This window comes from Rutidosis leptorrhynchoides, chromosome 6 (assembly GCF_046630445.1).
Source record: "Rutidosis leptorrhynchoides isolate AG116_Rl617_1_P2 chromosome 6, CSIRO_AGI_Rlap_v1, whole genome shotgun sequence".
NCBI classification, from domain to species: Eukaryota; Viridiplantae; Streptophyta; class Magnoliopsida; order Asterales; family Asteraceae; genus Rutidosis; species Rutidosis leptorrhynchoides.
The window spans coordinates 289151655-289223743 of NC_092338.1; the positions used below are offsets into that span (position 1 = coordinate 289151655).

Genomic DNA, 72089 nt, shown 5'->3' on the forward strand with positions numbered 1-72089 from the left:
ATGAGAAAATTTAACTTTATTGAGTACGCAGCGGAAAATGAAATGTCGTTACAATAATGGAAATAACGATAAAGTAATTGTTCATATGCAGAAGTAATAAATGCGATATCTCTTGATCCTAAGTCCAAGTAGCATCACATAAGTAGTAGATAAGAAAGCTTGAATCAAACAGCACCTGAGACAAAACATGCTAAAGTGTCAACCAAAAAGGTTGAGTGAAGTTCATAGGTTTAACAAAAGTAGTTATCGTTGTTTTTAGACCACAAGATTTAGTTGTAAAGTTGATCTCCCGCAGGATCAAAAAGTAGATCTCGCAGATCCAAAAGTTATGCCAGTGCGTGATATTTAGACTAAACGTTCAAGTTTGCCCCATGACAAGTTGTGTCTGTCCTTGTCGGTTTAAATTTCATTATCAAGTAATACAAAGACTGAGTCAAATGTATCGGGGACGTTACTCCCGATAGGCCTACCCCCAATAAATAAGCATGCCGCAGCACTTAAAAATATCACTGTAGGGACTTAGTCGGACATAGCCGGGTATAGCATAGTTTTAACAGTTGGTACTGATATTTAGACTAGACTTTCAAGTTTACCCCGTGTCAAGTTATCGTTTATACTTGTCGGTTGGGGGCTTGCTGGTCATAGCCCAACATATCACAGTTTAATAGTTGATACGTGTAAGTACTGATATTTAGACTAGACTTTCAAGTTTACCCCGTAACAAGTTATTGTTTATACTTATCGGTTGGGGGCTTGCTGGTCATAGCCCAACATATCACAGTTTAATAGTTAATACGTGTAAAATAGTTATAAAAGTTGTGCATGTATTCTCACCCCAAAAGTTATAAAATAGTTATGAAACAGTAAAAAGTGGGGCTATGAATTCACGTATATAAATATTGTAAAACAGTTATTAAAATATTGCATGTTAAAAATTTAAAAGCAAGCATGTGTCTCACCCCATAGTTTCAAAACAGTAATGAAATAGTAAAAAGTGGGGCTATGAATTCACGTATATAAATATTGTAAAACAGTTATTAAAATATTGCATGTTAAAAATTTAAAAGCAAGCATGTGTCTCACCCCATAGTTTCAAAACAGTAATGAAATAGTAAAAAGTGGGGCTATGAAATTCACGTATATAAATATTGTAAAACAGTTATTAAAATATTGCATGTTAAAAATTTAAAAGCAAGCATGTGTCTCACCCCATAGTTTCAAAACAGTAATGAAATAGTAAAAAGTGGGGCTATGAATTCACGTATATAAATATTGTAAAACAGTTATTAAAATATTGCATGTTAAAAATTTAAAAGCAAGCATGTGTCTCACCCCATAGTTTCAAAACAGTAATGAAATAGTAAAAAGTGGGGCTATGAAATTCACGTATATAAATATTGTAAAACTGTTATTAAAATATTGCATGTTAAAAATTTAAAAGCAAGCATGTGTCTCACCCCATAGTTTCAAAACAGTAATGAAATAGTAAAAAGTGGGGCTATGAAATTCACGTATATAAATATTGTAAAACAGTTATTAAAATATTGCATGTTAAAAATTTAAAAGCAAGCATGTGTCTCACCCCATAGTTTCAAAATAGTAATAAAATAGTAAAAAGTGGGGCTATGAATTCACCTTAGTAAGTAGAGAGAGTTATTCCTCGGAATAGAGAGTTGAACGAGTGAGCAGGAAAGTCAACCTATTGACATTTAAGAGTAGTTAAGTGTTTTGCCCATGTTTAAGTTTAAGTATGTGTTTAAGTATAGTTTGTTTTACTAAGTTTCTATTCCTAGTAAGTTACTATTTTTATAAAGTTTCTATTTTTAGAAAGTTTCTTATTTTACTAAGTTTCTATGACTAGAGAGTTTCTACTTTTATGAGTGTTTCCATTTTAGGATACTTGCCGTATTAGATAAGCTTCCAATCACCCCTTTCCCTTCGAATGGCTAATTTAGATCTAGGGGCTTGAGCCATAGGACCCTTTAAATCGGAAATCCAAACCCTCTGCCTAGAATCTCGTAGAAACCATTCGTCAAGAAAGTTCGAAGATCTATACATCTCTAATACATATCCCAAAATGTTTTTGTGCTACAATATAATTAGTAGGTTATAGGTGCTAGTAATAGTAATAGTGTATACATGTTAAGTACTAGTATAAGTAGTATTAGGGTTTCATTAATTAGGGTTAGTTAATTAAAGTAGTAATTAATAACTAGAGTTTAGTAATTAATGTCCTAGGGTTTCATAAATGTTTAGAGTTTAATTAATTAGGGTTTAAGAATTATAGTTTAGGTGTAATTTGGGTTTAAGGTTTTAATATGTATATGTATATATAATTCGTATATATATGTATATATATATATATATAAAAATATTTTTTTTTTTACATGTATATATGTATATATAAATCTAGGTGTGTTTATGTATATACTTATGAATAACAAGTTTATAATATGAATATGAATTATCAAAGATCAAAGTTTATGTAAATAGTTTAGGGTTTATGTTATACCTTTGAAGATTCAAGATAATTAACAAAGAAAAGATGAACACGATGAAGATGGAAGATCAAAGCCTTGAAAATCTTGAAGAACTCCTTGAAGATTCTTGAAGAACATGAAGAACAAGCTTGAAGATCCGAATACCACAAGAGAGGGAGAGGGAGAGATTGTTTTCGAGAGAGGATTTTGGTGTGATTTGTGAATGAAAAACTAGGTGTTTATATAGTGCAAGTATTAGAGTGTTAGTCAACATAAGGATGTTCTAATTAATGATTTTATTTTGTTTTATAATTTTTAGTCAACAATAGGTGGTACTAGTTTATAATTAGTCAACATAAGGATGTACTAGTTTACACTTTATTTTTAGTCAACATAAGGATGTAAGATTTTTTTAGTCTCATTATTATTACTATTATTATTATTATTATTTTTACATTTACTACATGATAAGTATTATTTTCTTTTTACTAATTCATGACTTGTATATATTTAGTTTCCAATTGTTTTATTATTTATATAAATATCACTTTTTATTTATTACTTATAGGTTATTAGTTATAATATTACATAAATGCATAAATTTTAATTAGCAGTGAGTGTCGACTAACAGTTTATTATTTTCATCTTTTATTAACTTGTCAATTTTTGTACAAAGTTAATTAATATGTTTTCTAACTCTTAACACTTAACAATTGTTGATTAAAGTTTAATCATTAAGTTTTAATTATATTGTTTGGGCTTTTAATATTGGAAAAATATAGAATGGAAAAATGAGGGTCGTTATAGTACCTCCCCGTTATTGAAAACTTCGTCCCGAAGTTTTTAGGTAGTTTCCTCGTTTGCATCAGCAGTTGAGAAGAGATGGGGATATTTCCATTTCATATGGTCTTTGCGTTCCCAGGTATATTCGGGGCCTCTACGCGAATTCCAACGGACTTTAACGATAGGTATATTGCTTTTACGCGTTTGTTTGACCTCTCCTTCCATGATTTCTATAGGTTATTCAACGAAGTGCATTTTATCATTAATGCGAAGATCATTCAAAATGATGATGTTATACAAGTAATTTCAGTAAATTGGATACATGAAATGTGTTATGAATAGTATTGAGCTCATTTAAAACCTTGAGCATTTTATGCCACAATATTAGGGCAGACAAACAAAGAGGAGTTCGTGAAAATCACAGTCATGAAATTTGATAGAGATCTTCATTGTTTACAACAAGAATATTTTAATGATGAATATAAGTTGAAAAATAAAGTTTTATCACTATTGAATAATATGGATAAAACGATTCGTTTATAGGAAGAGTATAAATGAAGCTATCATAAAAGAGTGAAATGAGAAAATTAAATGTTCGCCTTAACTTTTGACGTAGTCACGATTGATTTCCGGAATTCAAGGAATTAAAGGAAATCTTCGTAATCTATAAGATTTGATTCTCCGGTATTTACGAAATTTTGAGATTTGTTTGATTAAATGCGGTGATTTGCCTCGATTGATGTGTTTGGAATTTTGCTATAAATTAGCTTCTTCCGTTTCATTATCTTCACCACTTCTATACTTTCTTTCTCAATTCAAACTTCCAAAAGATTAAGAAAATGCTAAATCCAGTTCTGATCCTGGTTATTATATTGACCATCTATGCAGTCATTCTTCTTTTTCTTTTACCGCCAGAGGAATCTGTTTACTTCTACTATGCTCTTGGGGTTATAGTGTTTTTAATTATCCCGTGTCTTTATATTGCTATACGCATTGATATACACGGTTTGTAATTTCGGAGTCGTTATCGGGCTTTATATTTTCCCTTATATGTCGGAGTTTTATGCTTTTGTTTCTTCTTCCCGACTTCAAGTCAAGCGAGTAATGGTCCAGAATTCATAGGTATGAAGTTTTGAATGATCATAATATATAAAGTAGAAAGGAAAGGTAATAGCACGATTTGATTTGTCATATTACCAGAATATCCGGAAAAGACCGAATCATCAAGAAAAATATTTTCTTGATATGTTTAGAGGTTAAATAGAATGTAAGAGTCGTGTAACATGGAAAATGATGATTATAAAATCTATGAATCATCATCTTCCATTAAAAACTTAGCATGACTTACTGTAATATAATCACGTTGGCCTGACGTCATTATATTATACTAACTCATGCTTCAATTCCCAACACTTCTTCAAAGCATTTATAATTTAAACTCGAATTTTACAGAATATAGAAACTAAAACAGTTTCCTTTATAAAGATATCGCAAAGAGATACTTAATTGCGGACATGAATCGTTATGAAGATATCTTCCGAAATATAGAGGATATTTATGATGATATTTTGGAATTTCTAAGTTCGAAAGTTGATGAAGAAAAATTTTCCGCAAGCTTTTAACATGACTTTGGAGCAAGATATTCTCTAAAGATTTCACCGGATTCAGAATTTCCTGGATTCTTTGAATATAGGGTTTGGCCCTTGTGTTTGTCCTTGGTCTCCTCCATGGTTAGCTCAATCCGTTTTTCAGTTCCAAATTTTCTTTTGGGCTTTTCCAACGTACCATTCTTTACTATCAAACTGTTAGCCCTTAAGAACATCTATAGCATTTGCTGCTTCGTCAGCATTCTCAAGGTTAACGAATCTGAATCATTGATTGACAACCCGAGATGGTTTCAAGAAATTTTATTTTTAGATGATTAAACGCTGATTGTAATCGTCAATGGATCTAATGGTTGATGAATAGGCGTTGTTGATTTCAAAAGTAATAAATGATAATTTTGGTGGTTTGATGTGATAATTCATCATAGAATATGAATGAATATAATTCATGAATGTAGTGATCTTTAGGAAGATAACATCTGCTATAGCTTTACTTGAATTCTGATATGTCAAATTCAGAATATGTAATTTGATTTGAATGAAAATGGTTGTTCTTTGGTGCGCGGATACATATGTGGATGTAAGTAGTATAGTTACTGATTATTGAATCAGAATTTGAAGAATGTACAATGTAACATATTAATGTGAGATATAAATATTTCTCGGGTATTACCTACCCATTAAAATATTTTCACAATTAACAGTTTATACAAAAGAGAAGATATACGTTCATATATGTATTCTTCAGATATAATATAGATTTAATGAGTTAATATAATATTAAACTCATTTGATTTGCGGTTGAAACGAGAATAAATAATTTCCAAAACCTTAGAGATTTCATAATTGTCGCGAAATATTTCGCTAATGAAGTTATGAATCAATACTTCATCGTTCATTGTTATTGATATACCTCAGTATATGATGCTGGTGCTCGTGGAATTCTTGTGAAATTCATAAGGCACGAATGATGTTTTCTAGAAAGTTTCGAGTACATTGAAAATGAAAGTATACAATCAATCATGTATTTGAGTAATACACTTGGTTTATTATGAAATGGAGTTTATTGTGTTGAAGCAGTGATTAACGATTGTTAAGTCATTAACGAAGGATGTACATCATAGCATATTAATGATATGAATTAATCAAGTAGTACATACTAGTTAAGATTCACACGTAATAGCTTAGTATGAAAAGATTTATTATTGTTCCAATCCATATATATAAAGTATACATATGTAATTCTTCAGGAAGAATGAGTCAATACATCTTAACTCATTATTACTAATATTCCTTGGTATCTATGGGGCGTATGATGTTGATGTTTGAGGTACTGAGTGTGATGTTGAGGCGTGGAATGCGGATGTTTTCGTTGGTGAAGCTGGTGATGTTGGTGGTGATGCCGATGGTACTGGTGGTACTGGTTATGCTGCTGGTGCTGCTGCTGGTGTTTGTAGGTTTCGCACCATATTCTCCAGAGCCACTACTCGAGCGCGAAGCTCGTTGACTTCTTCTATTATTCCGGGATGATTGGCGGTTTGGACAAGTGGATGAATAAGATCTAAAATTTTAGATATTATATATTCGTGACTGGATATCCTGGAAATGAGGGTGAAAATAGTGTTTCGAATGGGTTCGCCAGTAAGTGCTTCAGGTTCTTCACCAAGAGGTGAATTCGGTTGGTGGAAGGGATCACCTTCTTCTTGTCTCCATTGATTAAGTTTGCTACGAACCCATCCCCAATTCATCCAAAATAGATGATGGCTGATTGGTTCGTTCATTCCGGTTATGCTGCCATTGGAGCTCGAAGAGTTCGAGGAATCCATATTATGTGTTTGGAATAGGGTTTTTGATATGAGATTAGTGTTGAATACTGGATGATATATTCGTCTCCTCGAATACGTGTATATAGCAAAAAGATTTCCGTAATTTACGGTGGGAATTTAGGAAAAGTGTTAGACAAAATCTATTGGGATAGATACGATAAGATATAATAAGATATGATGTGTCTATACTTTAATAATGGCAGTATGACGTGTTGAGATCATAAAGTGATAAGTATGTAATCTAATAATCTTTTGATTAAAGACTTTCAATTCGTATACTGTGATAGCCCAATGACATTTTTCGATTCGCAAACCGATGCATGAAGGCATAAGGCATATAGGTACGTGATATAATAGGGAGTTATATACGTTTGATTGTGAGTAGTAACAATTATAAGAGTTTCAAAATCATGGATAATATTTCATGTAATACATATGTAATACACATAACCATGATAGATGACTTATGAATGTCAAGAATTTCTGAAATCATTGTGTCACATTTAGATGTGGTGGTGTAATTGGATAGTACTCAGGAAAGTGAGCAGAGTTCTTAGATTAGCTCGGCATTCTAAGATAAGTAAAGTTTCTAAAGTATAGTGAAGCATTTAACAGTTAAAGGCAACAATTAAAGGCACTATGGTCAAGGAAAGTTGTAGTCCTACATTAGGAAAGAGACTTTGATTAGAATCTTTAAGTCAAGTTTGGTAAAGCATGATTGTTAAGATTATAAGGCAATTCTAAATGCTTTAAGTCTAAGGCAGGAAAGGTTATAGTTTCCTAGATTGCTAAGGCACCCTAGCTAGCAAGTAAGGCACACATAAAAATGCAATCCTGGTTCTCTATAACAGCCTGGTTATGCTCTGATACCAATCTGTAACATCCTCCCAATAGGGTCTGGAAGAAACGTTACTAATATCAAATAAACCAACATATTATAATACGAGAACAATACTAAATGAGAAAATTTAACTTTATTGAGTACGCAGCGGAAAATGAAATGTCGTTACAATAATGGAAATAACGATAAAGTAATTGTTCATATGCAGAAGTAATAAATGCGATATCTCTTGATCCTAAGTCCAAGTAGCATCACATAAGTAGTAGATAAGAAAGCTTGAATCAAACAGCACCTGAGACAAAACATGCTAAAGTGTCAACCAAAAAGGTTGAGTGAAGTTCATAGGTTTAACAAAAGTAGTTATCGTTGTTTTTAGACCACAAGATTTAGTTGTAAAGTTGATCTCCCGCAGGATCAAAAAGTAGATCTCGCAGATCCAAAAGTTATGCCAGTGCGTGATATTTAGACTAAACGTTCAAGTTTGCCCCATGACAAGTTGTGTCTGTCCTTGTCGGTTTAAATTTCATTATCAAGTAATACAAAGACTGAGTCAAATGTATCGGGGACGTTACTCCCGATAGGCCTACCCCCAATAAATAAGCATGCCGCAGCACTTAAAAATATCACTGTAGGGACTTAGTCGGACATAGCCGGGTATAGCATAGTTTTAACAGTTGGTACTGATATTTAGACTAGACTTTCAAGTTTACCCCGTGTCAAGTTATCGTTTATACTTGTCGGTTGGGGGCTTGCTGGTCATAGCCCAACATATCACAGTTTAATAGTTGATACGTGTAAGTACTGATATTTAGACTAGACTTTCAAGTTTACCCCGTAACAAGTTATTGTTTATACTTATCGGTTGGGGGCTTGCTGGTCATAGCCCAACATATCACAGTTTAATAGTTAATACGTGTAAAATAGTTATAAAAGTTGTGCATGTATTCTCACCCCAAAAGTTATAAAATAGTTATGAAACAGTAAAAAGTGGGGCTATGAATTCACGTATATAAATATTGTAAAACAGTTATTAAAATATTGCATGTTAAAAATTTAAAAGCAAGCATGTGTCTCACCCCATAGTTTCAAAACAGTAATGAAATAGTAAAAAGTGGGGCTATGAATTCACGTATATAAATATTGTAAAACAGTTATTAAAATATTGCATGTTAAAAATTTAAAAGCAAGCATGTGTCTCACCCCATAGTTTCAAAACAGTAATGAAATAGTAAAAAGTGGGGCTATGAAATTCACGTATATAAATATTGTAAAACAGTTATTAAAATATTGCATGTTAAAAATTTAAAAGCAAGCATGTGTCTCACCCCATAGTTTCAAAACAGTAATGAAATAGTAAAAAGTGGGGCTATGAATTCACGTATATAAATATTGTAAAACAGTTATTAAAATATTGCATGTTAAAAATTTAAAAGCAAGCATGTGTCTCACCCCATAGTTTCAAAACAGTAATGAAATAGTAAAAAGTGGGGCTATGAAATTCACGTATATAAATATTGTAAAACTGTTATTAAAATATTGCATGTTAAAAATTTAAAAGCAAGCATGTGTCTCACCCCATAGTTTCAAAACAGTAATGAAATAGTAAAAAGTGGGGCTATGAAATTCACGTATATAAATATTGTAAAACAGTTATTAAAATATTGCATGTTAAAAATTTAAAAGCAAGCATGTGTCTCACCCCATAGTTTCAAAATAGTAATAAAATAATAAAAAGTGGGGCTATGAATTCACCTTAGTAAGTAGAGAGAGTTATTCCTCGGAATAGAGAGTTGAACGAGTGAGCAGGAAAGTCAACCTATTGACATTTAAGAGTAGTTAAGTGTTTTGCCCATGTTTAAGTTTAAGTATGTGTTTAAGTATAGTTTGTTTTACTAAGTTTCTATTCCTAGTAAGTTACTATTTTTATAAAGTTTCTATTTTTAGAAAGTTTCTTATTTTACTAAGTTTCTATGACTAGAGAGTTTCTACTTTTATGAGTGTTTCCATTTTAGGATACTTGCCGTATTAGATAAGCTTCCAATCACCCCTTTCCCTTCGAATGGCTAATTTAGATCTAGGGGCTTGAGCCATAGGACCCTTTAAATCGGAAATCCAAACCCTCTGCCTAGAATCTCGTAGAAACCATTCGTCAAGAAAGTTCGAAGATCTATACATCTCTAATACATATCCCAAAATGTTTTTGTGCTACAATATAATTAGTAGGTTATAGGTGCTAGTAATAGTAATAGTGTATACATGTTAAGTACTAGTATAAGTAGTATTAGGGTTTCATTAATTAGGGTTAGTTAATTAAAGTAGTAATTAATAACTAGAGTTTAGTAATTAATGTCCTAGGGTTTCATAAATGTTTAGAGTTTAATTAATTAGGGTTTAAGAATTATAGTTTAGGTGTAATTTGGGTTTAAGGTTTTAATATGTATATGTATATATAATTCGTATATATATGTATATATATATATATATATAAAAATATTTTTTTTTTTACATGTATATATGTATATATAAATCTAGGTGTGTTTATGTATATACTTATGAATAACAAGTTTATAATATGAATATGAATTATCAAAGATCAAAGTTTATGTAAATAGTTTAGGGTTTATGTTATACCTTTGAAGATTCAAGATAATTAACAAAGAAAAGATGAACACGATGAAGATGGAAGATCAAAGCCTTGAAAATCTTGAAGAACTCCTTGAAGATTCTTGAAGAACATGAAGAACAAGCTTGAAGATCCGAATACCACAAGAGAGGGAGAGGGAGAGATTGTTTTTGAGAGAGGATTTTGGTGTGATTTGTGAATGAAAAACTAGGTGTTTATATAGTGCAAGTATTAGAGTGTTAGTCAACATAAGGATGTTCTAATTAATGATTTTATTTTGTTTTATAATTTTTAGTCAACAATAGGTGGTACTAGTTTATAATTAGTCAACATAAGGATGTACTAGTTTACACTTTATTTTTAGTCAACATAAGGATGTAAGATTTTTTTAGTCTCATTATTATTACTATTATTATTATTATTATTTTTACATTTACTACATGATAAGTATTATTTTCTTTTTACTAATTCATGACTTGTATATATTTAGTTTCCAATTGTTTTATTATTTATATAAATATCACTTTTTATTTATTACTTATAGGTTATTAGTTATAATATTACATAAATGCATAAATTTTAATTAGCAGTGAGTGTCGACTAACAGTTTATTATTTTCATCTTTTATTAACTTGTCAATTTTTGTACAAAGTTAATTAATATGTTTTCTAACTCTTAACACTTAACAATTGTTGATTAAAGTTTAATCATTAAGTTTTAATTATATTGTTTGGGCTTTTAATATTGGAAAAATATAGAATGGAAAAATGAGGGTCGTTATACTGTGGGACCGTAGATAACGTACCGCGTCAATAGCGATTTTGGCGGGTCGTTACAAGTGGTATCAGAGCGTTGGTTCTAGGGAATTAGGTGCATTAATGTGTCTGACCTGGACCGTTAGGATACATTAGTGATCTAGTCTAGAACCGTGTCGTTACACTTATATGTGATTATGTGCATATTCTGATATTAATATAATATTATTATTACTATCGGTGAGAAAGTATTTCTCCCTTTGATTACAAGCCTTCTCATGCTCAAACGAGTTCATTTTCAACACCTGGTCATTGAAAAACCAGGAAGCGTCATTCAGGACTTTCGAAATTTCCGACATTCCTACATGAGTTATTACTTATATATTTTTATAGATATCATATGTGTTATATTATGTGCTTATATGCTTCGATTCAGAAACTCCTGACATCTCGAATTGTAAATCGGAAGAAGTCTTATCCGACTCACGAAGATTCTCAATAGTTCCAAAGACATTCTTACGTCATTACCCTTTCAATATTATTAATTAAAATAAATATTATATTCTCGTACTATTTTTAGTACACCCCTTTTTGAAATCATTTTGATTTATAAATTCTGGAAAACGACACTTGTTTTATATCCATAAATATTTTAGAGTAATGTTGGAACGGAAGTATGAGTTAGTGTAATATAATTACGCTTGATCAACGTGGTTATATTACGGTAAGTCATGCAGAAGTTCTAATGGAACGTGATGGTGGTAATGCTTGATCAACCTTATCTTCACCACGTACCATGTTACATGACTCTGTTTTCTATGCTGATATCTGAATATACCAAGACTCTATATGTGACATCATTTGAGTCACGTGTGGTTCCTTCTCATCTTTGTCATATCACACTTGCACTCCGAGCAGTTTATTCAAAGGTATTCGTATCAAAGGACTATGATCTCGTTTTACCTAACTTTCATATTTAACTACAAGATGCTCGATCTTTCTACGTCAAGACGAACATTCTATCCTCACTTGTTTCTTAAACGCCGTTTAATCACACCAACCAAAATTTCGGGACGAAATTTTCTTTAAGGGGTAGGTAATGTAATAACCCAATTTTTTTTCGTCAACTTTTCGTTGAAAACTTAACAACCGGTACTTAAAATCTACAATTTTGTATGTTTTTTTTTAAATATACTATTATTAATATTGATTAGATTTTTTTTTTTTTAAAAACACTAAGGTTAGTGAAAACGAGAAAAATATATTTTAAGACAACAAAAAGTATGATTATTAATTTTAATAATTATTATGTTATATAATAATTGAGTTTTGAAAAATCAATTTTATTAATTAGGATATTCTTAAACTAAACTCGAGAAAATTAGTTTAAACATTCATGTTTTCAGTATCAAATTTAAAAATATAATAAATAAGTATTTTATGAAACACACAAACCAGGTATGACGTCAAGAGTTTAAAAGGTTTCAAATAATATAGATATATATATATATATATATATATATATATATATATATATATATATATAATTTTTTTATAAATATAAAATTAACCAGTCATTGAATCATATTAAGATAAAATACATTGGATCTTAGCTAAAGGATAAAAATTTAATTATAACATGTGACTATACAGTAATACCCGTGTTTACCTAATTATTATACCCGTGATATATCTATTTACCTGTGACTACACATTAATACCCGTGTATATTAATTATTACATCCGTGATATCTATTATTGAGATAGAAATATACCCGTGACATATCTATCTATTTATAACCCTAATTCATTTCATCAAACACACACATACGTACATATTCTTCCCCTCCTCAAGAACACCCACTACTATTCATCATCATCATCAATCTTTCATCCTCAAGAACACCTTCAATAATCACTTGATCATAAAATCGTTTACATATTCGGACTCCTCTCGAAGAGCTCTACACATCTATACCAACAATTTCTTGATTAGGGTAAGTTTTAAAAACTCTAATTTTTGGGTTTTCATGTTTTTGTTACATTTTAGGTTAGATATAGTGTCTAGTGCTCAAGTCCTTGTATGTATGCATGATAGTATTCGTTAATTTGATCGTTTGATGACTTTTTGATGAATCACGAATTTGTTTTGTGAGAGGTCATAAACTTGAACTTGTTGAATATATAATATTATGAGATAATCAGAATCCTCTTGAAAAACTAATAAGTTTGGGCTTTGGAATTTCGAATTTTCGTTACCGTATGCTCATGTTATGCTTAATTGAAGTTTTAACTCGTTTTTATGAATGATCACGTTTTTCATTAATATGATACTGATATGAACATGATATTTTTAGTTTATGAAATGTTTATATATGAAATCCTTGTGAAAAATTAATAAGTTTGCTCGAAAGAATCATCGAATTTCGTTAAGAATTGCTCTCGTTATGTTTATTTAAAGTTTTAACTTGTTTATGTTTAAATCCGAATTTTCTGGGCAAAATCCTTTATGATTTGGAATTTTATTTATTTACCATCTGTTAGAAAATTAAAAATCACTCAAGTTAGGCTAGGATATCATGTGAAACGGATACGTATTGCTCATGTTATGATTTATTGATTTCGGTTTAAAAATTCGTAATTGAAACTGAGAATCTGGAAAAGTATACTATATATTCAGGTCTTGAGAGGTATATAATTGTATTCCTTGCGAAAAAATATTTGGTTTTCATTTAGATATTGTCAAATTCTGATAAACGAGTCAAAATCTATCGTCAAATCAAAGTTACAATTTTATATTATTTAAAACCGAACAGAGCAGTTGTCTCGGGATGCGTGCGACCTGATCTCAGATTTCTGGGTTCACGGTTGCGTGGGTATCGAAAAATTAATAAGTTTGGACTCCAGAAACGCGTCATTTGGATACCTTTTGGATTTGATATGATTTTTCAAAGTTTATACATGTTATGTAAAAGTGCTGAAACGTTTCAGCATTATAGTCTGGTACGTTTTCAGTCACTGCGATCTTTTTGTTTATAGTTAGAGGCTGTGCTTCGAATATATTATAGTGTACTAAATTGCGGAGATTTTGGCATGTATTTCAAGTCAAACGGAGTTGAACTTATTTTTATAAAAATTCCAGAAGTTGACTGCATTGTTTAAACTAAATATTACGTGCAGTTGACTTTGTTTGACCAAATGAGTTTAACGGGTCAAAATGGGTAACGATCAGTGTAGACAAGTCCCATACGTCGATTTAAGTAAGTTTGAAGGTTGTAGTGTTTTAAAAATAAGTTTTGGCACGTTTTGGTTAAATTGGGTGTTTATGACTCATTTGGGTCATAAGGACCTATTTTGACCCATACACATAATTTCGGGAATTCGAGTTTACAAACACGTCAATAATGTCATTTTAAACTTGTGTTATGATAATGAAACATTCAGGTCTCCCGGATTGAATTTTGAGTCGTCAACACAAAATATTATTAGTTTTTGTAAAGTGACAAAAATGACTCTTGGACATACTTTGCGGACTCGTAAGTTGAAATCGGTTAAGTTTGGATAAAAACTATTATTTGTTATTGAAAGTATTCACGGCAGGCTTTAAAACAATATATTATCTGTATGATATTGTCGAGCCTAAACTAGTCTAAAACGAGTACGAAAACTGGGCGCCGCTGCTGATCCATGCTATTAACAGCACCAAATTTCAGCATTTTATGTTTTGAGGGGCTGTTTTCGCAAGGTCATAACTTTCAAACCGTAACTCCGTTTTTGTCAAATAAACTGGCTATTGAAAGATGGTATGATATACTTTCCAATGGTCACGACCAAAGGTACTACATCAAAATTGGTGGGACCAGAAATCAGCTTCAAAATACCAAAATATACATATATGTAAATAATAATTTTTGCTAAGTAAAAATGTATTACTTAAGATTGACCTATGTTTGACTATTTGACCCAACTTGAGTAATATTATGAGATTGTTAACTTGTGTTAACCATGTTGACTGTGTTCGACTACGTTTGACTTACATTTGACTTACATTTGACTTACTTTGACTTGTGTTGACTTTTGTTGACTTTTGCTAAATTTTGTTAAATTTATGAGTCGGACTTGAGCAATAGGACTATACTTACCCTATGGACCGACCTAGCTTATTAGACACTTATTGACCAACATATATTCTCTAGGTTGAGGTCTACGGTTACTTGCATTCCGATTTTCGGTCACACCTCTGTGATTTATTTCTGAAGTTGTCAGGTAAGTTTCATTTGCTCCTTTTTATATATATTTTTGGGACTGAGAATACATGCGCTATTTTTATAAATGTTTTACGAAATAGGCACAAGTACTAAAACTAATTCTACGTGGGTTTAAACCAGAAATATACCCTTAGCTTGGTAACATTAAACTACTTGTCTATGTACGGTAGGCGCGAATCCTAAAGATAGATCTATTGGGCCTGACAAACCCCATCCTGACTATGAGATGCTTTAGTACTTCGAGGTTATTTTAAACACACCTGATCTGGTGTACTTCAGAGGGTAAAACATGAACGTTAAGGCTTGTTACCGGGTGCCTACAACTTATAGAATATTTTTATACACTTGCGAGTGTACATATATTTATAGACGGAAATCTTGTGGTCTATTAAAATAATGAAAATGATTGTTTATGATAAACTAATGAACTCACCAACCTTTTGGTTGACACTTTTAGCATGTTTATTCTCAGGTTTTTCAAAAGTGCTTCCGCTGTCTGCTTGCTATTTGCTCAAGGTGCTGCATGGAGTCTTTTATGCCATATTTTCAAAAAGACATTGCATTCAAATATTATTGTTATAATATGTTATTAAATAAATTGATGATTTAGTCATTTTGTATAAGTTGTCATATATATTTGGGATATGTCTATATTTTGGTAAACTTTCTATGTATAGAAAGTATTTAAAAAAAAAAATGAAAGCAATATTTTATCAAAACGTATCATATAGAGGTCGAAACCTCGCTGTGGGACCGTAGATAACGTACCGCGTCAATAGCGATTTTGGCGGGTCGTTACATTTCAATTAATCAAGTCTTAACAAGTTTGATTGCTTAACATGTTGGAAACATTTAATCATGTAAATATCAATCTCAATTAATATATATAAACATGGAAAAGTTCGGGTCACTACATGTAGTTTCACGTACTTGTGTCTATTTTGTAAATCATTTATAAAACCTGCATGTATTCTCATCCCAAAAATATTAGATTTTAAAAGTGGGACTATAACTCACTTTCACAGATTTTTACTTCGTCGGGAAGTAAGACTTGGCCACTGGTTGATTCACGAACCTATAACAATATATACATATATATCAAAGTATGTTCAAAATATATTTACAACACTTTTAATATATTTTGATGTTTTAAGTTTATTAAGTCAGCTGTCCTCGTTAGTAACCTACAACTAGTTGTCCACAGTTAGATGTACAGAAATAAATCGATAAATATTATCTTGAATCAATCCACGACCCAGTGTATACGTATCTCAGTATTGATCACAACTCAAACTATATATATTTTGGAATCAACCTCAACCCTGTATAGCTAGCTCCAACATTCACATATAGAGTGTCTATGGTTGTTCTGAAATATATATAGATGTGTCGACATGATAGGTCGAAACATTGTATACGTGTCTATGGTATCTCAAGATTACATAATATACAATACAAGTTGATTAAGTTATGGTTGGAATAGATTTGTTACCAATTTTCACGTAGCTAAAATGAGAAAAATTATCCAATCTTGTTTTACCCATAACTTCTTCATTTTAAATCCGTTTTGAGTGAATCAAATTGCTATGGTTTCATATTGAACTCTATTATATGAATCCAAACAGAAAAAGTATAGTTTTCTAGTCGGAAAAATAAGTTACAAGTCATTTTTGTAAAGGTAGTCATTTCAGTCGAAAGAACGACGTCTAGATGACCATTTTAGAAAACATACTTCCACTTTGAGTTTAACCATAATTTTTGGATATAGTTTCATGTTCATAAAAATCATTTTCTCAGAATAACAACTTTTAAATTAAAGTTTATCATAGTTTTTAATTAACTAACCCAAAACAGCCCGCGGTGTTACTACGACGGCGTAAATCAGGTTTTACGGTGTTTTTCGTGTTTCCAGGTTTTAAATCATTAAGTTAGCATATCATATAGATATAGAACATGTGTTTAGTTGATTTTAAAAGTCAAGTTAGAAGGATTAACTTTTGTTTACGAACAAGTTTAGAATTAACTAAACTATGTTCTAGTGATTACAAGTTTAAACCTTCGAATAAGATAGCTTTATATGTATGAATCGAATGATGTTATGAACATCATTACTACCTTAAGTTCCTTAGATAAACCTTCTGGAAAAGAGAAAAATAGATCTAGCTTCAACGGATCCTTGGATGGCTCGAAGTTCTTGAAGCAGAATCATGACACGAAAACAAGTTCAAGTAAGATCATCACTTGAAATAAGATTGTTATAGTTATAGAAATTGAAACAAAGTTTGAATATGATTATTACCTTGTATTAGAATGATAACCTACTGTAAGAAACAAAGATTTCTTGAGGTTGGATGATCACCTTACAAGATTGGAAGTGAGCTAGCAAACTTGAAAGTATTCTTGATTTTATGTAACTAGAACTTGTAGAATTTATGAAGAACACTTAGAACTTGAAGATAGAACTTGAGAGAGATCAATTAGATGAAGAAAATTGAAGAATGAAAGTGTTTTTAGGTGTTTTTGGTCGTTGGTGTATGGATTAGATATAAAGGATATGTAATTTTGTTTTCATGTAAATAAGTCATGAATGATTACTCATATTTTTGTAATTTTATGAGATATTTCATGCTAGTTGCCAAATGATGGTTCACACATGTGTTAGGTGACTCACATGAGCTGCTAAGAGTTGATAATTGGAGTGTATATACCAATAGTACATACATCTAAAAGCTGTGTATTGTACGAGTACGAATACGGGTGCATACGAGTAGAATTGTTGATGAAACTGAACGAGGATGTAATTGTAAGCATTTTTGTTAAGTAGAAGTATTTTGATAAGTGTATTGAAGTCTTTCAAAAGTGTATAAATACATATTAAAACACTACATGTATATACATTTTAACTGAGTCGTTAAGTCATCGTTAGTCGTTACATGTAAGTGTTGTTTTGAAACCTTTAGGTTAACGATCTTGTTAAATGTTGTTAACCCAATGTTTATAATATCAAATGAGATTTTAAATTATTATATTATCATGATATTATCATGTATGAATATCTCTTAATATGATATATATACATTAAATGTCTTTATAACGATAATCGTTACATATATGTCTCGTTTAAAAATCATTAAGTTAGTAGTCTTATTTTTACATATGTAGTTCATTGTTAATATACTTAATGATATGTTTACTTATCATAGTATCATGTTAACTATATATATATATATATATATATATATATATATATATATATATATATATATATATATATATATATATATATATATATATATATATATATATATATATATATATATATATATATATCCATATATATGTCATCATATAGTTTTTACAAGTTTTAACGTTCGTGAATCACCGGTCAACTTGGGTGGTTAATTGTCTATATGAAACATATTTCAATTAATCAAGTCTTAACAAGTTTGATTGCTTAACATTTTGGAAACATTTAATCATGTAAATATCAATCTCAATTAATATATATAAACATGGAAAAGTTCGGGTCACTACAGTTATGATACGATTTGGGTTATCGTTGATCGTCTTACAAAGCCTGCTCATTTTCTACCGATTAAAGAAACAGACAAGATGGAGAGGTTGGCGCAGATCTACATAAAGGAAGTAGTTTCTCGACATGGAGTGCTGCTATCCATTATTTCCGTCAGAGATAGTAGATTTACATCTAGATTCTGGCAAGCTTTGCAAGATGCCATGGGAACCCGTTTGGACATGAGTACAGCATACTATCCACAGATTGATGGTCAAAGTGAGAGGACCATTCAGACATTAAAATACATGTTAAGAGCATGTGTTATTGACTTTGGAATTGGATGGGATAGACATCTACCGTTAGTAGAGTTTTCTTACAACAATAGTTATCACGCAAGTATAAAGGCAACGCCTTTTTAAGCACTGTATGGCAGAAAGTGCAGGTCACCTATATGTTGGACTGAGTTAGGAGATAGTTAGTTAACTGGTCCTGAGATTGTACACGAAACGACAGAGAAGATCGCGCAGATACGAGAGAGAATGAAAATATCCCGAGATCGTCAAAAGAGTTATGCCGATGTTAGAAGGAAAGATTTAGAATTTCAGGTTGGAGACAAAGTTATGCTCAAAGTGTCACCCTGGAAGGGTGTAGTGCATTTTGGTAAAAGAGGCAAGCTAAGTCCGAGATATATTGGACCATTTGAGATTACCGAAAGAATTAGACCGGTAGCGTACAGAGTGAAGTTACCGCAAGAACTTAGTGAGATTCACGATACTTTTCATGTTTCCAATTTGAAGAAATGTTTATCAGATGAAAGTTTGGTAATTCCCTTAGACGAAGTGCAAGTTGATCCTAAGCTTAATTTCATTGAAGAACCTGTTGAGATTATGGGTCACGAGGTTAAGCAATTAAAGCAAAGCAGAATTCCGATTGTTAAGGTTAGATGGAATGCCCATAGAGGACCAGAATTCACGTGGGAACGTGAAGATCAGATGAGACTTAAGTATCCGCAACTATTTCTCGAGGAGACGACTGCGGTGGATGAGCACTAAAATTTCGGGACGAAATTTTTCATAACAGGTGGGTAATGTAACAACCGGAATTTTTCCGTTTACTTTCGTTACTTATCTGTTAAGTATTTAACGGTGTTTACTTAGACTTGTGTGTTTAATAGAATTAAATACATGCTTATTAAAGAGATTTTTGAATTAATATGTTATATTAATTTATGAACTTATTTCGGATAGCAAAATAACTAGGAAACGTTACGATTAAGAATGTCGCCTAGAAAGCTTTACGGTTTACGGAACTCAGAAAAACGACGAAATAATTATTTTTAATAATTATTGACTTTGAGAAAAACTAATTTAATTTATTATTTATTTAGTGAATTAAATCCGGTGATTTTGTTTCAACGACTAGTTAACGTTCCGGAGGCCCGGTACGGTTAACGTCATTCGAAACGGACCACACGCATATGAGCAATTAAGCAAAACGAGCCCAATGACCCCCTATAAGGGCCATTCGGCCGAACCCTCCCCAACACCCCCATATTGGACTTATTTTGTGTAGTGGATCATTAGTTTGGTGTAGTTAGGCCCTAAACTAATTAAATATAAATAGAACTAACTTAACATAAACCTAATTAGAAACCTGAAAAAAATTACGCAGATCTCCCTCCCTTGCTCTCACCATCGACGACCACCATCACCACCATAACACCACTCACAACTCAAAATTAGATCAAACCTTCAACACGAATGTTGTTCTACGCATCGTTCTCTACGCGATAGTATAAGCAATTTGATCATTAGAGGTATACTTGCTAACCCTAGTTTTTATAAATTTGAATTTTGTTCAATTTCATAGTGTATTAGAGTCTAGTGCTCAATTAATGGTGTCTTGTGTTGTTAATTATCGTTTGATTGCTTGATTAACGTTGTTTGCATGAAACACGAATTTATATTTTAATGATTTGATTAAGTTAACATGAGAACTGATCTTGTAATATGTTTTAATGGAAATATATCAAAAAGTTATTAATTTTAGACTCTGATTTTGCGTGATTTCGTTATTGTACGCTTAAGATATGCTTAATCGAAGATTTGACTAGGTTTTGTTCGTAATCCGAATTTTCAGAGTTGCATACTTTGTGTTTTTGCTTATAAAAAGTGTACTATTGTATTCCTTATGAAAAGTTATGCAATTTGGACCCCGTTATGTCAAAACGAAGATTTGGTTCTTAAACTGAGCTGAATCGATTTTTAAAGTTACATAAAAATTGTTAGAGTGAACTAGGAGTTGATTGAGACTTTGATCTTCTAGAATATGTTATTTTATATGTACTTGACATATTTTATTTGTATGCAAACTTATGAAATATGATTTTCCATGAGATATATGCTCGTCTAAGTGATATGTCTGTTTGATGAACAAAACTGGTAAGGTCTGTAAAGATTGATTAAACTGTACAAATTGGCTAAAGAGATGTATTTGATTATTTTAACACTAAAATTTTGGAATGTTTTTAGATGACTCCAATTGGCCGTTCCTCAAAATATATTTTCTATATTTTCTGAGAAATATTTCAAAACTGATTTAGTAAACCGTAACTAGACTCCTTCAGACTTCTGACTTTTATATATCGTATGAGGCTTTGGCATGAATTTTTGGAATCGATTTTAAGTATAGTTATGATATGGAGTTGTTCATAATTAAATGATTTGTGTGCTATGATCTATAGTTGAATCTTTCTACGACGTACGAATTTCTAAGGCATGCTTTAAAATGCAAAAGTGCAATTTGCTTTACTATGAGTTGTAAAATGATATTTGACCTAGGTTTGACTTGTTGACCATGTTTGCATGACCTACTGAGATGTTTGACTTTAGTTGACCACTTTCACCGAGTTGACTTTTTGGTTGACTTTTGTGGACTTGCTTGGATTAGTTGGCTTTTACTTGTTCGTTGAGTCAGTCTGAGCACTATGACTTTACGTACACTATGGGTTGACATGGTTTGACATATAAGTGTATACTTAAGATGATTTACTTGTTTATGTTGCGTTGTTCAGTCGAGATTGTTCGACAACCGTACGTTTTGGTAAGATATTTACAAGTGCTTTTGCTAAGGTGAGTCTACAGTGCTTACTACATTTTTACAGGGATGAGATGCATGCTTTTTACAAATGTTTTACATATTAGGCACAAGTAACTTAAACAACTATACATATGAGTTCAGATCAAAAATCCCTTAGTTTGATTATATTAGTTACTTTGTAAGCTCGACTTATAGGGACGGTACCGTTAGGTTTGACAAACCTCACCGCAACATAAACTGGTGCTTATTTTGTTGCTACTCGTACACTTGATCGGTGTATCGCTAAGATAGGGTAAACTGAAGACGTGTGGCTCGGCTATACGCAAAGGTTAAAGCTTTATAATCAAGTGCTCATGATAATGTATACTTTTCTTACGATGTTTTCCAGAAAATCTTGTGGCCTACCTTACGAAATGATTTACTAAACCTGTAGATTCACTCAACATTTTTCATTGACGTTTTGCATGTTTTATCTCAGGTACATAGAGGTAGTGCTTCCGCTTAACATAAGTTATTGTGTTGTTTGCTGCTAGAACTGGACGACATCCAGCATATTATATCATTTTCATTTAAAGAAAAAATATTCGCATTTAAACTATTTTCTTTCGAGATGTTTTGGGGTTCATTTACATTAGTCATTTATGTCAAACATTTTCCAGATACATTTTCTTTAATAAATGACTTTGATTTGATAATAAATGCGAATACTTTTCGGAAACGTCTCATATAGAGGGCGCGCCCGCTAAACTGTGGGACCAGAGTTAATATTCCGTTAGTGAATTCTGACGGGGTATTACAAAGTGCCCATTCATAAGTGTTGACCGAGATGTCTTCTAGCATAATTTCGGCTGCGTTTGGTGATTTGTACATAAATACCCCACCGGATGAAGAATCAAGATATCGCTTCGTTAACATATTACAACCTCGATAGAATGTGTTGATATACTCCTTCTTCGTCAAACCATGCGGTGGGCAAGCTCTTAGTAGCTTCTTAAATCGTACCCATGCATCATACAAACTCTCATCACCCCGTTGTGTGAACCCATTAATCTCCATTCTAAGCCGCTATACTTTTGATGGTGGAAAGAAATGATTGATAAACTCGTTTGTTAATTCTTGAAAAGACCTTATGGAATCGGATGATAAACTTCGCATCCACGCTTTTGCGTCTCCTTGAAGTGTGAAGGGGAATGCCCTTAGCTTAAAAGCGTCATCGGTGACGTTTTTGGTTTTGTAAATATCACAAAGATCATTAAAGTGTTGAATGTGTTCGAACGGACTTTCATCTATCAACCCATGAAAGTATGTATCCTTGATCAACGTGAAAAAGTTACTCTCGATCTTCCAATTATCAGCTTCAATTGGTGGTTTTGTAATAGCCGGTGCTATCATTGTTGGTGCAACCAATCTAGCGTTCTACATTGGTTTGTCGTTTGGATCATTCAATAATTCTTGATTAACCGGAGGACCATTAGGATTGCCCTCTTCATTGTGAATCGGATAACCGTTTGGATCCATCTCTTCTAAACAAAATGGCAAAGCTTCGAAATTCTTTCTTAATACCCTTTCTTCTCTACGATTATAAACCCCGTGCACGTATCTTTCTGGATCAGAAAATAGTTATGTGAATTCTTGATCCTTGTGAGACCTTGTTTTCATACACCAAAGGTACATATCCTTCAATCACAACACAAACACACGCGGTTTTCCAAACGAAAATAATAATATAAAATGCAAAAAGTAACTTCCGTAAGAGTGAACCCATACGAAAGGATGGAACAATTAAAAGTTTAAATCAAATAACGAACAAAGCTAACCGTAATCCCCGGCAGCGGCGCCAAGAAAGTTTGATGCGTGCATGACAATACATCTTTTACCCTCTAAATTTATACAAGATTCAAATATTACAAATAAGCACACACAACTAACGAGCACTTAGAACCTGGTTATTATAGCACTTTGATGTAAGTATTCTTATCAAGTTCGTCCCAAGAGACACGGTGTAAGTCGTATATTTGAAACTATCAATTGTCCTAGGGTTTATTTGATTGGGGTGGGGGGGTTCGATTGATATCAACTAACAACTAAAACTTACACAATTAAAAAAACCTAAATTTATCAACTAAACTAGTAACAAGAAACAAGTAGTGAAGTATTAAGACTTAAAACAAATTAACTAAGACGTGTTCACTTATCTAATCCTCTCTATGCTCGGCTTACCCCATTTTGCCTATATTGCTATCTCATTAGTTGTCGAACTATTAAATACTTAGCATCACTACTAAACCTCAAATCAAATGATACTCCACGAATTCACATAAGCTTCATATCTTAAGATCGAGTTAAGCATGATTTGGTCATTGAGATTGAGCAAAGGTTAAAATCACTTAAAACTTCCAACTATCAAAATCACTTAAGATAATCGGCATTACTATGTTGACTAGAGGCCAATCGAAAACCAACCTAGATCAAGAACACAATCACTTACAATTCCTAAACTAGTTGTCTAGATCACCTAAGGTGTTGAAGCACATATTGATTCACTTCTCAAATCACTAAGAGAGCTACACAACATATGTAATCAAAGTCAAGCCTAAAACAAACTCATAGTAATAGATCTTTAGCCAACTTAACAACACATGATCATGTAATTCATTCAAAGAACAATAAACAATTGATTTCGGGCAAACACTAGCATTAGAGATTCATATATAAGCAAACATAAGAGATTTAGCCAATCATAGCTAAAATTAAACTAATAATAAGCACAGAAATGTAAATCATCATCATCTTCAAGTTATTACAAGTAATCAATGCTAAATATGAAGAGTAAAGTGAAGATTACAACCCAAAATGTAAAGAAGATGAAGATCTAAGCTAAACAATGATGAATCTTGAGCTAGCTTCCTTGAATCCACCCTTAAACACCAATGAATGATGAAATTAGGGTTTAGTGTGTGAAATTTGGACCTTAAGCAACTTCTTCCAAAGATGCATATGAAAAATGACCTAATCTCGTTCCTTTTATAGTGCTGAAAATCTGGGTTGAAACAGCGTCAGGAGCGCCGATTTTACTTCAGGAGCGGTGCTTTTGGCTTGGTGAGGAGCGACGCTTTCAACTTTGGAACGCCACTTTTAGCTCTGAACAGGGGCGACGCTTTTGTTGAGGAGCGACGCTTTTGGCTGATCAGGAGCTACGCTTTTGACATTTAGAACGACGCTTTTGCTCACTGAAGAAAAATGGAGACAAATCGTGCATAATAGCGCCGCTTTTCCTTCTGGAACGGCGCTTTTGGGCCTTCAGGAGCGGCGCTCCTTCACAGGAGCGGCGCTCCTTCACAAGAGTGGTGCTTTTTGAGCTGTTTCCTGAACTTGTCATTTTCTTAGCCAATTTTGCCCATGATTTGGTCAATTTTACACCAAATCAACTCCTTAGCCCTTAATTTACCAATTAGCTCAATAACACACTAAATAGGCTTCGAGATAGTCAAAAACCGAGCAAAGCGAGGTAGATATCGCGAAATAAAATATATATAAATGGAGCGATATCACCTCTTCTGTTTCCTCTGTGTCCGCTGTCAGATCAACAGGATCAGCTACAAATCATAAGATAAACATTTAATAAACGGCAAGGCAATTGCAAAGATAATAGCGTGTAATTATTGCGCAAAAATATGACTTACTTTTCTCTTTGCTCTTCCCGGATACTTCTTCTGCAATTGGAGAGATGCGTGGACGTTTGCGCTTACTTTCTTGCGCAATTGGCTCACTTGCAGTATTGCTTTAACGGTTGCCTTTGTCAGTACCTTCTAGAATGGTCAATGAATTAAGTATTGGCTCTTCAATAACCGCAGAGGAGCTGCCACCTTCTTTTGGGCGGCAAATAGCTTTACAACCATTAACATCTTCTAACACCATTAAATAAGAAAGAAATATTTCTGCAAAAAATAAGAAGCGTCAATATATCATATGCAAAAAATAAATACACTTCATGCGCATCATACGATTGTGCTACATCCCTCTATTGGTCGCGTCAAATAAAGCGACATTGTAATTATTCCAAGGCCAATACATAGAAACTTGGCCTAAATGTAGTGGAATATGACTATATTGGCGAACTGCTAAGTGCACATTTTTAACTTCCCCTAATAATTCTTCGCCAATTTCATCAAGATCCTTACGCTCCAGCGCACTTTGATTTAGCTACATTAACCAGCAAAGTAAGTTTTAATGCTCCCGCAATGCTTCAGCTTTAATAAAGAAGAAAGATCTACGCCAGTTTCCTATAGACGCCTTGGGACTTGTAATCACACCTTGGCGTGATTTGAGCGTAAACCATCCGCGGTCAGTTGGCGTGAAAGTGTTGAAGCTGCGAAACACATCAATTAAGGGCTGCTTATTGATCGCCTTGCAATACATTTCAAATAAAACAATCTTAGCGACTTCATACGGATGCAATTGGGCGATGGCGATGTTGTATGAATCGCAAACACCCAAAAAGAAATCGGTCAGTGGAAATATGAGATTTCCTTGAAACACAGCGGTTTCATAAACCGAAATCATCCCTTTTGGCGGGTTGTTCGCCCTCTCATCCTCAGCGGGAGCAATTGGTAAAAACTTATCCAATAGTGGATAGTTGATCTTCAATTGCTCGATCTTCTCATCTGTCATATATGATGAGAATTTATCGGCAGTAGTTGCGGTAGAAGACTGAGGTGTAGAAGGAGAGGCCATGATCAAATAAGCAAAGATTGAAATTAAAAAGATTAAGAAGGGAATGAGGTAAGGATGTGAATAATAAGCGTCAGGCAGATAAAAGTATTAATCAGCGTAGATGTAGATGATAGCGCTTTAATAGAAAGAAAGATGAATGCGAAAGAGTAAAGTGAAATTGAATAGAAACCGATCCTATTTATCGTGTTAAATGAAACGTTAAAGGTTATTCGCAATGATTATGATCAACGGCTATAAGACTGCAGAAGTATATCAACGGTTATAAAAGAGCCGTTAGAAAACGCTGATGGGACACGCACTATTTGTCAAACATAATATTATATACGTAACAGATTAAATTTTGCGGACCGTTTGAGAAATACATTTTAAACTACATTTTTTAGAGTTTATTATGTTATATTTTCTATGTAAATATAACACAATAAACTGGGGGGACTTGATCACACACACACACACACACACACACACACACACACACACACACACACACACATATATATATATATATATATATATATATATATATATATATATATTTTAAGTGTAAAAGGCAATTCAAATACTAGTGCAAATAGAACCGCGGAGATAAATAAGCAACTGCACATTGCGCCAAGAAATTGCGGTTCTGCGCATAATTTAAGATTGCGAAGATGTCCCGCATAAACATTGCGGATTTGATGCTTCTGCGCGAACATTGATTCCGCAGATGTCCCAAACCAATAAATAGGGAGCTTGGCCTCTCATTTTAAGTTGTTGATTCTGTGCAATTGCTCTGTTTTTATGGTTCGCTTGTGAATACGCCCAAGTCTCAATCATAATCAAGCCAATGTAATGCGATCAAGACCGGAACATGGTGATTGATCACTTAAATCTAAGTGAAAGACGATCATAAGGTCTCAAAAACATTATCAACATCACCATCCACCCTCCATTGCACTCGATTCCTAAATTAGATCTAAACATCACATTTAGGATTGATCATACGTCAAAACAAATAACAATCAAATCTAAGAGTACTAAATCATGCAACTTTAACACAAACATGTAGCATAGAGAAATCTAAGGAAAATGTCGTAAAAATATAAAAGTATTAAACCGTACAAATCATAAACACAATCTAATATGAAAGTTTAAAAAATAAAACGACTGGTTTATTTGTTGTAGTCATTTTGATTTGCTTTAAAGCTACTTCTTATTTCTTAATAATGAAATAACATCAAATACAAATACAAATACAATACAAATTAATCAATTGTCCTCCTAAAAGCATTAGTTTATAAAGTGATAAGACCAAAATAGCCTCATGTGTGTCTCAAATATTATGATTCAAGGAGATTTTTAACGACTGTTAATTATAGGACCATTAACAGAACTTATGCAAATTACGGTCACTAATTATGTAAAAAGGTACAAGTCATTTAATATAGGGTAGATTTTTTCTAAGAATAACAAAATATTTTCCACCTATTTTAAATTAATGTCTTTTATTAGAGGGGAAAAAAAAAAAAGTTTGAGTCGGTTTGTTTTTTTTTTCGAACAGCAACAATATATTAAGAGGCTAGCAAGATGCTAAAGCCAAAAACAAAGAAACAATACAAATAATGCGAAAATAAATGCAACGAAATAAGAAAAAACAAAAGAACAATTATCGGATGCTAAAGCCAAAAACAAAGAAACAATACAATATATTATTGAGTCGGTTTGTTACTTTGTTATAAATATAAAAAGCCGAGAGGCACATTGATTTTCGTTGCTCGTCTCATTCGATTTTCAAATTATCGGATCCTCACAGTCACAGGTTCTAATAATCTATATACAATAACAACAACAATTATCAGACTGCGAATTCCGTTTCGATTACATCTGTTTCTATTAAAATTAATACTGATCATACTTATCATTCTGTAGAGTTTGGCGGGTTTCATTGTTTGAAATTTAAGGTTTAGCGATGTCGTTTAATTTGATGTTAAAGGCGTCATGCGACGGTTGTAGATCAACGGTGGACTTGTACGGCAGCAATTGTAAACACATGACTCTTTGTGTCAATTGCGGCAAAACGATGGCTGGGATGAAGCATACGTGCCGTGATTGTGGCACCACCATTACTCGTTTAATAAGGGTATGTTACTCTTTATAATTATTATAATAATAACTATAATTATAATTAAGTACATATGATATACATACATTATAATGTTATAATGTTATGTTATAATGAATGAATATTATATTATTATATGTTTACAATTCAACTCAACCGTTTGCATTATCTCTGTTTATTCATAACTACGAATTTAATTAGGGTTTTGTAATTAACACCGTTCAGTTTAGCTGTGTAGATGTATGCTATGTTGAGCTTTGAATAGGAAAACAGGCTACATTCGTATAAGGATTGTTCAGGCGTTTGGAAGACGATTGGATCACCACTTATCTGATATTCTAAGAACAATACTTTAGTACATAGTAGATGATAGACAAGCTAAACGATTAAACAGTTGTTATTCGAATGAGACGATAGTTTGTGATAGAATGGTAATTGAGAATAGTAATACAATGTAACGAATGTTACCAGATTTAATTTTGTTTTTTTTTTTTTTTTACATTAGGGCTTCCTGTTAAAATGTGTTTCAAATTTTCTACCGTTCAGTGAGTATTTAAATATCAGGTGATGCAAGAGAGGAGTATTTATAAAATAGAGGAAAGACCTGTCATAATTTGAATTTTAAAGTAAATCATCTTCCATTGGAAGTACTCATGCTTCCATAAGTTTGAGGTTTTAACTGTTCATTTTGATGAAGGCATAAACCGTCTTTGAAATAGCATGTGATTATCTAAGGTCGCATTTGATGCCGAGTACCTGTTTTGTTATAAGATAGAGGAATCAGATATCATCTAAGAATTGTTTGTAAATCAAGAATTGGGACCAATGTAGGCAGCAAGTTAAGTTTTGTCTGCAACAAACATAGAATTCAGCTAAAAGCACCCTACAACCCTATTGTGCTTCAAATTCTATTAAATCAGTCGGTTAAAGTGGGCATTAATTGGCCTGTCTATCGATGCCTGTCTATCATATCTATTCTTCTGTCTCATTCTGTTCAGTTTTTGACTCCTTGATTTGGATGTGTATATGATAGCATTATCAATGTATTGCAATGTCATGGTTTTACGGTTTATTCGTGATAAACAGAGTTATATTGACTTCATCAATACACATAATTGTAAACTATGTTGCAACTTGCGAAAAATATATTTGTCATACTATATCTATTTATGTGTTCATCAATTCTAGAAATACATTTTTACTCTTGTGACTGATTTTTAGAGCAGGATTCCGACGTTTACCTTCTCATCTAAGTTTTGTAAGTCCAAAATAGGAAGCTATTTTTTGATGAAACATACAGTAGATGAAATACCGACTTCTCAATTAGAATGGAAACAGTAATGTGTATTGTGTTGTTTGATGAACTCTTTTGAGAGACATTTTATTTATGTCAACTCTATTTCTACTTGGTTGAACTAACTGAACCATGGCCCCAAGTGCCATTAAACTGTTCAATGTATCTTTATTTGTCTATGGATCGCTGTTTAATGCTCTATTTCTTGAGTATCTGACGTTAGATCTTTATCTGATTGATTTATTAAATAGGAATATAATGTACGGGCAAGTTCATCGAGCGATAAGAATTACTTTATAGGAAGATTTATGACTGGTTTACCAAGATTCTCAAAGAAAAAGAACGACAACAAGTGGTCTCTCCAGAAAGAAGGATTACAAGGACGTCAAGTCACAGATACCATACGGGTATATTTACGTGATAAGCATAAAACTATATTTCTTCAGTGGTATGATCTTCGCTACTGGTTATAAATATTCGTAGGTCGTGTGTGCAAGATTGAATGTGTGTGGATTAAATGGTGAAGATAAATTATATTCATACTTTTTACATGATAACTGTTGTTTGTCAATCTACATGTAGTCACTTATTTGTTCTTCAGCTGTATTGCTAGTAATATTCTGGACTTTCTGGCATCTTGGCTTGTTTTATTGTCAAAGATTGCTGATCTTGTAGGAGAAATACAAGAACAAACCTTGGCTTTTGGAGGATGAAACTGGTCAGTTTAGGTTTCAGGGTGTTCTTGAGGGTGCACAGACATCAACATACTACCTTCTAATGCTACAAGGGAAGGAGTTTGTTGCGATTCCTACTGGTTCATGGTATGTACAATTATGTCTTTAGCAGTGTTGCAGAACCAGGAATCACTCGGTCAAACATGGTCAAACTCGGTCAAACTTAGTCAAACTTTGTCAAACTTTGTTGAACAAAGTTGACTTTTAGTGGTGTATAGGAGATGCTTATTCATTGAATTTGATGTTTAGGTACAACTTTAACAAAGTTGCACAGTATAAGCAACTGACACTTGAGGAAGCAGAGGAAAAGATAAAAAATAGAAGGAAAACTGCAGATGGTTATCATAGATGGATGATGAAAGCAGCAAATAACGGTGCTGCTGCTTTTGGTGAAGTTGAAAGAATCGGCGACAAGGAAAGTGGTGGTGCTGGTGGACGAGGGCGTAAGAAAAATGTCAATGATGATGACGTGGCAAATGTGTCAGACCGTGGTGAAGAAGATGAAGATGAAGACGAAGCGTCTGCTCTGAAAAACAGACTTGGATTAAATCAGAGAGGAGGCGATGATGATGATGAGGAAGGTCCTAGAGGCGGTGATCTTGATTTTGATGATGATGATATTGAGAAGGGTAATGATTTCCTCTCTTTTAGTTAGATAGTGTTGATTCACTTCTCGAATGTTCCAAAACTGGATCTGCAATTTTATAATATTTTTTTTTATTTTTGTGGTTACAGGTGATGACTGGGAGCATGAGGAGATTTTTACTGACGATGATGAAGCTGTGGGTAATCATCCTGAGGAACGGGAGGATTTGGCCCCTGAAATTCCTGCCCCTCCCGAAATTAAACAGGTGTGCATAGTTTTGTTGGAAACTTGGAATAAACTAGTGGTAACTGATTAAATGATTGAAAAATTCCAATTTCTTGAACCAGTTAGAAATTGGATATGAGATAGGTTGTCAAACTCGAGACCGTTTTGTGAAGAAAGTAATATGAGTCTTCCACTAAGGAAATATTTTCGTAATTAAATTTTTCTACAAAAATTTGGATTTAATATAGCTTATTGGAGAGCTCAGCAGGTCGATTTTTTTTTCTTGATTCGTCTTCTATAAATACTCGGGATCAAGATGTAAGGGTACATATCAAATTTAATGGATTCTTTTCTTTTCTTCCTTGGCGAATACATGATTGTCTTAACATTTGAAGTTTCTTAAGATGTCTAGCTGGTTTTAACTCTTATAATTTGGATCAAGAGACATGTGCATTGTTATTGTGACAGTTTAATGAGCATTAAATATAAATATATTCTCCAGGATGAAGAAGATGAGGAAGAGAATGAAGAAGATGAAGGAGGACTGAGTCAATCTGGAAAGGAATTGAAGAAGCTGCTCGGGAAAAATAATAATGGATATAATGAATCAGGACCCGAACAATATGGCGACGATGACGACGCCGACGATGATGTAAGCTTCTTAACTTGATTTATTAATTTTTTAAAACTTAGTAAAGCCCTATATTTATACATATTTGGGTGTTGAATTCATAACGTTACACACAACATTTGATACATCACTAGAGATCACTTCTAGTGTTCATTTAAACGGTGTTGCAGAACTCAGAATTACTCGACGAGTACTCGGTTTTTGCAACTCAGGGAGTACTCGGTCAGACTCGGTCAAAACATGGTCAAACAGGGGTTTACTCGAAAATCATTCAAAACTCGGTCAAAGTCAAACTAGATCAACATCCGAGTACTTACTAAAAAGTCCGACCGAGTACTCGGAGCATTTTTTGCTACCTTGCATTGAAATGCAAAGACATATATATCAGTGCTTAGTTGAGAACTCATACTTGAACTATTGGAGGTCTCATTAATTGTGCTTTTGTCATATTTTGGGCTCGTTTTTGGTTAAGTAGGTATTTAGATTGTGATGGTTATTTCACTTTGTTTTGCAATAGATTGAAGATGAAAGTTCTCCTGCTCTTGCACGAAAACCCAATAATGCTTCCTCAAAGCGTAACAATCAACCTAAAGACAAACTCGCTGACAATAGTGCTGCTCGAGGAACCCCGTCTTCTTCCAAAACAGCCAAGGGAAAAAGGAAAAATAATGACGAGGCTGAAACATCAAATGGCCCAGTTTCAAAAAAAGTGAAAACAGAATATGTAAACTCTGAACTACACTTTGATTACAAACATTGCTATAGAGTATAGATAGATATATCTTTTAAAGACAATTCAGGTTTCATGATTGGTTTTGGGTTTCAGGAGCCAGTTTCTGCTGCAAAAATTAATACGCCCGCTAATGGTGAACCATCAACAACACCAGCAGTTTCATCATCTACTGTACTTGCGACAGAAGATGAAATCAGAGCAGTTTTGTTGCAACAGGGGCGTGTAACCACACATGATCTTGTTGCTGAGTTTAAACCTCGGTTAAGGTCTAACGAGGTATTTATCTTTGGTTTCACAAGTTTCTGATTTAGTGTTTATTTGTAAATGTGTGTTTTATACTTTCTTTGTCATCAAACAATATATATGCTTTTCGTTGCAGGACAAGCGTGCATTTTCAGATATCCTGAAGAAGTTTTGCAAAATTCAGAAGACTAACGGTGTCAGTTATGTGGTGTTGAAAGACAACTGAGAGGTTTGATATTGTTAATTAATCCTAACCATTTACCTGTCTCCTTAATATTTAATCTGCTTTAGCAACTTATGGATCACTTTAGAATGCAGGCAGGTATACTTTGCATGAACCGAGTCGATTGAGGAGACTGGACATATGATGAAAGATGGATTGCTGACATAACTATAAATACAATATTATCGTTACATTGCTTTTGGTAACAAGTTTAAGTTGGAGTGAACTTTTGCACAATCTATTTTTAGAGGATGGTACTGTAACTGTTTTTAAGATATCTTTTAAATCATTTACTTTTACAATCAGGTGTCTAATGTTCTGTATATGCTCATGATGATGGGCCATTTTCTTGCCATACTATTCGTAGATTGGAGTAAACTAAGGTTTTTGATTAATTAATAAATATCTGTTTAGATTCGAACAGAAACTAATTGTATTAGAAAAGAAAAAAAGTGGTGATATGTATCTAGCAAATGTCTACATTACCATGGGAGATTCAATAAACACCAAAACAAAGCATAAACAGATTGACCAACTACTGCTTGCTCATGTGGCTTTCTAGTTTTCATTTATCATTTTATATTAAAATAACTGCCAGAAAATTAAAAATGTGCCAAGAGTTGATATCTCAATTATTAAAGGTTACAAAATCCTGTTTGGGCGAGTAGAAAATGAAAATATCAGCTTCTTGAGGAAACCTAAACGAAACCGTCTTCTTCAAACTGTTACGACCATTTCTCTTGGATATTCCTTTATCGTTTGCATCTTCATCTCTTTCATCAACAGTGCTAAGTTTCTCAGTGTGTGTACCAGAAGAAAAACTTATCCTTGGGGTATAAAACTCTTCTGTTCTGACCTCGGGTGAACTCACAATATCGGGTGGTGGTGATGATGCATTGATCAGAGCTACTTGTAGTTTAGTCGGTTTCATTAATGCATGAAGATGATGATGATGATGATGACCAGCGTTGTTGTTTGGCGATTGAATCAACCAATCTTTTAAGGTGGTTGTATTTTCATTATACACTCTTACTCTTTCTTCTTCATGGGCTTCGTAAACTTTACTATTTCTTATCCCAACGGGTGATTTTTTACCGATGAGAATGTTTGAAGATGATATTGCATTTCTAGCTGGTTGTGAGGATTTCATACAACAAATACTCGAACCCATAATATTGGGTAGTATATGTAATGTCTTGATTCAATTCTTGATTCTAGAATCTACAACGAAGAAACGAGCCAAGTTTTCATTGGTTAGATCGATATGGAGATGGGAGTAGCATAAATAATATGGAGTTGGTTGGAATTGGATGTGGATTTTTTTTTTGATGGTACTAATATTTAATAAGATGATCATATGACGGATATAAACTGAAATTTCTTTGTTGATTTATTTTACAACGCAGTGGCCGATTAACTTTTCTTGTAACTTATTTTCTAATTGCTTTACTTACTAAAAGGTCGATCGTTTTTTATTTTTTAAGTTACATGACACCATGTCAGTTAAACATTTGATACGTGGATTGTAGTTATTATTAGACCAGATCGAATTTTCAATCGAGGTCTGTCCTCGGTCTAACACGGGCTTCGCCTTCGAGGGCGCCAGCCCGCCCTGGCCTCACCCTCATTACGCCCTCATATCACTTCGCACTGCAAATTTTCATGGAATAGCATAATCGAGTACGGAGCATTGGTCCTATAGTTAATCAGTTATCTAGCTGTTAGCCTTCAAACAGTTTTAATTATTTAAAAAAAAAAAAAAGTTTCATTTTTTATGTTTCAAATTAATCGTCATGTTTTGACTTTTAAAGTCTATATTTCTAACTTTGACTTTAAAGACCTTTTGAAGTCTTAATAAATTTCTTGTATTATATAATATTTGATTGATGAATGCATATGAATAAATTAAGTTTTATGCGTACATTCATCTGGTATAATTTCATCAAAAATTATATAACTAAAAAATTTAATTTTAAAGTCTTTTAAAAGTCAAAACATGACTATTAATTTGTGACGTAGCAGTAACCAGTGGAGATTCCAAGATTATAACTCAATGGGGTCCCAAATTTTTTTCCGGTACCAATTATATTTGAATGTTATTTTAGTGGTAGTTTACCCTAAAAAATACTATGAATTCGACAAATATACCGGGTCCGAGTAGTTAAATTTAGTAGTGTCCTATACATTTTTAAAAAAAAAGCTATAAATCTGAAAATTTTTGTAACGACCCGACTTTTTCGACTTGCTTTTGTGCTTGTTACTTTCTGCGAAACTGCGTATTTGTGCGTACTGAGCTATATTACATTCTGAATCTTATTTCATGATTAATTACCTTTTTTTATATCATACAACGTGCCATTAAATACTTAGTTACTTAACTTGATCCTCGAATGCTTTTACGACCGTTAGTGTCACTTGACGTTGAGAACGAGCTGTATGTTTTGGTACACGTTTAACTTTGGTCGTAATTGGAATATTACGACTACGAAATACTAATTGTTATTTTCTAATAACAAATACTTGGGCTTTTGGTTGCTTAATTATGCTTAGTAATTTACTTATGCTCACTAGTTAATCTTGTTGGACTTTCTACCTTGTTGGACTCAAGCCCACCCTACTCTAGCTAATGGACTATTTAATTAGCCCAATTTTAATAAGTTTATGACCCATATAAATGTAAGACAAATGCCCATTTATTAGAGGGAACATACTTTGTTAACCATAATCACAATGGTTGCATGAGATCCCAACATAAGCACCAACTTTAGACAACCATTAACCAAAAAGCAAAAGTTTGTCACCCTTGTCCCCCCATAACCCACGGCCACCACCACCCTTGCCACCCCATCACCTTCTATAAATACCATGCTAATTCCTCACATTTCACACTTGATCTCATTCACATTTCACACACTTACTCTCTTATTCTCTCTCTAGTCTTTCTCACTTTAAAAATTGTAAGTTTCAAGTTTTATTCTTCTTCTTCTTCTTCTCTTCTTCTTGTAGTCGACATCATCATCATGTGGAGATCCAGCTTTTTAGCTTTTTGATCTTGTTATATCTTGTAGATTCAAACTTGGGTTTGAATCCTTCAAGAACATGAAAGATTTAAGCTTTCTAGCTTTGAATCTTCATTTACTTGTTAGATCTAGCTTATGATTTCATTATTTTGTTATAAAGATCAAAACTTGTGTTTATGATCTTCATGTAACTTGAAGATCTAGTCATTTGCTTTAAGGATCTTCAAGAACATTAAAGATCCAAGCTTTCTAGCTTAGGGTTGCATTATTTTGTTAAAAATCTTAGCTTTTTAGCTTATGGTCTCATTACTTTTACTATATCTTAGCTTTTTAGCTTATGGTCTCATTAATCTTGTAAAGATCCAAGCTTTCTAGCTTAGGGTTTTCTTAATACTTGAGATCTAATTTATTATTGTAGATCTCACTTACTTGGAACCTTTTTGTGTTTGTTGTGATGATAAAGATCAAGTCTTCATCATCACATATGATGAAGATGCATAAACTTGTGTAAAAAGGACAAATGTTGAAGCTTTATTGGGTTTATGCAATAAAGAGGCAATCTTAATGTTCAAAACATGTAGAATGATAGATTTTACTCTTAGTTGTGTGTTGATGGTTGAAACTTGGTCAAAGTGATGCTAAAACATCAAAGAGTTGTACTCTTGAAGCTTACACGCATCAAGGATGAGAACTGTGATGAGCATCAAGCACCAAGAAAACCACCGGAGCACTTGTTTTCTGTTTTTCGGGGTAGATCAGACTCCTGGACTTCTGGAAAATTGATTTTCAGATAGTTCGTTTCGAGTAGATGACTTTTCGTTTAGGCCTCGCCTAAATCCGATATACGGTTTAGGATTTATAGCCTTTCGAAAGTCACTACGCCTTTGTAACGACGTGCTGAAATTTCTGACCTACTCGCACTTAAACCGTCGCCACGGTCAAACGAAGACGAGTTAGGTTCTGAAAATTTGACAGCGGTTAGAGGACTCACATACAGAGCCTTGGCCATTGACCACGCATCTTTTTGTTTTGTATAGAGGTCGTAGCAGCTGTCCGAATTCAGCCTTTTTTTTCGATCTCTATTCCTGTTGAAAATTTACTTTATCTTTTACGAATGATGATGAAGATGATGATGCTTAGGACTTTACTTACGTACTTTTAAGCCTTTTGGGACAAAATACTGACTTAGTGACCTTTGACTTAGGTTGACGACCTTTCGGACCGACTTACTACCTGCATACTTTTCGTATCGACTTTTACTGCTTATTCACTATGAGTTATAGCTTCCCTTTTTTACTTTACTATTTTTGGGACTGAGAATACATGCGCTTTTTATGTTTTACATACTAGACACGAGTACTTAAACTTTACATATGTGTGGGTTATATAACGGCACAAAGATTCCCTTAGCACGGTAATGTTTAATCATTGGTTTTTGAACCGATGAACGCGAATATTAGATATGGATCCATAGGGTTTGACAACCCCATTTGGACTAATCGCGCTAGCATTTAATGGGTGTTTGATACTTCGAGGATATACGCACTCGCCAAGTGTACTTTTAGGGGGTATTACTATTACGTTAAGTTAGTTACCAGGTGCCCACGGATAAGCATATACTTTTCATACTGTTTTGAATACGAAATTTCGTGGTCTACATTACATTACTGAATACAAACTATAGCTCACCAACATTCGTGTTGACTTTTAAGCGTGTATTTCTCATGTGCTTAGACGCTGTTGCTTCCGCTGTTAGACTTGTTGTCTTGGTGTTATAGACTTGCTGTTACAGACTTGCTGTGTTAGACTTTCGCTGCATTACTTAGAGATGTCTCAATCATGGAACTTTAATCTTGCATTCACCACTTATGTTATTTGAATAATGGCTTGAAACGACCCTTGTTGTGACAACCCGAAAATTTTCGACCAAATTTAAACTTCAATCTTTATATTATTCCGACACGATAAGCAAAGTTTGTTAAGTTGAATCTCAAGGATTTTAAACTGTGTTCATACATTCATTTAACCTCGACCAAATTTCGACGATTCACGAACCATTATATAAATGAATATGATTATATATGTATATATATTATAACTTGAAAACGTTAACAAAGTATTATAATACTTTACATAAACGTATTTGTTTCAATATATGTTTAATATATTTATCGATGAGATTAAAATAGCAAATGATTAAATTATCAGAAACAATGTGATATGGTTACGAGTCTCTGTTGTGAGGTCCACATTGATTTGAGAAATCTTTCCATTTTAACAATATTTGGAAAATGGTAAAGTGATTTACAAATAAGAACAAATTGTCAATTTTCGAGAGTTAGACAAAGCTTAGTGGAGGATTGAATTTCATAATACTCGATTGATCTATTTTCAAACGTACGAAAATATTTTTTGATATAATAGAATCTGTTTATTTAAAATGTCTTTGATGAAATAACATGAGTCGGAATATTGGTTGTTAAATATATAGATAACTTGCAACGTATATTTGAAACGTGTTTTTGTATATTTGAAATATCTGATTTCAAATTAATTAAGTAAACGATTGTAACAATCGCATATTGATTCGATTGATATTTAGATATGTCAATTAGTATGTTAAGAAGTTAAAATAAATGCTAGGACATAAATGAACTATACTTGGTCAAATTTATAAAATGAAAACGTTATATAATACTTCCTATTATGTAAACGGTCTTAAATTATACTTTAAAATATAATTAGTATTTGAAAAACTAAATATTATATTATTAAATAAATATTTCTAATATATATAAACTTATATTTTCTAAATGGATATATATATATATATATATATATATATATATATATATATATATATATATATATATATATATATATTTGTATAGTGAAATGATGATTTAAAGAAGCAAATGACCAAAACACTCAAAAGAATAAGTTGCACTTTGAGTGGAATAGTTTTTCATTGATTTAAGTCTAATTACTAATAAAGGTACACGTCGCGTAATATAAAGTGCTAGTTTTCTAAGCGTACGAAAGGACGTTCGAAAAACCGGAACTGGGACATTGGTCAAGCGTAAGCGTACAAGATATCGGAACAAAAATTACAAGTTAACTATGCACGTAAATATTATATAATATATAATTAGTTATATAGATTATTAATTAATTAATTATATTATTTTAAACGTGTGTTGGCAAGGAATGAAATGGATACCAGCTGCCATTGTTGATCATGCGATCGCATGATATAACCACACACATCCCATGCTATCGCATGGGATGGCTGGACTGATCATATGCTATATAACGTGAAGTCTGGTGACCGAATTCATTTCACAACTGATCAATCATTCTCTCTACTCTTCTTATATATATTAATATTATTATTATTATTATTATTATTATTATTATTATTATTATTATTATTATTATTATTATTATTATTATTATTATTAAGATTATTAGTATTATTATTATTAATCATATTATAATTATTAGTATTAGTATTATTCACATAAAATACTAGGACGAGGTTATGAGCGAGTTATTTCAAAACGGGTTTGTCGAGCGGGATAGAGCTAAGGAAATTATGGGTTATAGCTATGGAGGTTATGGTTATGATTCGGGGGTATTCTCATGAGATCAATCTAGTGTTTATCATCTCCGTTGCGTCTACGTACTTTCCTGCAACATTGAATCACAATATTGATACGTGAGCACTCACAACTTAAGTTTTATATATTATTAGTGTATCCCTGACTAGTGCTCGAGTATAGATGATTATGCATGCTTGTATACTTATTATTGTCGTTAAATAGTTTATGTTAGATCATGAATTTAATACATATGCGATTGAGATAAGGTATATGATATGCATGTCGTTGGAAAGCTGACGAAAAATCAATAACTTTTCATCTAGATATCGAATGGTTTCGATGAACGGATTAGAAATTATAGCCAATTAGATTATCTATGATTTTATGTATTATTGTTAAAATGACTATTATTATTACTATCGTCGTTATTATCATCGTGATTATATTTAACTAATAATTATTATTATTATTATTATCATTATAAATGTTATCATTAAAAATTGTCATTTTTATTACTATCATTTTTATCATTAAAATTATTATTAACATTATTATTATTATTATTATTATTATTATTATTATTATTATTATTATTATTATTATTATTATTATTATTATTATTATTATTATTATTATTATTATTATTATTATCATTATCATTATTATCATTATCATTATTATTATTATTATTATTATTATTATTATTATTATTAATATTATTATTATTATTATAATTATAATTATTATTATTCTTATTATTATTATTATTATTATTATTATTATTATTATTATTATTATTATTATTATCTTTATCATTAAGATAGTTATTAGTAATATCTTTATAATATTTATTATTATTAGTATCATTATCATTAAAATTAATATTAGTAACATCTAATTATTATGACTAATATTATTATCATTATGAATGCAATTTAAAAGAGGACTAAAAGCTAATAATCGAATCCATTAGGAAATAATGAATATAAGTATCATGATGAAATAAAAATATTGTAAGTTATTGATTTAGATAAAAATATCATTTTTCGTATTTTTTATCACTATTATTATTATTAAAAGTATTATTAGTATTAAAACTATCATTTTTACTAAAATTATTATTTTTAATAGAAATATCATTGTTATTATAAAATATTATTATTATTATTATTATCATTTTTGTATTATTATTAATAAAAATTATCATTTTATCATAATATCATTTTTAGTAAATATAAATATTGTTATTTTTATTAGTAGAATAATAATAATTATTATTACAAAATAATACAACTTTTACTTATTATTGTTATTATCGATATTATTTTATTAAATAAATATGTGCTACAAAGATATTTTACTACATGTAATATAATTACATTAATAATATCTATCATTATATTTTTATGATATTAAATGAACTTTATAAATTTATTACTTAAGATATATAAAAGTATATTTTTATTATATAAATTTTAATATAAAATATTTATTTATTAATAAATGAATTATATTATTTACTCTAATAAAATCCGTTAAAAATATTTAAATATATAAAATGACTATATTTAAGTTATATAATAATCATGTATAGATTTTGGAAGTCATTTTGGTTAAGTTGACTTTTGTTGACTTTTGTATATTAGTCTCGAGCATTAGGATTGTGGTACACTATGACTTGACCTAAATTGTTAGACAGATATTGACCAACATATAAATATATATACTTAATATAGGTTCGTGAATCCGAGGCCAACCTTGCACTTGTTCAATGCCATCATATGCATATTTACTACGAAATACAGTATTATGAGTTCATTTGATTCCCTTTTACTCTTTACATTTTTGGGACTGAGAGTACATGCGCTGTTTTTATAACTGTTTTATTAAATGCTTTTGAGATATATTTTTGAACTGAGAATACATGAACTGCTTTTATAAATGTTTGACGAAATAGACACAAGTGCTAAAAACTACATTCTATGATAGAATTATTTGGATTCAGAGGTTCGATTTGCACTAGCTACTATCGGTGAGAAATTTTTGCATTGCACGATGCATTAGCTACCGTTTAGCTACCCTCGGTGAGAAATTTTTGCATTGCACGATGTATTAGCTACCGTAGATGATTTTATGTAGCATTAGCGACCCTCGGTAAGAAATTTTTGCATTGCACGATGCATTAGCTACCGTTGTAAGATTGTTTATCGGTGAGAAATTTTTGCTTTGCACGATGCATTAGCTACCGAAATGATTCGATATAGTAGTTACTATTGGTGAGAAATTTTTGCATTGCACGATGCATTAGCTACCATTTTAGCTACCCTCGGTGAGAAATTTTTGCATTGCATGATGCATTAGCTACCGTTGTAAGATTGTTTACGGTGAGAAATTTTTGCATTGCACAATGCATTAGCTACCGTTGTTGAAATTATTTACGGTGAGAAATTTTTGCATTGCACGATGCATTAGCTACCGTTGGTGAGATTATTTTTAAGTTTTTTGTGTTCTTCATATGAATGATTTTACAGCAGTGAGTAGACCTGCACAGATTGTTTTCAAAATATGAGTATCTTGTGGTCTATTATATAAATGGAAATGAATGATTATGATAAACTAATGAACTCACCAACCTTTTAGTTGACACTTTAAAGCATGTTTATTCTCAGGTATTAAGGAAATCTTCCGCTGTGCATTTGCTCATTTTAAAGATATTACTTGAAGTCATTCATGGCATATTTCAAAAGACGTTGCATTCGAGTCGTTGAGTTCATCAAGATTGATAATAAGACATTCATAGTTTGGATATATTATGAGATAGTATGCATACCTGTCATCTTTCAATGTAATGAAAGTTGTCTTTTAGAAACAAATGCAATGTTTGTAAAATGTATCATATAGAGGTCAAATACCTCGCAATGTATCCATATGTTATTGTATTCATCCTGATGGATTAGGATGGGTTGTTTCATGTGGTATCAGAGCTGGTTTAAGCTATCTCGTCAGCTTAATCATAGAGGGGGTTCTCACAGTGTTACCTGTGACGAAACATTGGTTGTTACTCCTCGCGGTCCGATTATGTTTGGATTTGCCGAGAGGCAGGGCTGTAAAATCAGTGTCTGAGGTACGCTCAGTAGTCACCAGGCGGTTAGCTGGGAAGGCACTGAGTGGGATGCGTCCCCACATGTCTCATGTGGTATCAGAGCGGTGGTCTTAGCGAACCAGGTCTTGCATTAGTGTGTCTAACAGATAATCGTTAGAATGCATTAGTGAGTCTGGACTTCGACCTTAGTTGCATGTCAAAAATTTTTACTTATCATTTCTTGTCGGAAAATTACATGCTTATCATTCTTAGTCTAGACATATCTTACTGCATTGATTGCATGAATAGTGTATAGACAAAATTCATATCTTAGCGTATCTGCTAATTCATATCTTCGCGTATCTATTACTGTAAACTATGCCTGGCATATTCCGTAAATTCCTCCGTAATCTGTGAAATCTTTTGTTCTATATATATATATATATATATATATATATATATATATATATATATATATATATAGATATTCTAGGTAATTAGAATACCATCCGATAGTCGGAAATCATTTCATATCGAAAAATCCTTTATTAAATCGTACGAAATGGAACTTGCCACTAGTTCAAGTCCCTCGAATTCCGATATGGAGTTTCACTCGAGCTCCGAAAGTAGTGTAACCGGAATGGATCAACCAATCAGCCATCATCTATTCTAGATGAATTGGGGATGGGTTCGTAGCCTACTTAATCATTGGAGGCAAGAAGAAGGTGATCCCTTCCATCTACCACATTGCCCTCTTGGCAATGAACCTGAAGCACTTACCGGTGAACCTGTCCGAAGCACCATTTTCTCTCTTATTTCCAGAGTATCTCGTCACGATTATATACTATCTTAGATTCTAGATCTTATTCATCCACTCGTCAGGACCGACAACCATCCCTGTGTAATAGAAAAAGTCAACGAGCTTCGCGCTCGGGTAGTGGCTTTGGAGAGTATGGTGCAAAGGTTACAAGCACCAGCAGCAGCACCGACAACAACAGTACCATCACCACCATCAACAGCAACATTCGCACCCCACACTTTAACATCACAATCGATACCTCGAGCATCAACGTCACACACACCATAGATACCAAGGAGTACCAACAACAACAGACGATGAAGTATTGATTCATAACTTCATCGGAGAAATATTCTACGGTGAATATGTAATCTCTAAAGTTTTAGAGATTATTTATTCAAATCATAGCCGTAAACCAAGATGAATGGATGGATATAAATGATACAGGGAAGAATAGAAACTCTGACAACGATGGTGCACGAATTACAAACTAGACTTATTTACCAGCAGCATCAACAGTACCGTCAGCATCACAAGCACCGCTAGTACCGCTAGCATCACTGTCAGTATTACCAACACCAGCAACACCTGTAACACTACAAGCTCCATCAATTACATAACCACCAACGATATCGACAACACAATCACCAATAGGTATATCAAAATAACGAGTTATGAAGTATTAACTCATTTCCACTGAAGGATTTATATGTATATATATAAATTTTTAAACCATAATAAATCTTTTCGTACTAAGCTATTATGTGTGAATCTTAACTACTCGGTTAATTCATATTACTAATAGGCTATGATGTACATCTTTCGTCAGCGATTTAATCATCGTTAACTACAATCTATGTTTCAATTCAATGAACTCCATTTCATAATTAATCAAGTGTATTATTCAAATATATGTTGATTTTACACTTTCATCATCGATGCACTCGAAACTTTTCAGATAACAATATTCGTATCTTGCGAAGTTCACAAGAATTCCACGAACACCAACATCATGCAAATAACGAAGTATTGACTCATAATTTCAATTTCATTGAAGAAATACTCCGTAAAAGTTTTGTAATTTCTAAAGTTTTAGGGATTATTCAATTCCAGTTTCAACCATAAATCAAATGAATTTAATTTAATATTAACTCATTAAATCTATGTTACATCTGAACAAAATATACACATATATATTTTCATAAATACTGTAATAAAATTCTTTTATACAAAATATTGATTGTGAAATTTTTTTTAACGGGTAGGTAATACACGAGAGATATATATAAATTCACGATTAATACGTTGCATACTTCGAATCTGATTCAGAAATCACTAATTATACTCACTACTTTCACAACAATATACATTCTTTCATATAAATTAAAATAACCATTCCCATCCAAATTAGATTACATATTCTGAATTTGATAAATCAAAAATCCAAGTCAAAATTTAACAGATGACATCACTCTTAAATTCCTACATCTATCAAAGCCATACTTTGAATTCAAAACTGTGATAGAACATCACTTTTATTCGTAACACTCAGAAGGATATTATAATCATTCGAGATTCATGACGATTTCATCATTTGGATATTGACAATGACAATCTGCATTTAAAACCCTTCGAAATTCCAGGAAGACACTTCAAATAATGAACAATCGAGATGATGATCCAACCACATATTATCCATAGTCTTGTACTTGAAAAACCCTCGAAACCAAAGTCATAGTTTAACACGTATCCGTGTCAGACCCTTTGGCATTTATTAGCTAAAATAACTTTGCGATTCCTTTTTAAATTAGCTAGTTTTGTCACAGCTCTAGCAAGTTGACTTCGACTTTACAGATGGAACAGTCTTATTAAACCTCAATATATACGTTGCCCTTTCATCATCGTTACCGGAGAACCTTTTAATATCTCGCCACAATAGCAGTAAACTTACCAACAACTTCATTGATCTTTGAGCCTCTCCGAAAAATCACTATACTTATTCATTAAAACCCTATCGTGTACGCATCTGTATCTTGTAATAGTAGTTACCGTATCGAAAAGCTTGAATCATTATTCTCGAATCTCGCAACGATTCTACACCAATAGTTATATATATACATATAATGTCTATCTCCAACATTTACATACTCGAATGTGAAGTTTCTGAAAAACACCCTGAACTGCGAACTAGTTCTCGAAATACTGATGAAGCAGCAAAAACTGTAAACGACCTTAACAGTAAAAAGTTTGATGATAAAGAATAGTGTGTTGGCAAAGCTCAGAAAACGAGAAGGTTTGGAACTGGAAAACGGATTGAGCAAACTATGAAGGAGACTGTGGACAAATCACAAAGACGAAATCTACCTTAAAAGAATCCAAATGATTCAGCGTCTGCTAAAGTCATTAACGAATACCTTGCTCCTGACTCTAAACCCTTGCGGACGATATTCTTCATCATCCTCTGATATTAGATATTCTAAGATATTATCATATCTTTCATTATAAATATCTTAAATATTTCTGAAGATATTTTCATAACTCTTCTTATCTAAAAACAATTATCTCTTCGTGATATCTGTGTTACATCATAAAAGAAACTATTTTAGTTTCTAAGTTCCGAAACCTTCAAGTTTAAAATATGAATGTTATTGAAGTAGTGTTGGGAACTGAAGCATGAGTTAGTATAATATAATGACACTTGATCAACGTGATTATATTACAGTAAGTCATGCTGAGTTTCTAAATGGAATGTGATGATTCACAAATCATAACGTCATCATGTGCCATGTTACACGACTCTTGTATTCTACTTAACCTCTAAACATATCAAGAAAATATTTTTCTTGATGATTCGGTCTTTTCCAGGATATCCTGGTAATTTGACAAATCAAGATCGTGCCATTACAATTCCCTTCTTAGAACATTAACTATGTTCATTTCAAAATCCATACCTACGAATTCTGGACCATTATTCGCTTGACTTGAAGTCGGAAAGAGGAGACAAAAGTATGAAACTCTTGAATATAAAAGAAAATATAAAGCTCGACAACAACACATAAATTACAACCCGTGCATATCAATACGTATTGCCACGTAAAGGCACGGGAGAATTAAAAACACTATAACCCCAAGGTAATAGTAAAAGTAAATAAAATCCTCCGGTGGTAGATGAAAGAGAAGAATGACAGATATGAAAGTTAAGAGTATACCAAGGATCAGAACGGGATGGAGCATATTGATGAATGTTTTAAAGTATGAATTGAGGGGGAAAGAATCGAAGGTGTGAGTTGTAAGGAAACGAAGGGGGTGGATTTATAGTAAAATATTCGACAGAGCAATCGAAACAGATTATTGCATTTAACCAAAGAAGATCCAATTTCCTTAATTACCGATGAACCAAATCTTATTACGAAGATTTTCTCCAAATTCCTTGATTTCCAAAAACTAACCGTGACTATGTCATCGGTTAAAATTAACCTACATTTAATTATTTTACTCTTTTGTGATAACTTCACTCATACTCTTCACATAAACGGATTGTTTATTCTATATTACTCAATGATGATAAAATTCTATTTATCAACTCATATTTGTCATGAAAACATTCTTATTGTTACCCATGACGACCTCAATCAAATTTCGGGGACGAAATTTCTTTAACGGGTAGGTACCGTGACAACCCGGAAATTTCCGACCAAATTTAAACTTCAATCTTTATATTATTCCTACACGATAACAAAGTTTGTTAAGTTGAATCTCAAGGATTTTAAACTGTGTTCATACATTCATTTAACCTCGACCAAATTTCGACGATTCACGAACCATTATATAAATGAATATGATTATATATGTATATATATTATAACTTGAAAACATTAACAAAGTATTATAATACTTTACATAAACGTATTTGTTTCAATATATGTTTAATATATTTATCGATGAGATTAAAATATCAAATGATTAAATTATCTGAAACAATGTGATATGGTTACGAGTCTCTGTTGTGAGGTCCACATTGATTTGAGAAATCTTTCTATTTTAACAATATTCGGAAAATGGTAAAGTGATTTACAAATAAGAACAAATTGTCAATTTTCGAGAGTTAGACAAAGCTTAGTGGAGGATTGAATTTCATAATACTCGATTGATCTATTTTCAAACGTACGAAAACACTTTTCGATATAATAGAATCTGTTTATTTAAAATGTCTTTGATGAAATAACATGAGTCGGAATATTGGTTGTTAAATATATAGATAACTTGCAACGTATATTTGAAACGTGTTTATGTATATTAGATATATCTGATTTCAAATTAATTAAGTAAACGATTGTAACAATCGATTATTGATTCGATTAATATTTAGATATGTCAATTAGTACGTTAAGAAGTTAAAATAAATGCTAGGACATAAATGAACTATACTTGGTTAAATTTATAAAATGAAAACGTTATATAATACTTCTTATTATGTAAACGGTCTTAAATTATACTTTAAAATATAATTAGTATTTGAAAAACTAAATATTATATTATTAAATAAATATTTCTAATATATATAAACTTATATTTTCTAAATGGATATATATATATATATATATATATATATATATATATATATTTATATATATATATATATATATATATATATATATTTCCAAATGATAAAATATAACTTTACTATAAAATTTTTTGATTTAAAATAATGCTATTGTGTGTGTGTGTGTGTATATATATATATATATATATATATATTTGTATAGTGAAATGATGATTTAAAGAAGCAAATGACCAAAACACTCAAAAGAATAAGTTACACTTTGAGTGGAATAGTTTTTCATTGGTTTAAGTCTAATTACTAATAAAGGTACACGTCGCGTAATATAAAGTGCTAGTTTTCTAAGCGTACGAAAGGACGTTCGAAAAACTGGAACTGGGACATTGGTCAAGCGTAAACGTACAAGATATTAGAACAAAAATTACAAGTTAACTATGCACGTAAATATTATATAATATATAATTAATTAAATAGATTATTAATTAATTAATTATTTTATTTTAAACGTGTGTCGGCAATGAATGAAATGGATATCAGCTGCCATTGTTAATCATGCAATCGCATGATATAACCACACACATCCCATGCGATCGCATGGGATGGCTGGACTGATCAGATGCTATATAACGCGAAGTCTGGTGATCAAATTCATTTCACAACTGAGCAATCATTCTCTCTACTCTTCTTATATATTATTATTATTATTATTATTATTATTATTATTATTATTATTATTATTATTATTATTATTATTATTATTATTAAGATTATTATTATTATTATTATTAATCATATTATAATTATTAGTATTAGTATTATTCACATAAAATACTACGACGAGGTTATGAGCGAGTTATTTCAAAACGGGTTTGTCGAGCGGGATAGAGCTAAGGAAATTATGGGTTATAGCTATGGAGGTTATGGTTATGATTCGGGGGTATTTTCATGAGATCAATCTAGTGTTTATCATCTCCGTTGCGTTTACGTACTTTCCTGCAACATTGAATCACAATATTGATACGTGAGCACTCACAACTTAACTTTTATATATTATTAGTGTATCCCTGACTAGTGCTCGAGTATAGATGATTATGCATGCTTGTATACTTATTATTGTCGTTAAATTGTTTATGTTAGATCATGAATTTAATACATATGCAATTGAGATAAGGTATATGATATGCATGTCGTTGGAAAGCTGACGAAAAATCAATAACTTTTTATTTAGATATCGAATGGTTTCGATGAACGGATTAGAAATTATAGCCAATTAGATTATCTATGATTTTATGTATTATTGTTAAAATGACTATTATTATTACTATCGTCGTTATTATCGTCGTGATTATATTTAACTAATAATAATAATAATTATTATTATTATTATCATTATAAATGTTATCATTAAAAATTGTCATTTTTATTACTATCGTTTTTATCATTAAAATTATTATTAACATTATCCTTTATTATTATTATTATTATTATTATTATTATTATTATTATTATTATTATTATTATTATTATTATTATTATTATTATTATTATTATTATTGTTATTATTATTATTATTATTATTATTATTATTATTATTATTATTATTATTATTATTATTATCTTTATCATTAAGATATTTATTAGTAATATCTTTATAATATTTATTATTATTAGTATCATTATCATTAAAATTAATATTAGTAACATCTAATTATTATGACTAATATTATTATCATTATGAATGCGATTTAAAAGAGGACTAAAAGCTATTAATTGAATCGATTAGGAAATAATGAATATATGTATCATGATGAAATAAAAATATTGTAAGTTATTGATTTAGATAAAAATATTATTTTCGGTATTTTTTTATCACTATTATTATTAAAAGTATTATTATTATTAAAACTATCATTTTTTCTAAAATTATTATTTTTAATAGAAATATCATTGTTATATTAAAATATCATTATTATTATCATTTTTATATTATTATTAATAAAAATTATCATTTTATCATAATATCATTTTTAGTAAATATAAATATTGTTATTTTTATTAGTAGAATAATAATAATTATTATTACAAAATAATACAACTTTTACTTATTATTGTTATTATCGATATTATTTTATTAAATAAATGTGTGCTACAAAGATATTTTACTACATGTAATATAATTACATTAATAATATCTATCATTATATTTTATGATATTAAATGAACTTTATAAATTTATTACTTAAGATATATAAAAGTATATTTTTATTATATAAATTTTAATATAAAATTTTTATTTATTGATAAATAAATTATATTATTTACTATAATAAAATCCGTTAAAAATATTTAAATATATAAAACGACTATATTTAAGTTATATAATAATCATGTATAGATTTTGGAAGTCATTTTGGTTAAGTTGACTTTTGTTGACTTTTGTATATTAGTCTCGAGCATTAGGATTGTGGTACACTATGACTTGACCTAAATTGTTAGACAGATATTGACCAACATATAAATATATATACTTAATATAGGTTCGTGAATCCGAGGCCAACCTTGCACTTGTTCAATGCCATCATATGCATATTTACTACGAAATACAGTATTGTGAGTTCATTTGATTCCCTTTTACTCTTTACATTTTTGGGACTGAGAGTACATGCGCTGTTTTTATAACTGTTTTATTAAATGCTTTTGAGATATATTTTTGAACTGAGAATACATGAACTGCTTTTATAAATGTTTGACGAAATAGACACAAGTGCTAAAAACTACATTCTATGATAGAATTATTTGGATTCAGAGGTTCGATTTGCACTAGCTACTATCGGTGAGAAATTTTTGCATTGCACGATGCATTAGCTACCGTTTAGCTACCCTCGGTGAGAAATTTTTGCATTGCACGATGCATTAGCTACCGTAGATGATTTTATGTAGCATTAGCTACCCTCGGTGAGAAATTTTTGCATTGCACGATGCATTAGCTACCATTGTAAGATTGTTTATCGGTGATAAATTTTTGCATTGCACGATGCATTAGCTACCGAAATGGTTTGATATAGTAGTTACTATCGGTGAGAAATTTTTGCATTGCACGATGCATTAGCTACCGTTTTAGCTACCCTCGGTGAGAAATTTTTGCATTGCACGATGCATTAGCTACCATTGTAAGATTGTTTACGGTGAGAAATTTTTGCATTGCACGATGCATTAGCTACCGTTGTTGAAATTATTTACGGTGAGAAATTTTTGCATTGCACGATGCATTAGCTACCGTTGGTGAGATTATTTTTAAGTTTTCGGTGTTCTTCATATGAATGATTTTACAGCAGTGAGTAGACCTGCACAGATTGTTTTCGAAATATGAGTATCTTGTGGTCTATTATATAAATGGAAATGAATGATTATGATAAACTAATGAACTCACCAACCTTTTGGTTGATACTTTAAAGCATGTTTATTCTCAGGTATTAAGGAAATCTTCCGCTGTGCATTTGCTCATTTTAAAGATATTACTTGAAGTCATTCATGGCATATTTCAAAAGACGTTGCATTCGAGTCGTTGAGTTCATCAAGATTGATAATAAGACATTCATAGTTTGGATATATTATGAGATAGTATGCATACCTGTAGCGACGGTCCCATCAAAACACTTAACGGATCTGTCAGTTGGTCCCACAGCTTGATCGGACTTAAATGAATTAAATAAACAAAGTTGCATTCTTTTATTTCAAATGTTTCCCAAAAAGGAAACAAACCAAAATATGTAGTTTCAAAACAACCAACCATAGTAATAAACCAAAAGTTGACACAAAACCTTGCCAACAAACCCACAAGTTTAAATTATCCAAAAATAGAATGCAAGCTTAAGTTTCATAAATTGTTTCATAAAATCTGCCCAAATGCATGCAGACTCTTCTAAACACAGCGGAAGCATCACAAAACTCAAGTACCTGTGAAAACATGCAAATAAACTGTCAACACAAAGGTTGAGTGAATTATAGGTTTAAAAAATAAGTAAACTTTAGACCACAAGATTTAAAAATGTTAGAAAACATTAAATATTATTTCATTATCAATGAGCCACCTGGTAACCACTTAACCCTTTATTTATCCTTGCCAAACACAATAAAAATATACACTTGGACAGTGTATCTACAACAAATTACGAAGTACTAAACATTCCGATTATAAATTGCTAGCGCGACTAGCTCGAAATGGGGTTGTCAAACCCGATAGATCTATCCGTAGGATTCACGTTCACCGGTAGAAACCAATGATTACAGTTACCAGACTAGGGAATATTTTTGTCCAACTCACAATGAATAATTAAATTTAACTGTTACTTGTGTCTAAACGTAAATAAAAATGCATGTAATCACATCCCAAAAATATACTTTGAAAAGTATGTAAAAACGGGATTATAACTCACCTTAAAAAGCAACTGAAGAAACTACACAAACAAGCGAACAGCAAATAGAGTAAAGTGATCAGGAATGATCACAACGCCGACCTATAAATAAAGCAGGTCGATATAAATAACTAACTTAGGTCAAGTCTTAGTATGATAGCTATTGTACATGTTGCAAGTAGACATAGAACAATACTCGGCAAGCATCGGTTTGACTGGAACAGCGTACGGACACATACTTTCTATTTATAGAAAGTTTCTATTTTTAGCAGGTTTTCATTTTTGGAAAGTTTCTATTTTTGGAAAGTTTCTATTTTTGGAAAGTTTCTATTTTTGGAAAGTTTCTATTTTTGGAAATTTTCTATTTTTGGAAAGTTTCCAAATTTAGAAAGTTCTATTTTTAGAAAGTTTTTAAATTAGGAAAGTTTCCTTATTTAGAAAGTCATCAAAAGTCAACTGAAAGTCAAAGTCAACCGAAAGTCAACTCAAAAGTCAAGCTTGGTCAAACATAGTCAACATTAATTTGAAAAGTGTAAATTATAATAATAACATAAGTTATAATGTTTATTAAAGTTAAAAGTGTATAATTAAGTCATAACATAAGTTTAATTAAATAAAATGAATTATTAAAGTTAATATAAGTTGAAGTGATATAATTAATATATCATAAGTATTTAATTAATTAATTAAATATTAATCATAATATAAGTATTATTAATTAATAATAAATTTTCAAATCATATAATAAGTATTATTAATTAATAATGAATTATTAACCATATCATAAGTTTCTAATTATAATTATTAAATCATAAGTATTTAATAATTAAATCGTAATTAAATAATAATTAAGTCTTATAATAATTAAATAATTATTTAATCTTTATTATAAGTCTTATAATAATATTCTCATAAAATAAATTTAATACTTATCATAAGTATTTTCCAATAATAATAAAAGTATTATTAATTGTAAGTTAAATTAAAATGTTAATTAAATCATAAATAATAATTAAATGATATAATAAATATTTATATCATAAGTATTAAATAATAATAATTACTTCTCTTATCATAAGTAATTAATTAATAATGAAATTCATTATTTTTATCATAAGTTTTAGAATTAATCATAAGTTTTAATTCAAAAGTTCATCGGGTCGTATCTTGAGCCACGGGTGTCGATTTCTGGCGAGCCTTATATGCATCTCCGCCTATTCAAACCACCCGACACAATGGTGCACTCAAGAACACACCAAGAACAGTCCACAAATCGTGGTAATCAGCCATGACACCACTTGGACCTTCAATTTACTCAAAACCGTGTTTTAGTCATACCGGGTGAACCGTGGCTCGGATTTAGGTGACCCGAACATGAAAGTTCGTCCCACTATCAGTCCTAACACACTAACACACCTTAAAGACTCCAAGGAAGGTCACAAAGTCGGACCAAACCTGGTTTCATGTCAATCCACATTTCAATTTTAACAAAATACTAATTCGATCATAACAAGGGCTCCGGGAATCGAAACGACATGAATCCGGAGTCTAAAATTAATGTCTTGATGAGAGGAACTCATCTAAATAGTTTATTTTAACATTTATATCAGTCACAAACTCAGAATACACGAATTAGCTGCTGTCCAGAATTTTACAAACCGAAAACATGTGATTTTGAGTACATCTATGCATACAAACACCATTACAATAATCCACAAACATCATACTACTAAATAATCATCAAAATACAGAAAATAAATGAAAAATTGAAAGTTCTAGGGTTAGAGTTTATACCCTAATCGAGAAACGATTAATGTTATCGCGTAGAGAACGGAACGAGGAACGCGTTTATACTAATCAATCCTTGATCCAAGCTTTAAATTTTGTGAAATGGTAGTGATGAAGGTGATGGTTGGCGATGGCACAAGGGGAAGGGAGAAGGGAGAGCACAAAATAAGTCTTTAGGTTTTGATAAAATGAAACAAAAATTGTAAATGGAAAAATGGGAAACAAAATGCAAAGTGGAAAGGGGTTTACCCCTTTGGTTCGGCCGAAAATATTAGTGGGGTAGGCCCCACTTGGTCCATCTCACTCAAATGTAATTTCTTGATGGCCCGAAAGCCCGAACGAGTCCCGAAACGCGAAAACGCATTTACGCGATTAAAAATCCGGAAAAATAACAAATGCGCGACGAAAAATAAATATAAATACACTATATAATAATATGATCTTAAAATATCATATTTAAAATATTTAGGATTTAAATGTCCCAAAAACTCGACCGTTGGTTTGAAAACCAAAAAGATTCGCCGGATGGAAATCCGCGAGACGTTGAAACGTATAAATTTAAAATATGAATACAAATATACACATAACACATAATAATTAATATATATATATATATATTATTACAAAAATAATAATATAGGTCATAGAAATGACGTGGCACACTAACAGTTAACGGCTGTTAAATAATTAACTGAAAAAGATAACGAAAAAAGTAGGGTCGTGACAGTACCTTCCCGTTACGGAAATTTCGTCCCGAAATTTAAGCAGGCGCAGGGGTTGACTCGGCAACTGAGAACAAAAGCGGGTATTTCTGCTTCATCTGGTCTTCACGCTCCCAAGTGAACTTGGGACTGCGTCTAGCGTTCCATCTGACCCGAACAATAGGAATTCTGCTCTGTTTAAGAGTTTTAACCTCTCGGTCCATGATTTCAACAGGCTCCTCAATAAAATGCAATTGCTTATCAACTTGAAGTTCCTCCAAAGGAATAGTCTGATCAAATTCAGCCAAGCACTTCTTTAAATTCGAAATATGGAAAACATCGTGAACAGCACTGAGTTCTTGTGGCAATTTCAAACGATAAGCCACCGGTCCAACTCTTTCAATGATCTCAAAAGGTCCCACGAAACGAGGACTTAACTTTCCCCTTTTACCAAAACGGATTACGCCCTTCCAAGGCGAAACCTTTAACATAACATGATCACCAACTTGAAATTCAACATCTTTCCTTCCCTTATCGGCATAACTCTTTTTCCGACTTCTAACAGTTCTCAACCTTTCTTTAATTTGTACAATCTTCTCAGTAGTCTCGTGAATAATCTCTGGACCTGTAAGTTGAGCATCCCCAACCTCATTCCAACAAATAGGAGACCTACATTTCCTACCGTACAAAGCTTCAAAAGGTGCGGCTTTAATACTTGTGTGGTAACTGTTGTTATAAGAAAACTCAGCTAGCGGCAAATATTTATCCCACCCATTTCCAAAATCGATGACGCACGCTCGCAACATATCTTCTAATGTCTGAATGGTCCTTTCACTTTGACCATCCGTTTGAGGATGATAAGCGGTGCTCATATCCAACCTAGTACCCAAGGCTTCCTGTAAAGATCGCCAGAACCTCGACACAAATCGACTGTCTCGGTCGAAAATAATGGACACGGGGACACCATGCCTAGAAACAATCTCTTTCAAATACAAACGGGTGAGTTTCTCCATCGAGTCGGTTTCCCTAATCGGCAAAAAGTGAGCCGACTTAGTGAGTAGATCTACAATCACCCAAATCGCATCATAGCCACCCGAAACTCTTGGTAACTTAGTAATAAAAATCCATAGTGATACCTTCCCACTTCCACTCGGGAATTTCTGGTTACACCAAAAGTCCAGACGGTTTTTGATATTCAGCTTTGACCTTAGCACAGGTCAAACACTTAGTCACATACTTAGCTACATCACCTTTCAAATTATGCCACCAATACAGCTCCTTAAGATCCTGATACATCTTTCCTGAACCAGGATGAATAGAGTATTTAGACTTATGAGCCTCATCCAAAACAAGTTGTCGAAGACCTCCAAATTTCGAAACCCAAAGACGTCCCGCAAAATACCTAGTACCATCAGCTCGTACTTCAAACTTCTTAGCTACCTTTTCTACATTCTCCTTCACGAAATTCTCCTCCTTTAAGGCTTCTTGTTGTGCCTCAAGAATCTGCCTAACGAGGTTTGATCTAACTGTCATATTCAAGGCCCTAACCCTGCGAGGTTCAGTCCTTTCTTTACGACTCAATGCATCAGCCACAACATTGGCCTTACCCGGGTGATACAAAAGGTCACAATTATAATCATTCAACGTCTCAATCCATCTTCGTTGTCTCATGTTCAACTATTTCTAATTGAGGATATGTTGAAGACTCTTGTGATCGGTGTACACAGTACTCTTAACACCATAAAGATAGTGTCTCCATATTTTAAGCGCAAAAACAACAGCCCCCAACTCTAAATCATGAGTTGTATAGTTCTGTTCGTGAATCTTCAACTGTCGTGACGCATACGCAATAACCTTCTTTCGTTGCATCAAAACGCAACCATAGCCTTGTCGCGATGCATCACAATAAACAAAAAAATCATCATTACCCTCCGGTAGTGACAAAATCAGAGCGATAGTCAACTTCTTCTTCAAAATCTGAAAAGCATTCTCTTGTTCATCCTTCCACTCATACTTCTTCCCCTTATGCGTTAAAGCAGTCAGAGGTTTCGCAATACGTGAGAAATCCTGAATGAACCTTCGATAGTAACCTGCCAACCCTAAGAACTGACGAATCTGAGTAGGAGTTTTCGGGGTTTCCCACTTTTCAATCGCCTCAATTTTAGTAGGATCAACTTGTATTCCCTGTTTATTAACAATATGACCAAGGAACTGAACTTCTCTTAACCAAAAAGCACACTTAGAGAACTTAGCGTACAACTCTTCTTTCTTTAACAAATCAAGCACTAACCTCAAGTGTTCTTCGTGCTCTTCATCACTCTTAGAATAGATAAGGATGTCGTCGATGAAAACAATAACGAACTTGTCCAGATAGGGTCTACACACACGGTTCATGAGGTCCATGAACACAGCAGGTGCATTTGTCAATCCGAACGGCATAACAAGAAATTCAAAGTGACCGTAACGGGTGCAAAAAGCAGTTTTTGAAACATCAGATTCTTTAACACGCAACTGATGATAGCCAGAATGAATATCAATTTTTGAATAAACAGAAGAACCCTAAAGCTGACCGAACAGATCATCAATTCTTGGTAGAGGATAACGATTTTTAACAGTGAGCTTATTCAGTTCACGATAATCAATGCATAAACGAAAAGAACCATCTTTCTTCTTAACAAACAGAACGGGAGCTCCCCAAGGGGACGAACTAGGATGAATAAAACCTTTGTCTAACAACTCACGGAGTTGACTCGACAATTCTTGAATTTCAGAAGGCGCAAGACGATAAGGAGCACGTGCTACAGGAGCAGCGCCGGGAACAAGATCAATTTGAAATTCTACCGCGCGTTGCGGCGGAAGGCCAGGCAAGTCATCGGGAAACACCTCGGGAAAATCCCTAACAATGTGAACGTCATCAACGTTCTTCACTTCCTTACTAGGATCAACAACATGAGCAAGAATAGCATGACAGCCTTTGCGGAGATGTTTACGAACTTTCATACAGCTAATAAGATTTAACTGTGTGCATTTCTTATCTCCAAAGACCATCAGTGGCTCTTCAATCACATCAGTAATACAAATAGCCTTATCATAACACACGATCTCATCACGGTTCGCAGATAACCAATCCATACCAATAACAATATCAAAACTACCAAGTTCAATCGGTATCAAGTCTATCTCAAAATCCCTACCACCCAGATTAATGTTACATTTACGATGTACAGTCTTAGCAGTAAGTTCTTTACCATTAGCCACTTCAACAACATAAGTATTGTCTAAGGGAGTTAACGGCGTTTTGATTCTCGGACTTAATTTACTCGACACGAAACTTAAATCAGCCCCTGAATAAAATAGTACATAAACTGATAAATCGTTGACTGAGAACGTACCAGTAACAAGCTTAGGATCTTCCTCCGCATCCTTAGCATTAATGTTGAACGCTCGGCCGCGTGCATTTTCAGCAGTCTTCTTGTTGGGACAAGCATCTCGGAAATGCCCCGGCTTCCCACACTCATAACAAACCCTTTGATTACCTCCATTATTCGATTTCCCATTACCACTACCGTTACCACCTCTATTACCAACATTATTAGTACTACCACCAGCCGCGGGAGTAGCAGAACCCGGCAAAAGCACTGTACAATCTTTAGCAATGTGCCCTTGCTTGGAGCACCTCTTACAAGTAACTGTGCAGTAACCATCATGAGCTTTATAACAACGAGGACACACACGCTGATTTCTGTTGTTAGCACCTGAGGTATCCTGTTTCTTCTGCTGATTTTGATTTTGATTGCGGTTGTTATCCCACTTTTGTTTCCCATTATCAGCCTTCTTGAGAACCTCCTCACTAGTTTCAGCAACTGTAGTCTTGCTTCTTCTCAACACCTTGTCATTAAGTTTGTGGGCCATAGACATAGCCGCCTCAATAGTATGGGGTTCACTAGACTCAACCCCGTGTTCAATCTTCTCGGACAAACCATCAATGTAAGCCTCAATTTTGCGGTCCTCATCCGCATAAACCCTAGGACACAGCAAAGTTAACTCGAAAAACCTTCGTTCTTAGGCATCTAACTCGGTGCCATGCATTTTCAAATTCTTGAGCTCAACCTCTAGTTTCTTAAGCTCACTCCGAGGTCTATAGTGGGTGATCAATCTTTCCTTAAAATCATTCCAAGCCAAACCATAAGCTACATCGCTTCCCAAACTACTAACCAGATTGTTCCACCATGTCAAGGCACTATCCTTGAGAGTGCAACTAGCGAAACTAACTTTGTCCTCTTCACGAACCCGACTGACCCTGAAAATAGATTTGATCTTCTCGAACCAACGAGTAAGCCCTATTGGTCCTTCCGTACCACTGAATTCTTGGGGTCGACCAGCCATAAAAGTCTTGTGGGAGCATCCCACCTGGTTGTTGTTCACATTGGCATTAACATTAGCATTTGCTGCCATAGCAGCAGCAATTCCTTCATTGATCAGGCGTTGCATACGCGCTTCAGTGGACTCTCTTGGAGGCATGATCTTCAAAATAGAACAACATATCCGTTAGTACCAAGAATAATACTAGTGTCATAAAGGAATAGATCAAAACACGAAAAGATTAACCATCATAAATAATAGTTAACAAACACTATGAGTAATAACATGACAGTTTTGATTGTTATAGAAATAACCATCACATGCATACATATTTTATGATAACATTGAAATGTCCCGTTCTTATTGATTAAAAACATTCCATATTAATTGATTTCGTTGCGAGGTTTTGACCTCTATATGAGACGTTTTTCAAATACTGCATTCATTTTTAAAACAAACCATAACCTTTATTTCATAAATAAAGGTTTAAAAAGCTTTACGTAGATTATCAAATAATGATAATCTAAAATATCCTGTTTACACACGACCATTACATAATGGTTTACAATACAAATATGTTACATCGAAATCAGTTTCTTGAATGCAGTTTTTACACAATATCATACAAACATGGACTCCAAATCTTGTCCTTATTTTAGTATGCAACAGCAGAAGCTCTTAGTATTCACCTGAGAATAAACATGCTTTAAACGTCAACAAAAATGTTGGTGAGTTATAGGTTTAACCTATATATATCAAATCGTAACAATAGACAACAAGATTTCATATTTTAATACACATCCCATACATAGAGATAAAAATCATTCATATGGTGAACACCTGGTAATCGACATTAACAAGATGCATATATATAAGAATATCCCCATCATTCCGGGACACCCTTCGGAAATGATATAAATTTCGAAGTACTAAAGCATCCGGTACTTTGGATGGGGTTTGTTAGGCCCAATAGATCTATCTTTAGGATTCACGTCAATTAGGGTGTCTGTTCCCTAATTCTTAGATTACCATACTAAAAAGGGGCATATTCGGTTTAATAATCCAGCCATAGAATGTAGTTTTAAGTACTTGTGTGTATTTTGTAAATCATTTATAAAACCTGCATGTATTCTCATCCCAAAAATATTAGATTTTAAAAGTGGGACTATAACTCACTTTCACAGATTTTTACTTCGTCGGGAAGTAAGACTTGGCCACTGGTCGATTCACGAACCTATAACAAATATATACATATATATCAAAGTATGTTCAAAATATATTTACAACACTTTTAATACATTTTGATGTTTTAAGTTTATTAAGTCAGCTGTCCTCGTTAGTAACCTACAATTAGTTGTCCACAGTTAGATGTACAAAAATAAATCGATAAATATTATCTTGAATCAATCCACGACCCAGTGTATACGTATCTCAGTATTGATCACAACTCAAACTATATATATTTTGGAATCAACCTCAACCCTGTATAGCTAACTCCAACATTCACATATAGAGTGTCTATGGTTGTTCCGAAATATATATAGATGTGTCGACATGATAGGTCGAAACATTGTATACGTGTCTATGGTATCTCAAGATTACATAATATACAATACAAGTTGATTAAATTATGGTTGGAATAGATTTGTTACCAATTTTCACGTAGCTAAAATGAGAAAAATTATTCAATCTTGTTTTACCCATAACTTCTTCATTTTAAATACGTTTTGAGTGAATCAAATTGCTATGGTTTCATATTGAACTCTATTTTATGAATCTAAACAGAAAAAGTATATGTTTATAGTCAGAAAAATAAGTTACAAGTCGTTTTTGTAAAGGTAGTCATTTCAGTCGAAAGAACGACGTCTAGATGACCATTTTAGAAAACATACTTCCACTTTGAGTTTAACCATAATTTTTGGATATAGTTTCATGTTCATAATAAAAATTATTTTCCCAGAATAACAACTTTTAAATCAAAGTTTATCATAGTTTTTAATTAACTAACCCAAAACAGCCCGCGGTGTTACTACGACGGCGTAAATCCGGTTTTACGGTGTTTTTCGTGTTTCTAGGTTTTAAATCATTAAGTTAGCATATCATATAGATATAGAACATGTGTTTAGTTGATTTTAAAAGTCAAGTTAGAAGGATTAACTTTTATTTGCGAACAAGTTTAGAATTAACTAAACTATGTTCTAGTGATTACAAGTTTAAACCTTCGAATAAGATAGCTTTATATGTATGAATCGAATGATGTTATGAACATCATTACTACCTTAAGTTCCTTGGATAAACCTACTGGAAAAGAGAAAAATGGATCTAGCTTCAACGGATCCTTAGATGGCTCGAAGTTCTTGAAGCAGAATCATGACACGAAAACAAGTTCAAGTAAGATCATCACTTGAAATAAGATTGTTATAGTTATAGAAATTGAACCAAAGTTTGAATATTATTATTAATTTGTATTAGAATGATAACCTACTGTAAGAAACAAAGATTTCTTGAGGTTGGATGATCACCTTACAAGATTGGAAGTGAGCTAGCAAACTTGAAAGTATTCTTGATTTTATGTAACTAGAACTTGTAGAATTTATGAAGAACACTTAGAACTTGAAGATAGAACTTGAGAGAGATCAATTAGATGAAGAAAATTGAAGAATGAAAGTGTTTGTAGGTGTTTTTGGTCGTTGGTATATGGATTAGATATAAAGGATATGTAATTTTGTTTTCATGTAAATAAGTCATTAATGATTACTCATATTTTTGTAATTTTATGAGATATTTCATGCTAGTTGCCAAATGATGGTTCCTACATGTGTTAGGTGACTCACATGGGCTGCTAAGAGCTGATCATTGGAGTGTATATACCAATAGTACATACATCTAAAAGTTGTGTATTGTACGAGTACGAATACGGGTGCATACGAGTAGAATTGTTGATGAAACTGAACGAGGATGTAATTGTAAGCATTTTTGTTAAGTAGAAGTATTTTGATAAGTGTATGGAAGTCTTTAAAAAGTGTATAAATACATATTAAAACACTACATGTATATACATTTTAACTGAGTCGTTAAGTCATCGTTAGTCGTTACATGTAAGTGTTGTTTTGAAACCTTTAGGTTAACGATCTTGTTAAATGTTGTTAACCCAATGTTTATAATATCAAATGAGATTTTAAATTATTATATTATCATGATATTATCATGTATGGATATCTCTTAGTATGATATATATACATTAAATGTCTTTACAACGATAATCGTTACATATAAGTCTCGTTTAAAAATCATTAAGTTAGTAGTCTTATTTTTACATATGTAGTTCATTGTTAATATACTTAATGATATGTTTACTTATCATAATATCATGTTAACTATATATATATATATATATATATATATATATATATATATATATATATATATATATATATATCCATATATATGTCATCATATAGTTTTTACAAGTTTTAACGTTCGTGAATCATCGGTCAACTTGGGTGGTCAATTGTCTATATGAAACCCATTTCAATTAATCAAGTCTTAACAAGTTTGATTGCTTAACATGTTGGAAACATTTAATCATGTAAATATCAATCTCATTTAATATATATAACCATGGAAAAGTTCGGGTCACTACAGTACCTACCCGTTAAATAAATTTCATCCCGAAATTTTAAGCTGTTGAAGGTGTTGACGAATCTTCTGGAAATAGATGCGGGTATTTCTTCTTCATCTGATCTTCACGCTCCCAGGTGAACTCAGATCCTCTACGAGCATTCCATCGAACCTTAACAATTGGTATCTTGTTTTGCTTAAGTCTTTTAACCTCACGATCCATTATTTCGACGGGTTCTTCGATGAATTGAAGTTTTTCGTTGATTTGGATTTCATCTAACGGAATAGTGAGATCTTCTTTAGCAAAACATTTCTTCAAATTCGAGACGTGGAAAGTGTTATGTACAGCCGCGAGTTGTTGAGGTAACTCAAGTCGGTAAGCTACTGGTCCGACACGATCAATAATCTTGAATGGTCCAATATACCTTGGATTTAATTTCCCTCGTTTACCAAATCGAACAACGCCTTTCCAAGGTACAACTTTAAGCATGACTATCTCTCCAATTTCAAATTCTATATCTTTTCTTTTAATGTCAGCGTAGCTCTTTTGTCGACTTTGGGCGGTTTTCAACCGTTGTTGAATTTGGATGATCTTCTCGGTAGTTTCTTGTATTATCTCCGGACCCGTAATCTGTCTATCCCCCACTTCACTCCAACAAATCGGAGACCTGCACTTTCTACCATAAAGTGCTTCAAACGGCGCCATCTCAATGCTTGAATGGTAGCTGTTGTTGTAGGAAAATTCTGCTAACGGTAGATGTCGATCCCAACTGTTTCCGAAATCAATAACACATGCTCGTAGCATGTCTTCAAGCGTTTGTATCGTCCTTTCACTCTGCCCATCAGTTTGTGGATGATAGGCAGTACTCATGTCTAGACGAGTTCCTAATGCTTGCTGTAATGTCTGCCAGAATCTTGAAATAAATCTGTCAACCCTATCAGAGATAATAGAGATTGGTATTCCATATCTGGAGACGACTTCCTTCAAATACAGTCGTGCTAACTTCTCCATCTTGTCATCTTCTCTTATTGGCAGGAAGTGTGCTGACTTGGTGAGACGATCAACTATTACCCAAATAGTATGATAACCACTTGCAGTCCTTGGCAATTTAGTAATGAAATCCATGGTAATGTTTTCCCATTTCCATTCTGGGATTTCAGGTTGTTGTAGTAGACCTGATGGTTTCTGATGTTCAGCTTTGACCTTAGAACACGTCAAACATTCTCCTACATATTTAGCAATATTGGCTTTCATACCTAGCCACCAAAAATGTTTCTTAAGATCCTTGTACATCTTCCCCGTTCCAGGATGTATTGAGTATCTGGTTTTATGAGCTTCTCTAAGTACCATTTCTCTCATATCTCCAAATTTTGGTACCCAAATTCTTTCAGCCCTATACCGGGTTCTGTCTTCCCGAATATTAAGATGTTTCTCCGATCCTTTGGGTATTTCATCCTTTAAATTTTCCTCTTTTAAAACTCCTTGTTGCGCCTTCTTTATTTGAGTAGTAAGGTTAGTGTGAATCATTATATTCATAGATTTTACTCGAATGGGTTCTCTGTCCTTTCTGCTCAAGGCGTCGGCTACCACATTTGCCTTCCCCGGGTGGTAACGAATCTCAAAGTCGTAATCATTCAACAATTCAATCCACCTACGCTGCCTCATATTCAGTTGTTTCTGATTAAATATGTGTTGAAGACTTTTGTGGTCGGTATATATAATACTTTTGACCCCATATAAGTAGTGCCTCCAAGTCTTTAATGCAAAAACAACCGCACCTAATTCCAAATCATGCGTCGTATAATTTTGCTCGTGAATCTTCAATTGTCTAGACGCATAAGCAATCACCTTCGTCTGTTGCATTAATACTTTAACGACCGGTCCTAATCCTTCTGGACGGAGTCATCAACAGTTGGTCCCATTGCGATGATCGACTCCAAGTAAGGTCTTTAGTATAAGCTAATGCACAGCGGAAGACTTGATTTGTACCTGAGAATAACATGTTTTAAAACGTCAACATAAAGTTGGTGAGATATATAGGTTTGATGCTAGCAGCGTTATAACTATGGACCACAAGATTTCATATGTAAACATTTTAATAAAAATATTCTAATTGGTTGAGCACTTGGTAACCATACTTAACATTTAATCACGTCGCATATTCCCTTTATTATGAAATCTTACTACACTGTACCAAGTGTAGTCACGAAACGAAGTACTGTGCAACCGTTGAATACTGGTCGTCCAGTCCGGTTGGGGTTGTCAGGCCCGATAGATCTATCAACAGGATTCGCGTTTACAATACCGCTGTAAATATTAGTTACCAAGCTACAGGGAAGTATGCCAGTGGTACAACTCAACGTAGAATATATTTTTCAGTTACTTGTGTCCATAACGTAAAACATAAAATACATGTATTCTCATCCCGAAATATTTAGAGTTTAAAAGTGGGACTATATACTCACCATACTGTATTTTGTAGTAAAAATACATATAACATCATCGAACACGTATAAGGTTGGCCTTCGATTCACGAACCTAAATTAATTACATATCTATTAAAACATATAATGGAAATTACATAAGTTCATTTATTAATATAGATATATATATATATATATTATTTTTATATATTTAGTTATATAGGATTAAATTTTATTTAAAAACATATACATAAATTATATGTTATATATATATATACATATTTATTTTTGTATATATATTTAAAATGATACTTATGATAAAAAGATACTAATTCTAATATTAATGAAACAAAATAATAATTTATATTGTTTTCAAATCAATAATAATAATAATAATAATAATAATAATAATAATAATAATAATAATAATAATAATAATAATAATAATAATAATAATAATAATAATAATAATTGTTATTACTTTGTAATGATGATAATATTAATAATCATAATATTAGTAATAATTTACTTTCCTTAACCATAATAATAATAATAGTTGTTAATTTATATTATTAGTAATTATAATATTCATAATAATAATAATCAATTTAATGATAATAATAATTAGAAATTAAAATAGAATTTTATACCCCTTAAAATCCTTGAGTAAAAAGAATTGCTGAGAATGGGACTCGAACCCGGGACCTCTCGCTTACTGAGAAACACTCCACACCAATTAGCCATATTAGTTTTTGTAACATAATACAAACCCGTTTGTATTTAGTTTATTCTCTGCGGCCCATCAGAATGTGAACCTCGGCCCAACTAAATCTCAACATTACTCGGTCCTATTTAACAAGAAGCCCAAGATCAGTTTTTTTTTTTAAAAAAATAATTTTGTGGTGTCCTTGGTTCGAACCTAGGACCTCACGGTTAACACCCAATTCCTCTAACCATCCGACCATACTTGTTTTTCTAATATAATATGAATCCTAATTATTATAATCTGTTTACTCGTCTCCATCTTCTTCTAAAGTTCAACTAATCGATCCAGAGATTTAAACAATCTAACTTTTCCCAACAATGGTTTAAATATTTTTAAGCAATCGAAAATAATTAATATCGGATGTTTCTATCAAAAGGAAAACAGAAAAAAAAAATATAAGTTTAAAACTGCTACTGCAGTATCGTGTTTTTTTAAAAAAAAGCCAACATCAATTACGAATTTTTGAACGTTTTTGTCGAAAATTCTTAAACAAGATAAGTTCTAAATTGGTCCTAAAACCTTTCTCAAACCCCAATTAGAACAGAAACATAACAACGAACACGAATTTGAGCAAAGAACAATTGTTGATTTTGAAAACCCAAAACTTTGATCTCAAAATTTGAATTCGATATTGAAAATTGGCGTTTAAGATTTTGCATATAGTTTTATTGGAAGATTTCTAATAAAACTGAAATTCTACATTTTTAAAATTTATTTGAAATCGAGCTGTTTGAATTTTGAAGTAAGAACAGAGGAGTTCTTCGTTTTATTTATTTTTTTTTTTTTTAAAAAAAACGAATTGCAGTTAATGATTTATATAGAGTGCAGGTTGAGTGGTGCAGTAACTCCAATTGATCACTATTATCTGTGTTTGACATTTAAAATCGACATCTCACCGAATCCGACATCAAGCACATGAACTTTGAAATTAAAAGAATAAAAATAAAAATTGGATAAGGATGGTTAGAGATTAAAGTTATTGATCGAATATGACACCTAATAATTTTTGTACTGAACTGAACGATCTTATCTGAGGTAGATTCTCTGTATAGGCGTTTTTTTTTTTTTTTTTTTTATTTATTATATTTTTACACTAGTTATTTATATAATATAGATGTATTAGTAAGAATACAATTAATATTATAAAAATACAAATAATTATAATTACAATTGAAATTATAATATTAATCTTAACAAATAATACAAAAAATGTTATTCTTAGTAATGATAATTATATTGATAAACATACTAATAATACATAATAATAATGATATTGCTAATAACAATTATAATTTCAATAAATTTTTATAACAATCAATATTAATAAAACTGCAAATATTGATATTATTAATAATACTGATAATAATTCTAATTGTAATTATCAAAAAAAATTCTTACATATTAACTTTCATATCTTTATGCTTTATATAATAATATTATTAATACATATATTACTATTAATATTGAAAGTAATATAGCAATTATATTTTTATTTGTATGTAAGTTTATTATATTGATATTATATCTTATTAGCTATGTAATATTTTATTATATATCTTATGATAACATTTATTAAATCATAAATATAAACATATATATAGATAATAATATCATATATATATTTATATATAATTATTTTTAATAGTACATGATTATTTTATATTTATCTACACACAATGTTCGTGAATCGTCGAAAACTGTCAAAGGGTAATTGGACATATGAACATAGTTCTAAAGTTTTTGAGACTCAACATTAGGGTTTTTGCTTATCGTATCGGAAATGTATAGAGATTAAGGTTTAAATTTGGTCGGAAATTTCCGGGTCGTTACAAATACACAACCTAGACCTTGCTTTGATGCGTCACAATAAATCACAAAATCATCATTACCTTCAGGTAATGACAATATAGGTGCCGTAGTTAGCTTTTTCTTCAATAACTGAAACGCTTTCTCTTGTTCATCATTCCATTCAAATTTCTTCCCTTTATGCGTTATTGCAGTCAAGGGTTTTGCTATTCTGGAAAAGTCTTGGATGAACCTTCTGTAGTAACCAGCTAGTCCTAAAAACTGGCTTATGTGTTTCGGAGTTTTCGGGGTTTCCCACTTTTCAACAGTTTCTATCTTTGCCGGATCCACCTTAATACCTTCTTTGTTCACTATGTGACCGAGGAATTGAACTTCTTCCAACCAAAATGCACACTTTGAAAACTTATCGTACAATTCTTCCTTCCTCAATACTTCTAACACCTTTCTCAAATGTTCATCGTGTTCTTGGTCATTCTTTGAGTAAATAAGTATGTCATCAATGAAAACAATGACAACTTGTCAAGGTATGGTCCACACACTCAGTTCATAAGGTCCATGAACACAGCTGGTGCATTAGTTAAACCAAACGGCATGACCATAAACTCGTAATGACCGTAACGTGTTCTGAAAGCAGTCTTTGGAATATCATCTTCTTTCACCCGCATTTGATGATACCCGGAACGTAAGTCAATCTTTGAATAAACAGACGAGCCTTGTAGTTGATCAAATAAGTCGTCGATTCTCGGTAGTGGGTAGCGGTTCTTTATGGTAAGTTTGTTCAACTCTCGGTAGTCGATACACAACCTGAATGTACCATCTTTCTTCTTGACAAACAAAACAGGAGCTCCCCACGGTGATGTGCTTGGTCGAATGAAACCACGCTCTAAAAGTTCTTGTAATTGGCTTTGCAGTTCTTTCATCTCGTTGGGTGCGAGTCTGTAAGGAGCACGAGCTATTGGTGCAGCTCCTGGTACAAGATCTATTTAAAATTCTATGGATCGATGTGGGGGTAATCCCGGTAATTCTTTCAGAAATACATCGGGAAATTCGTTTGCAACGGGAACATCATTGATGCTCTTTTCTTCAGTTTGTACTTTCTCGACATGTGCTAGAACAGCATAGCAACCTTTTCTTATTAGTTTTTGTGCCTTCAAATTACTAATAAGATGTAGCTTCGTGTTGCCCTTTTCTCCGTACACCATTAAGGGTTTTCCTTTTTGTCGTATAATGCGAATTGCATTTTTGTAACAAACGATCTCTGCTTTCACTTCTTTCAACCAGTCCATACCGATTATCACATCAAAACTCCCTAACTCTACTGGTATCAAATCAATCTTAAATGTTTCGCTAACCAGTTTAATTTCTCGATTCCGACATATATTATCTGCTGAAATTAATTTACCATTTGCTAATTCGAGTAAAAATTTACTATCCAAAGGCGTCACTGGACAACTTAATTTAGCACAAAAATCTCTACTCATATAGCTTCTATCTGCACCCGAATCAAATAAAACGTAAGAAGATTTATTGTCAATAAGAAACGTACCCGTAACAAGCTCCGGGTCTTCTTGTGCCTCTGTCGCATTAATATTGAAAACTCTTTCGCGGCCTTGTCCATTTGTGTTCTCCTGGTTCGGGCAATTTCTAATAATGTGGCCCGGTTTTCCACATTTATAACAAACTACATTGGCATAACTTGCTCCGACACTACTTGCTCCGCCATTACTCGTTCTGACACTATTTGTTCCTTTCATTCTGTTAACCCCTGGTTCGTAGACCTCACACTTCGCCACACTATGACCATTTCTTTTACACTTGTTGCAAAATTTGGTGCAGAACCCCGAGTGATACTTTTCACACCTTTGGCATAACTGCTTCTGATTGTTGTAGTTGTTGTTGCAGTTATTATTGTTGTTGGGATGATTGTTGTAGTTGTTGTTGTTGTTGTTGTTGTTGTTGGGCCATTTGTTGTAGTTGCGATTGATGTTGCGATTGTTGGGATAATTGTTGCGATTATTGTTGTAATTGCTGTTGTTGTTGTATTGGTGATTCTTATCACCGTTTTCCTCCCATTTTCTTTTGACTTGTTTCACATTGGCCTCTTCAGCAGTCTGTTCTTTAATTCTTTCTTCAATCTGGTTCACTAGTTTGTGAGCCATTCTACATGCCTGTTGTATGGAGGCGGGCTCGTGTGAACTTATATCTTCTTGGATTCTTTCCGGTAATCCTTTCACAAACGCGTCGATCTTCTCTTCCTCATCTTCGAACGCTCCAGGACACAATAGGTACAATTCCGTGAATCGTCTTTCGTATGTGGTAATATCAAATCCTTGGGTTCGTAACCCTCTAAGTTCTGTCTTGAGCTTATTGACCTCGGTTCTGGGACGGTACTTCTCGTTCATCAAGTGCTTGAATGCTGACCACCGTAGTGCGTATGCATCGTCTTGTCCCACTTGCTCTAGATAGGTATTCCACCATGTTAATGCAGAACCTGTGAAGGTATGCGTAGCGTACTTCACTTTGTCCTCTTCAGTACACTTACTTATGGCAAACACCGATTCGACCTTCTCGGTCCACCGTTTCAATCCGATCGGTCCTTCGGTTCCATCAAATTCCAAAGGTTTGCAGGCAGTGAATTCTTTGTAGGTGCATCCTACACGATTTCCTGTACTGCTAGATCCAAGGTTATTGTTGGTATATAGCGCAGCCTGTACTGCGGCTATGTTTGAAGCTAGAAAAGTACGGAATTGCTCTTCATTCATATTCACGGTGTGTCGAGTAGTCGGTGCCATTTCCTTCAAAATAGTCAAATGGAACAAGTTAATCATACAGAATATTAAGAGTAGTTAATAGTATTTCGTAGCATAATATGAACTCATTTATAAAAGCTTTTTCTTCATATTAGCATTTTATATGTTTAAATTCGGGTAGTACCTACCCGTTAAGTTCATACTTAGTAGCTAATATACAATTCAACTACTACAATTCTATATGAAAAACTGATTATAATAATATTTCGCGTTCAAACTTTTACACAATATTTTACAAACTTACAATACCGCTTATTTTACATATAGCATGAAATATAGCACACAATAAATTTGATACAAGATGGTTGTGAAGATAATTCTAGCTAGTACACAAGTCGTTCAGCAAAGGCAATAAAGACACGTAATTCATACGTCCAGAAACAAGTCATGCATTCTGGTTTTACTAGGACTACTTCCCATCCTTGTTCTTGTGGAACATAACCGTTATGGCCGTTGATAAGACAGCGTGTTGTAACGTCGTCAAAGGGACGAGGGTTACGTAATGTCCAACAGTCCCGTAACAATCTAAAAACCTCATTTCTTACCCCAATTACCGACTCCGTCACTTGTGGGAACGTTTTGTTTAATAGTTGTAGCCCGATGTTCTTGTTCTCACTTTGGTGAGAAGCGAACATTACTAATCCGTAAGCATAACATGCTTCTTTATGTTGCATGTTAGCCGCTTTTTCTAAATCACGAAGTCCAATATTCGGATATATTGAGTCAAAATAATTTCTTAACCCATTGCGTAAAATAGCATTTGGGTTCCCCGCAATATATGCGTCAAAGTAAACACATCGTAACTTATGGATTTCCCAATGTGATATCCCCCATCTTTCGAACGAAAGCCTTTTAAAAACCAAGGCATTCTTGGAACGTTCTTCGAATGTCTTACAAACTGATCTCGCCTTAAATAGTTATGCCGAAGAATTCTGACCGACTCCAGACAAGATTTCATCAATCATGTCTCCGGGTAGGTCTCTTAAAATATTGGGTTGTCTATCCATTTTGTGTTTTTATACTGTAAAATAGACA

At 32.5% G+C, this 72089-nt stretch overlaps 1 protein-coding gene and 1 non-coding gene across 3 annotated transcripts; both read left to right on the forward strand.

Annotated features, from left to right (window-relative positions):
• Nucleotides 1-22751: 22751 nt before the first annotated feature.
• LOC139856513 (small nucleolar RNA R71) lies at nt 22752-22858 on the forward strand. Its single transcript, XR_011761990.1, has one exon. It is a non-coding gene; the product is annotated as a small nucleolar RNA R71 (small nucleolar RNA).
• Nucleotides 22859-28261: 5403 nt separating this feature from the next.
• LOC139852789 (transcription initiation factor IIF subunit alpha-like) lies at nt 28262-33673 on the forward strand. Of its 2 annotated transcripts, none has more exons than XM_071842121.1 (11): nt 28262-28325; nt 28436-28646; nt 30174-30329; nt 30598-30743; nt 30906-31285; nt 31392-31507; nt 31970-32119; nt 32616-32822; nt 32925-33107; nt 33211-33303; nt 33386-33673. In XM_071842121.1, exons 2-10 carry the CDS (start codon nt 28476-28478, stop codon nt 33298-33300), a joined length of 1599 nt encoding a protein of 532 aa, XP_071698222.1. In that variant the 5' UTR covers nt 28262-28325; nt 28436-28475; the 3' UTR covers nt 33301-33303; nt 33386-33673. The 2 variants fall into 2 exon arrangements, with proteins under 2 accessions (XP_071698222.1, XP_071698223.1); XM_071842122.1 differs by having other exon boundaries at nt 33393-33673.
• Nucleotides 33674-72089: the final 38416 nt, after the last annotated feature.

Excerpts from the sequence above, each read along its gene's own strand:
- LOC139852789 (XM_071842121.1), top strand. The coding sequence starts at position 28,476 with ATGTCGTTTAATTTGATGTTAAAGGCGTCATGCGACGGTTGTAGATCA. Across the intron at positions 28,647-30,173 it reads CCATTACTCGTTTAATAAGG|GAATATAATGTACGGGCAAG; the intron begins GTATGTTACTCT and ends TTTATTAAATAG. Across the intron at positions 33,108-33,210 it reads CTCGGTTAAGGTCTAACGAG|GACAAGCGTGCATTTTCAGA; the intron begins GTATTTATCTTT and ends TTTTCGTTGCAG.